The sequence below is a fragment of the Silene latifolia genome, chromosome 11 (genome assembly GCF_048544455.1).
Source record: "Silene latifolia isolate original U9 population chromosome 11, ASM4854445v1, whole genome shotgun sequence".
NCBI classification, from domain to species: Eukaryota; Viridiplantae; Streptophyta; class Magnoliopsida; order Caryophyllales; family Caryophyllaceae; genus Silene; species Silene latifolia.
The window spans coordinates 56,472,130-56,544,218 of NC_133536.1; the positions used below are offsets into that span (position 1 = coordinate 56,472,130).

At 37.7% G+C, this 72,089-nt stretch overlaps 1 protein-coding gene and 1 non-coding gene across 2 annotated transcripts; both read left to right on the forward strand.

The window, feature by feature from the left end:
• The first annotated feature begins 24,951 nt into the window (after positions 1–24,951).
• On the forward strand, positions 24,952–25,058 carry LOC141615862 (small nucleolar RNA R71). The gene has a single exon (XR_012530254.1). It is a non-coding gene; the product is annotated as a small nucleolar RNA R71 (small nucleolar RNA).
• A 7,437-nt stretch (positions 25,059–32,495) lies between these two features.
• On the forward strand, positions 32,496–35,187 carry LOC141613455 (uncharacterized). The gene is made up of 3 exons (XM_074432189.1): positions 32,496–33,394; positions 33,970–34,049; positions 34,226–35,187. The coding sequence occupies exons 1-3, from the start codon at positions 32,496–32,498 to the stop codon at positions 35,185–35,187; spliced, it is 1,941 nt and encodes a 646-aa protein (XP_074288290.1).
• Positions 35,188–72,089: the final 36,902 nt, after the last annotated feature.

A 72,089-nucleotide genomic window follows, 5' to 3' on the forward strand; every position in this document is an offset into this window, starting at 1 on the left:
TTTGTTCTTTTAAGTCTTTCAGTTCCATCTCTTATTCGTGACACTTATCAAGAGATTGCTCAAAGTATTCAATTAAAGCATTCTTAGGCAATTTCTTAACACTTTTCTTATGTTCAAGATAGCTTACCTCTTCTTCTTCTTCCGAATTGAAATCTCCTAGAAAGTAGCAGTAGGAGTCCACGCTATCTTTATCATTGTCTGAAAAGAGGTCAAGACTGACGTTACTTAGACATAGGTTAGCTACTTCTTCTTCTTCTGATGCTTCATCGTCCTCAGTGTCGAGTCTCCCCAGCATGATGCCATCATCACTTGCTTGAATTCCTTCTTGGTCTTCTCACGTTTTGCTTTGTCTTTAATTTTCTCCCATGTGGGACAATACTTAATTATATGACTAGATTCTCCGCACTTGAAGCATCCTCTATTAGCAAACGTATTCTTAGACTCAGAAGTTTTCTTATTATAGGACTTGTTGTTATCGTTGAACGATTTTGCTTGCTTATTTCTGAAAATTCGTTTATTAAATCGTTTGGCAAACAAAACGGTTTCGTCCTCTATTTCAACATCTTCTTCTTCCTTAGCAGAAGCTTGTAGAGCCATGCTCTTACTGTTACTGGCCTCGGCCTCATCGTCTTCCAAGACGAGTTCATGAGCCATGAGAGCACCAATAAGTTCTGCATAAGGTAGAGAAGTGAGATCCCTAACTTCTTCCATAACAGTGACCTTGGGACGCCATTTCTTGGTTAAACTCCTAAGTACTTTTCTAGCAATATCCTCAGAGTTAAATGTTTTGCCAAGATTTTTAAGCTCATTGACTATAGTAGAGAATCGTGCTGACATGCTATCGAGTGATTCATTCTTTTCCATTTTAAACAGTTCATATTTTTGAATCAGCAATTCAATACGATATTTTCTAATAGCCGACGTTCTTTCATAGACCAACTCAAGACCATCCCATATTTCCTTGGCCTAAGTGCAAGAAGAAAAATGAATGAATTCGGTCGATGTCATGCCGTTTTATAACAGGCTTATCGCTTTCGAGTTTTTCTTAGCTTTCTTGTAATCAGCCTCAATATAGTCTTCTTCCTTTTTCTCATAGGTAGTGCCTTCCGAAGATGCGACCGAAATTTTGTGTAGTCCATTCTTAATAATCGTCCAGCACTCCCAATCATGTCCTTTTACGTAGTGTGTCATCATGTTTTTCCAAAGTCCATAATTCTTCCCATTAAAGATAGGACACTTAAGATACTTGGAATCCATTTCACACGTATAAGGCAACGGAATTAAAATAAAATAAAAAGATAAAAAGATAGATGGATCTAGCCTCTTTGCGGTTAGGCAAGCAAGAGCACGAGGCTCTGATACCAATTGAAGAGTCTATCACAATCGAAATACTCGAGAGGGGGGGGGGGGAGGGGTGAATTGAGTATTTAAAAACTTATGCCCACTTTTTATTTTATATCAATGATTAATTACTTAAAGTTTATTGATTAAACTTTAACTAATAAACTAAGTGATTATGAACGTAATGAAATGAACTAAAACGAAAACTTGCAAAGACACATGGTTTTGAAGTGGTTCAGCTTCCCACGTCGAAGCCTGCGTCCACTATTCTCGATTAATAATTTTAGTACCTTTCTTCGGATTACAAAATTATCAACCCAACTCGTATAACTAACTCTAGTTATAACTCAATTTGAATATCATTAGATATTCGATTAGACTATCTTAAGTCACTAAGAAAGCACTTGATTGTTCTTCTAAGTTTTTACACAATTGAACGGGTAAGAAACAATATTAAGTACTATTATCTTATAACGTAACCTTAAGAATAATATGCAAATTAAAGAGCACGACTTTTCGCAAAGATTTTCAAATGCAAAACAATAAAAATAATTGATTAAAATTAAACTCAAAATTGTTTTCAAGAAATTATGTATTTCGAAAAGCTTCTTTTGCAATGAACAACTATCATGTGTATTTATAGTAGAGAGGAAGATTAGGGTTTGGATTGAAACCCTAATAGGTGCCGTGAGATAGGTAGATTAGTTCACAAGAAATAAATCTTATCTCTTCCTTAATTTAATCCATGAGATAATTTAATTTAAGCAAATAAGATCAAAGTAAATCTTATCTTACCTTAATTTAATCTCTATGATTTTCAAATAAGTAAACAAATTAAATCAAATATATATATTTAAGATATGAGAATATCTTGTAAAAATATTATTAGATTTAATTGGATAGGTTACTTGTACTAGAGGACTCACGAAACCAAGACGACTTAAGGCCGTGAGGCCGAACCCTTGGCCGTGTCCAGCTAGGTAGAAAATCCACTTCTTGGATTAGGGTTAGGTCAAATAATCTAGAAAACCCTAGGTAGCATGACGACCCATAAGCCGTTTTACTAACCAATAGAGAAATGCAAATTATTCATTATAACAACCCATATTTCGTCTCTATCATATACACACATGATTTTGAAATACATTTGAAGAATTTTATCTTTTGAAAATGATTTTAAAATTATTAAAATCATGCCATAAAATTTCTACTCAAAGTTATAGTAGAAACAACTATAACCTTAAGCTTGGTAAGTAAAGTTATAGGTGAAATAACTATAACTTTACTTTTCCAATATTTCTTCTTAAGATACCGTCATTAGATGAAGACCTATACTAGCTAATCTTCCTGGAGATCTTCAGTGATAGGATCTTCTCTTTATCTTGATCATAAGCTCTTCATCTTGAGCTTGTTATAGACTTGATCGAGTCTTTTGCTTGAGTGATTATCATACTTGAAACTTGTTACAGTTACTATGACGCTTTAAGAATCTTCAATGTTATAGCTCAAGCCGCTATAACATTACTTGAACGATGCTTCACAAATCTTCAATGTTATAGCCAAGGTTGCTATAACATTACTTGCTAAACTTGTAAACTTACGTCAATCTATTAAAGACATAACAAACGATTACGAGCAAGAGTATATATAATACGAAGCCCACACTTGTCATTATCAAAACTTAATCATATATCTATATGGTCCAACATCAATCGAGTACCTCGTCAGTGTGCGCGTTATTATAAAATGCGGAGTCTTAAACATAATTCATTTTTCGACGGTTCCTTTCTCTTTCTAAACCTAATATCCCCCCCATCCTCTTATCTCACCCTACACTTCGTGTATGGTCTTGAACAGTAATCCGGGAAGGGTGACGGTCTAGGCATGGAGTCACCGAGTCGAGTTATCTCCATCATCGGCATCGATCTGCGTCTCAAGGTGAGTTTGTGATTTATTGTTGTCTTTTAGTAGATCTCGTATAGTTTAGTGATAGTACATGGTTTCTACTTGTAGGATTCGTCATAGAGCTTGCTTGACTTGTATAATGGACGCACTTTCATCGAATAGCGAAAAGGTAGGGTTTCCCTACTCAGTTGCATGTTTAATTGGTTTAAGACGATAATGATTGATGTAATGGCATGATTAGTATTGTTATTGCAATTGTGATTCTTGGATGAATTGGCTTGGTTGTTTGATTGTTTATGGTTCCTCAGGTGTGCCCTCGGTTGAGTGTAGTCATCATCGGGAATGGCTTCACGCCCTTGATTTGCCCCTTGTGGTTCCCGTCGCAAGAGGGATGTGTACGTTAATGGACATGAGTTATTCGCTCGTTGAGATGAGCGGGGCTTAGGTGGGGCAAGGCTGCTGTCCCCCATTGGTGGTTTGGGTCTCCTGTTGCGATGGGAACCCGGCAGGGCTACACACTTCGGTGTGTAGTCGGTTATTAGATACTGATGGAGTTTGGAGGAATGTGTATTGCGTGACTTGGATGTTGTTTTGTTATATTTCGTATCTTGGTTGTACGGATGACTGACCCCGTTTTATGTTTTCAAAGCTGTGGTGATCCATTCGGGGAAGGTGAGCAGTTGGTTTAGCAGGTTTGGTTGATATAGTGCTTGCGGGAAATGGGAGGGAATCGAGTTACCACGCTGCCTAGCTAGTTACCGTTGTCACTCATGCTTAGTAACTCTTTCGGTTGTTAGAGTTGTAATATTTGTTACGTTGGTATAATATGTAAGAAACATATAATAGACATTCTGTTATTGTTAATTTGATATACTTACATCGGGCAATCGAGATGGTAACGCCCTTACTTATTGGAGAAGGTCTTGTTAAGGCTCCTTGGTAAGTGGGGGTGTTACACGGTAATACCTCGCATTTATAAAGACTGAGACTTGACCGAGTAGACGATTCACTCGGCCGAGTGAAGCCTCACTCGACCGAGTGAAGGATCGAGTACCGTCTGGCAGTAAGCTGGAAGCTGGGAAAAATAGTCACTTGACCGAGTGACCATCCACTCGACCGAGTGGAGCCCCCACTCGACCAAGTGTCGGTCGAGTACAGCTTACACGAGATGTTTGTTTGGTGAGATGTCGCTTTCGTGCCTTATCTCTTCATATTTTTCACCTAAAACCCTTCCCAAACACTATTCCCACCACTCTCTAAACTCCCCAAATATCTCTCTAAAATATCCACCAACAAATCCTCTAAAAAACCCTAGCATCCAAGTGAAGAATCCTTGCCTCCTTGTTCACCCATCTTGTTTGTAAGTCGATTTATACTCGACTTCCATTAATCTTCTCTTAATAACTTTAATTATCCTAGTATAATACCCCATAATTAATTAGGTTATGAGAATTAAGAAGAATAATTAAGAAGCTTAATTAGTATATTTATTATAATAGTTTGTAGTAATGAATGTAATAATTAATGAGTGTAGGAAGCTTCATTGAGGAGCATTTCTAGTGAGTAGCTTGTGGATTTGTGAAGATAAGCTTGAGATAGGGTTTTCCCTACTTAGCTATGATGATATGGGTGTTTAATTATGTAAATCAGTAATTACATTTGTCTCATTATAGTTGCATTATAACATGTTTTGGTAATTAGGGTTTATCACATAAGATGACTTTATGGTAATTAGGTGAAGATAAGTATGGTAAATTGTCACAAGGATGATTACATTGCATCATAACATGTTAAAGAGCAATTGAATGAGAAGAAATGAATTAGTGAAGAATTGAGCATGATTATACTTGTTATGTTAATATGGTTGCATAGTTGTGTTGGTTGGACTTGCTTGGTTTGTTCATGGTTTGGTTGACAATGGGGAATGTTAGAGGATTATTGGTTACGATTTTTGGAGACGGAAGGTGGTTGGGAAACCGTCTTCCGCTCAAGTCACCCATTCCAAGGGGGATGCGCACATTTAGTACTTGGGTTATGGAGGGACTCGTGTGGTGAGACACGACGTCTGGCACGGAACTCGAGTCGTACTTGGGCCCGGTACCACGAACGTGCTCCGAGTACCTTGTGGTGATAGTGGCGTCGTAGGCGTGTCCCGGTCACCGGTTTGTGGAGATGTATGTTGGTGGGTGACTCCTATGTATCATCACATTTTGTTGGTTTTTACCTTGCATTGTCATAGGAATAGGTAAGCTTAGTATTGCATGCATTGAACATTAATTAATATCGTTAAGCTAAAACCTGGGTTTTGAATTATCTTTGGTGAACCATATGGTGATTTCCGCCCGTATGGGGAGCAGTGTTGACAGGTTAGTGCGATAGATTCGAGGACTTGGGGAGCGGTCTTCATGAGTCGTCACCACTCTTGTTTATCTTAGCTTTTTGACAATTAAAATCCATTCACTTCAATTTGGTTGTACTAATGGGATGGCTTTTATATCCCCTAAACTTGTAACCGTTTAACTTATTACGACTTAGCTATTTGAATTTAATGTTGAAAACTTCTTTACTTGATTGTTAGCACTACAAGCTTGGGAAACAAGTCCTGTAATGCCTCCATATGTTGAGGATGCCTAGCAAGGGAAATGGTTTCGACCTATGGGGGTGTTACAAAGTGGTATCAGAGCAACGGTTTTGGAGCCTAAACCAATGAACCAATGAACTAGGATGAGTCAATCTAAAATGAACCCGGTTTGAGTCATAAAGATCTTTTAACAAGCTTGGGAGACATCCCAAGGTTGTGCCATTGTCCTCTTAACTTAAGTCGGTCACTACGTGGGGGGCAATGGGGCGTATTTAGTGCATATGATTGTTGCATATCCCTTGTTTGGTGTTGTGGATTTGTTACATGCTGGGTGATATATTATATGATAACATGGTTGATGATGGCACAATTGTGAAGATGTGTTGGATGTATAGAAGTGAGTACATGTACTAATTATCATCATATGTGAGTTGTATATCGTATTAATGCCTCTATTTTTCCCTGTACATGCGTTTAGGAACATGTAAATAAGATTATATGTGGACTTGTTTGAGTTGGGATGGATAAATAGTCTATAAGATGCGCACTTGGTCAAGTTGAAAAAGGGGCTCGGTCGACTAGCAGGCACTCGACCGAGTGCCCCTGCCACTCGACCAAGTGGACACATTTCCAGACCCCTAGGACCTCCTGTAAGTTTTGGCACTCGACCGTGTTGGGAAATGTGTCCTCAACAATAGTGCGATCACATGATTTAAATATCATTATTAAATCTCATTTTAAAGAATACAATTGGGAAGTATTTTTACTGTCAACTGGTCAACATATATCGGTAATGATTGGCTGACTAGAGTTTGACATTACTGTCGTGCGACAATGGTGATCAGTTGACCCCCTAGGTCATACCTATAGGGCAACACTCTTAATTGATCATTTAATTAATCGTATAATGTTACGAGTTAATTAAATTACTTGAAAATTGACGGACGATTTTGGAAGTAAAATTTACGTATCACATTGTAATGTGATTAAATGAGATACGGTCTGAGTAATCGAATTGTATCATTGCAAAGATGAAATTATTGTTTAAGGAAACAATTAAATTTGAATGAATTATTATAAATACGATTTATAAATTGGTGAAATATTTTGGTACAAGTAATTATGAATTACTAAGTCAATTATTGTATATGACGTATTTTTATTAATACGTTGATTTTTAATATGTTAAAAATACATAACAAATTTATATTACATATGACATGTGACATATTGACAATTGACAAAAATAGAATAGATTTTATGTTATCCATGTGGACCGAAATATTGGGTATAATTAACATATTCTTATAATGTTAATTAAATTAGTGGAAGATGTAATCATTTTCTACAACTAGGCATGCATACCTAGTGCTTCTTGTGGAAGAGCACCTAGCCCATGCATTGGCCTTCCTCTTCCTCCTAGCCGGTTTCACCTAGAAAAGAACAAGTGTTCTTTTGCTTAAAATTTTATTATTCACCATATGAATGTGTGAGTGAGATTATTATTCATTCATCTCATAAAAACCTAAGATTTTAGAAAGAGAAAAATCCTCCATAATCCCTCTCTCCCAACCGGTTTTTGGGTGAGATACCAAATATTTTTGGGTCAATTTTTCTTACAAAATTAATATTATCTATATACATTATATTAATTTTATTAAGAGTGTGCTTTGGGTATAATTCCTTGGGAGAGATCCTACACTTGGATCTTTGTTCATCCAAAAGGAAAGCTCAAGAACAAAAGAAAAGGAGATTTCTTTTGTGCCCATTTGAACCGAAAATACAATGTAAGAATAATGTTTCTTCCTTATTTTGTTTTAATGTTTGCATGCATAAGACCTTTATTAATTTTATGACAAATTAATTTATAACATATATATGAATATGTAAGTATATAGATTTACTTTTCCTTCAATCGGTATCAAGAGCCATGGTTGTTTGCATGCAAATCGGCTAAAAGTTTTTCCGAGTTATAAAGATTAACATATAAAACTTGTTAAATTTGTGTTATTATGATATATCACGAAATTAATTCATGCATATTAAAATTTATGGTCCTAAAATGTTTTAGGATATTTTGATTAAATTTACGGATTTTTATTATTCATATTATACAATAATGACATTTAAATATGATTTTATGAGTAAAGATGTCATTTTCGGTCTAAAATTAGCTATACTTTGAATTTTCCAGTGATTTTTGGATATGTTGTCACATATATTATTTTGAGATAACCTGTAAATTTTCATAATTTTTGGACTTGTTATGCTCGAAAAATGGATTTTTCATTATTAAATTCGGATTTAGGTGAAAAATAGGTTAATATGAGTTAAATTTCGAATCTGGTCATAGAAATTTAATATGTTGTCACATGAAATTTTACAAGATGTGTGTAAAATAATGGGCTATAGTGAAGTCGTTTTGCATGATTTATGGATTTTTGAAGAAAAATAGCATAAATAGTGACATTATTAGTGAAAAATTAATAAAACATAATCTATGACTAAGGAAAAACGTCTAATGTTGCATTTTATTATCTTTTTCAGATCTAAAATTGAAAAGTTGATGAATAAAATTTTTCTCATGATTTTATGATTATTTTATTAAAAACCGATAAACCGCAACATTGTTTTTCCGGAAAACTTTCGAAATTTTTGACCTAAGATTTTGAACATTATGAGTGTCATGGTATTTTTTCAGAATGTTCATGAGTTTAAATTTCTAATTTCAAATTTATTTGAAATTTTGTGATTTATTTGAAGTTTATAGCCTATTTTTGTAATTTTTAGTCCATTAATGAACAATTTTATAAATATGAGTTAATTATGGTCAAATTATTAGTGAAGACTATATTTTGAGTCCTAAGAAGTTAGGGTAATTAACTTATGCATAAATATGAATTTATGTATTTTTTGTGATTATAAAATGTTGAAATCACGCAAATCCGTAAAAAAAACGAGTAATATACGATATTGGCTAATTAAAGGCGATTTAGCATAAAATTGAGCATGTTCATACATATTATAATGCTGCATTTTCTTTATGATTGTCATAATTTTAATTTATTTAATTTTTGAATTATGTAATTTTACTTAGTATGGCCTTAAATTTTAATTGGTATTTCCCGAAATGTATGGGAATATCGATTCGGTTGTAATTTTATTGTGATCTCGTATCACCGTTTTGTAATTTAATAGATTTATTTTATTTTAGTTACAAATGTATAATAGGAAATTATGTAATTTATTATGTAATTTTATTCATTCCGGAGTTCCCAAAGACGGATTTCTTCAAGAATGGCGATACATAAAGACGGTGTTACCTCGAGATGCGTGCCACAACCGAAGTTCAAGGGACCAATGGAGTTGGTTTCCGAATATGTAATAGTTAAATAGTTTTTCTATTTAGGAAAGGCCATACTAGGATTTATTTATTTTTATGCTTGCATTTTATTTTATGTCGCATGCATCGCTAAATCGCCATAACTAAAACATGCATCCTTATTTTATCGAGTTTATCGACCGTGTCAATTAAAATTATCGTAGTTCACCGCTTTAGTTCACTTAAAACGTGATAGATAATAAATTGACATGACCTCTCGCTAAAACAATTAATTGAGACATAGCCTTACCAAATAGTAGAAACCATGAAAACCTATTTCACGAGGGAGTGCATTCGGCCATCCCGGGGTACAAACCTTGTTACGTAGGGGAAGTGGGTGATGAATGTCTATCCACCGAATTCGTGTTGATGAGGGTTTCATCGACTATCCCGTGCCTAAGTTGATATGAATTTGAGTCTTGGAATCATTTATAATAGTTGGGTAGAGGTCACTATTTAAATGTTCATATCTTGTCAATTTTTACAAGTATGATTTAAAAAGACAAATGTTAATATTTCCTTTTCCTCCATATTTGTAGTTCTTTACAATGAATCCAACAAATGCTACCGCACCAATAACTATTGAGTCTTACCACAATGTTTTTGACGACGTTTGCTCCAACAATGATTTCGACACCACTAGAGAAATTCATTTTGGGATAGGTTCGGATGGAAACCTTAACTTCATCACTTCTTCTAAACCACCTACTACTACTACTAGACCTCGTGTGAGTCCGTCTCAGGAAGACTACCTCATACAATCTATAGGGTCTTTGTCTCTGGAAGATAAAGATGCCAAAGCTAGTGGGAGCTCAAGCAATCAAGTTCTTGCTTCAAAGGGCAAAAGGTTCAAGAAGAAGGGAAAGAAAATCAAAAACTTCAAGCAAGTTAATGATGAGTGCCATTATTGCTATGGCATGGGACATTGGCTTAGGAATTGTCCCGTATATTTGCGAAATATAAGGGAAGGACTCATCACTCCAAAAGGTACAATTCGTAAAGAAATTTATGTTATTGATATAAATTATACTTCCACTACGACATGGGTACTAGATACCGGTTGTGGTTCTCACCTTTGTAATCATTTACAGGGTTTAAGAGATGTGGAGAGGCTTAGCAAGGGAGATGTGGATCTACGCCTTAGAAATGGAGCTCGGGTAGCGGCCGAATCCAAAGGAACTTATGTTTTAGCTTTGCCTAATGGATTTGAGTTGTATTTGCATAATTGTTTTTATGTGCCTACACTCTCTAAAAACATTATTTCAATCGCCATGCTAGACATGGACGGTTTTTGTTTTGTCATTAAGAACAATCGTTGTACTATTTCTAGGAACGACTTGGTTATAGGCCAAGCTTTCTCTATCAATGGCATTTACATTTTAGAGACCTCAAATCCAACTAATGATATCTATAACATTCAATCAAAGAAACTCAAATCAAGTGACCCAAGTGAAGCGTTCATTTGGCATTGTCGATTAGGTCACATAAACGAGAATCGCATCAAAAGATTAATTTCAACTAATGTGATTACACCATTTGATTATCAATCATATGGTACATGCGAATATTGCCTACTTGGCAAAATGACTCGTAATCCTTTTAGTGGTAAAGGGACACGAGCTAGTGAGCTATTGGGACTCATACACACCGATGTATGTGGACCAATGAGCATCACCGCTCGTGGTAATTATGACTACTTTATAACCTTCACCGATGACTTGAGTAGACATGGGTATGTCTATTTAATGAAACATAAGAGTGAAGCGTTTGAGAAATTCAAGGAATTTCAAAACAAAGTAGAGAACCAATTGGACAAAAAGATAAAAGCACTACGTTCCGATCGTGGTGGAGAATATCTTAGCCTTGAATTCGATTCACACTTGAAAGGTTGTGGTATTATATCACAACTTTCTCCACCCGGAACACCACAACTCAATGGTGTTGCCGAAAGGAGAAATCGAACCCTACTTGATATGGTTCGATCAATGATGAGTCAAACCGATTTACCAAACTCGTTTTGGGGATTTGCGATTCAAACCGCAATTATATCTTTGAATAATAGTCCCACCAAGGCCACCGGAAAAACTCCATTTGAAATGTGGAAAGGAAGAGTTCCTAATCTATCCTACATGAAAATTTAGGGTTGTGATGCTTATGTCAAGACCAAGAATGACAACAAGCTTGCCCCAAGATCCGAAAAATGCACCTTTGTAGGTTACCCCTCGAATTCTCGAGGATACTACTTCTACAAACCTCAAGATAACAAAGTGTTTGTGTCTTGCGAGGCTGTCTTCTTAGAAAGAGACTTTATTTCTAAGAGACAGAGTGGGAGAAATTTTGAACTTGACGAAGTTCAAGAGCCACAAACCGAGATAGAGACGCAAGAAGATGTTCCTTCGTCGTCTAACGCAGTTGTACCTCCTCCACCAAGAAGGACGGGTCGAGTAATTCGCCATCCCGATCGATATGTGGGACTTATCAAGGAAGATGGAACACTCGATGTGTTGCTTATGGAAAGTGACGAGCCCGCCACCTACAAGGCTGCAATCTCTAGTCCAAATTCCTTCTTATGGCTTGAAGCCATGAAGTCCGAAATGGATTCTATGCATGAAAACCAAGTTTGGGACTTGGTAGATTTGCCTAAAGGGGCAAGACCCCTTCAATGCAAATGGATAGTCTAGGTCAAAAATGGCATAGAAGGACATGATGATGTCTACAAAGCTAGGCTAGTGGCAAAAGGATTTACCCAAGTCCAAGGTCTCCATTATGATGAGACATTCGCCCCCGTAGCCATGCTAAGATCCATACGGATTTTGTTAGCGATTGCCGCATTTCATGATTATGAAATATGGCAAATGGATGTCAAAACCGCTTTTCTAAATGGGCATTTAGAAGAGGAGGTGTACATAATACAACCCGAAGGTTTTGTTGATTCTAAAAATCCTAACAAAGTATGCAAGCTTAAGAGATCCATTTATGGTCTTAAGCAAGCATCTAGAAGTTGGAATCATCGATTCAATCATGTTATAAAGGAAAATGGTTTCACTCGAAGTGTTGAGGAACCATGTTTATACATGAAATTTAGTGGGAGCAATGTTGTGTTCCTAATCTTGTATGTCGATGACATACTACTCATTGGAAATGATATTCCAATGTTGTCTTCTGTTAAGAAGTGGTTAGGTAACCACTTCCAAATGAAGGATTTAGGAGAGGCACAACACATATTAGGTATCCGGATCCATAGAGATAGATCCAAGAGGATATTTGCACTAAGTCAAGAGTCTTATGTTGATAAGATTCTTCGACGATTCAGCATGGACAAATCCAAAAGGGGTTTGGTACCTATGGTAACCGGGACAATATTGAGCAAGACTCAATCTCCCTCCGAACCTCATGATGTTGAACGCATGAAATTGATCCCTTACGCTTCCGCTGTCGGATCAATCATGTACGCCATGATATGCACACGTCCTGATGTCTCGTATGCTTTGAGTATGACGAGTAGATATCAAGGAAACCCAGGAGAGAGTCACTGGATTGCCGTCAAGAACATCCTTAAGTACTTAAGAAGAACTAAGGACTCTATCCTAGTGTTTGGAGGAGATACTGAGTTGCGTGTTAATGGATACACGGACTCAAGTTTTCAAACAGATAGAGATGACTTGAAATCACAAGCTGGTTTCGTTTTTATGCTCAATGGTGGTGCCGTAAGCTGGAGAAGCTTCAAGGAAGTCAGAATCGCGGATTCTACAACGGAGGCTGAGTACATCGCAACATCAGAAGCTGCTAAGGAAGCTGTTTGGATCAGGCAATTCACGGAAGGTCTAAAAGTAGTACCTACCGCCAATGATCCCATCACTCTCTATTGTGATAATAGTGGGACGATATTCCAAGCTAAGGAGCCGAAGTCTAGTAATAGATCTAGACATGTACTTAGAAAATATCATGTAATAAGAGATTTCATTGAAAGAAAGGAAATTGCGATTTGTAAGGTTGGGACGGATGATAACATAGCCGATCCGCTCACCAAGCCTTTATCGCAGGCTAAGCATGGTGGACATGTTACGTCCATGGGACTTAAACGTGTACCAAGTTTTTGTTAGATTTTGAAATGAAATAAAAGTGTTGTTTTTGTTCATGTTCATAATCACATTTGTCTTTTATCTTTAATTTATACATTGTTACATCCAAACGGGTTGTAGTGACAATTGAACCCCGTTAAAGTGAACACGGATTAACATAGTATTTGCCCATAGTTACATGTATGAGGTGACGTCTCGAAGTGACTAGAGTGTGATGCGATTGATGGCAAGTTCAAGTGCCATAGAGTCATGTGAGATGACTAGTCGATCACATAGGCAGATTGTTAGGAACATTTTGTCGGGCCTAATGACTGCTTATAGAGTTCTGGCAAATTTATATAGCCTGGTCGTGGCGAGAGCTACTATAGTATTCAAATGAGTCGATTCTTTTGACTAAAGACTATTCGCCTAAGATGGCACAGTTTCAGATTAACTTTGATTTGTGTTACTACGATCTTCGTAAATGGGGTCAAATGGGCATATTTTGGGTTATGATGGCTGTGGCTAGTCGAAGGGAATGAGTGCGATAAGAATTGTCCACCCCTAGTCAGGGTTATAACAATATCTCAGGGCCACTCGAGGAGTAATGAACTGGAAATGCGTGGCTACGCTCGGAAAGTATATATGATAGATAAGTCCGGTCAATCAGTTATTCTCCAGATCGAGGAAACCACTCTCGATATGATCACTTGCAAGTACGACCTGAAAGACACCTTGCATTGAGTGGGAGATAGTAATAGGACAAGAGAATTGGTGACGCACACTTGTCGAGGACAAGTGGGAGATTGTTGGGAAATGTGTTCTCAACAATAGTGCGATCACATGATTTAAATATCATTATTAAATCTCATTTTAAAGAATACAATTGGGAAGTATTTTTACCGTCAACTGGTCAACATATATCGGTAATGATTGGCTGACTAGAGTTTGACATTACTGTCGTGCGACGGTGGTGATCAGTTGACCCCCTAGGTCATACCTATAGGGCAACACTCTTAATTGATCATTTAATTAATCGTATAATGTTACGAGTTAATTAAATTACTTGAAAATTGACGGACGATTTTGGAAGTAAAATTTACGTATCACATTGTAATGTGATTAAATGAGATACGGTCTAAGTAATCGAATTGTATCATTGCTCAGATGAAATTATTGTTTAAGGAAACAATTAAATTTGAATGAATTATTATAAATACGATTTATAAATTGGTGAAATATTTTGGTACAAGTAATTATGAATTACTAAGTCAATTATTGTATATGACGTATTTTTATTAATACGTTGATTTTTAATATGTTAAAAATACATAACAAATTTATATTACATATGACATGTGACATATTGACAATTGACAAAAATAAAATGGATTTCATGTTATCCACGTGGACCGAAATATTGGGTATAATTAACATATTCTTATAATGTTAATTAAATTAGTGGAAGATGTAATCATTTTCTACAACTAGGCATGCATACCTAGTGCTTCTTGTGGAAGAGCACCTAGCCCATGCATTGGCCTTCCTCTTCCTCCTACCCGGTTTCACCTAGAAAAGAACAAGTGTTCTTTTGCTTAAAATTTTATTATTCACCATATGAATGTGTGAGTGAGATTATTATTCATTCATCTCATAAAAACCTAAGATTTTAGAAAGAGAAAAATCCTCCATAATCCCTCTCTCCCAACCGGTTTTTGGGTGAGATACCAAATATTTTTGGGTCAATTTTTCTTACAAAATTAATATTATCTAGTATACATTATATTAATTTTATTAAGAGTGTGCTTTGGGTATAATTCCTTGGGAGAGATCCTACACTTGGATCTTTGTTCATCCAAAAGGAAAGCTCAAGAACAAAAGAAAAGGAGATTTCTTTTGTGCCCATTTGAACCGAAAATACAATGTAAGAATAATGTTTCTTCCTTATTTTGTTTTAATGTTTGCATGCATAAGACCTTTATTAATTTTATGACAAATTAATTTATAACATATATATGAATATGTAAGTATATAGATTTACTTTTCCTTCAGACCGAGTGAAAGGACCACTCGACCGAGTGAAAGGACCACTCGACCGAGTGAAAGGACCACTCGACCGAGTGAAAGGACCACTCGACCGAGTGGACTAGGGGGGATTTCTGGAAACATTCTGTAAGTCGAGACACTCGACCGAGTGGGACACCACTCGACCGAGTGGGACACCACTGGACCGAGTGGGGTCACCACTCGACCGAGTGATATTCCACACTCGACCGAGTGGACTTGTATAGTGGTCAATGTCATTTGCCTCCTAATTTGGAGCATGTATTGACGTTTGTTACGCTTATTGAAGAGACATAATGCCGAGAACCCGTGCAAGGACTCCTTCACCACCATCCCGCGTGTCCGAGGAAGAAATAGAGCGACTCATAGCTCAAAATGAGGCCCTCACCGACTCCCTTAGAAATGTCACTATAGAGAGATGCGTGGTAGCGGTGTAGTCGTTATTTCTCACCAAAACAATATTTATACCTTTACAAACTACTCTTAGTAGAGCAATAAACAAAGGTCGGATCCCAAGGGACGGGTATCGATTTAGGATTTCAATTGCAAGTAATTATGTCTTAGGGTGTCACGATTAGGGATGGCAATAGATCGGGTTGGGTCGGGTTTTGCAAGATTCAAACCCGATCCACTAACTTAGTGGATCATCGATCCATATCCAAACCCGATCCATATTCAAAATTTTAAAATCCATACCCAACCCATTATACTTTTTGCTAATCCATACCCGCTCCAAATCCATACCCGGTCCACCATATAATCCAAAACCCGATCCAAAACTTGATTTAACTACATAAAAAAATCATTTTATATGGCAAAATTGAAATTTCAAGTACAACAAAGGCTAAATTTCCAAAAATATTTGATTGGATCGGGTTCGGGTACGAATGGATCGGGTTTGGATTTGGTTCGGGTTTTTCAATTGTGTATTTGGATATGGATTTTCAAATAGTGGATCAGGTATGGGTTATTAAGAGTTGGGTTTGGATCGGATATTTTCCTTCGGGTCGGTTCGGTTTCGGCCATAATTGCAATCCCTAGTCACGATTATGGGTTGAGATGAGATGTAGTCTAAACTAATCAACATGATGAATGTAAATTAATGACAACAACGTAAAGCAATTAAAGGAGTTTGTAAACAATTTATTAAAGGCACTAGGGTATCATGGGTTCATAAGGGAATCATGGAAATAGATCATACAAACATGTTCTCAAATAGATGCAAGCAACTTATTGTTGTGATGGAATCGAGTTAGTGGATATCTCACAATTCCTAGGAAGATTTAGGTCCCGGAGCCGAGTCGATCAAGACTTTACAACACCTACAAGTTGACTTAGTCTCTTCCTATTCAAATCTATGCATGGTCTAACAAGGCTCGAGTTGGCTTATATCTTACAAGCCTCATTGAAAGATAAGAGATGAGTAAAAAATGCAAGGTTCCAAAGTCTAGCATTTCATCAAACATAACATGTGCATCGGTTGAAATCACAATAAGCAAGCGAATAATTATGAAAGCATATTAAATTAAGCAAAGATCTAATTCCATGATTGATTCACTTAATTTCCCATTAACCTTAGCTTAAGAAACTACTCACTCATGATCAAGTTTAACATGCTAATAAGGATGTCAATCATATTAACAAAGCAAAACATGATGAATAAGTAATGGAAATAACAATAATTAAGCAAAGGTAAAAAGGGATTATACCAACTTGAGATGATCCAAATATAAAGCAAAGAATAATAGAAGGATACTTGATGATTGATGGAGGTTTGTCAATCATCCAATAAACCCCAAATAATCTTCTAATTACCCAACTAAAACTAAGAACAATTGAGAGATTAAGGAAAGATTAAGATGTGATTAATATTGAAATGTGTATTATAACTTTGATTAAGACTAAATTAAGAGATTTAGAAGGAGATTATTACTTTATTCTATGATTCATGGTAATCTAGGTAGTACAATAGAGTATTTATACTAAAATTAAGTACAAGGATTAGGGTTACTAAGGGCTTAAATGACGATTAAGACCCTAAGAGAAGCTTGATGATTTGCAAATCCCGAGGGACATGCGCGGCCCGAGTAGCAACTCCCCAGGGACACGCATGTCAGGGCTTGAAGTATGCTCGGATCTGTAAGGGGATCAGCTCGAGCTGGGACTCAGGACGCCCGGATCCTGGGTCTGGGACGCTCGTCTTGAGCTCGGGACGCCCGGATTCTGGGATAAGGTTCTTCTCTTATTCTTGTCTACCTAATAATCCGCGGGGCTTATCTTAGGGACACGCGGATCTTTCATCATTGCCTAATTCACTTGATTTATTTGCTTAGGCCTTTAGTATTGGTCTCCTCTTCGATGCTTGGTCATTAGATGCGATCCATTTAGCTCCATTTTGCAAGGCTAGCAATCCTTTCCTACCAAGGACACAAAACCTCAAAGAATATGCAAAATAGGGGACTAAAGATAAGAAATAACCCTAATAGTTGCTAGAAAGCATGGGAACGAGGTTAATTCGGGGGCTAAATGTGCACAAATATGAGTCACATCAAACATCCCCAAACCGAACCCTTGCTCGTCCCGAGTAAAGAGGTGACTAAAACTATGACCTTTTATTAAACTAGCCTACTAATATATCCTATGTGAGACAATTAATGGGTCTCACTCCGCCCCTTCAACTCACAACAAGACATCCATGAGGTAAGATGCCTTCTTGCAAGGCAAGGTGGGGCTTGCTAAAATGGCGATACATCCAAGCATTAGGCACACAAAACAAGTAATGGATGCATCTACAAAAAGGAATAGCCACTTTCCTCATCTAAGTGTGGATATTATCTAAAAGGGAAACAATCTAAGGGTACACACTCCATTATAGATATGGTTTCTTCAAGTTACTAAGCCTAGGAGGATACCAACAAATCACCTCCAAGTTGTGTCAAGCTAGGGTACCTTTGTCCTCAATTGCTAAATGCTTTTGTCAAGAGTAGACTCCCTATGGTGTTAGAAAGACTGTAGGATCACGGAATTCCCCTTTTTGCCTAGACAAGAAGAAGGGTCGTCCCCTCTCCACCATGCACAAAAGTGGAATCAATGGATAAAGGGATCAATAAGATTTTGAGTTACATAATGGGACTTTGCTTTTGATTTTGTTATTCCCCCCAATTTCTTGTGGCATTTTGACATTTTGGAGAACAATTTCTTGCCATTTCTTTGATGTTTGGCATTTTGATACTTGGCAATTTTCAATTTTTGCATTGTTTGAACATTTTCAAAGTCACCTTAATTTGTAACGAGGGTGCTTTTATTGAAGCATAGGAGTTCTAATTTTTGTACTCCTCTTTTCATAGATGCAATTTTGCAAACTTTTTGATTTTCATTTTGATGCTTGAACTCAAATTGAGAATTTTTGTGCCCATTCCCTTTTTGTGTGAAAGATATGATAGAAGTGGAAGATGGTTGCATGGTTTCAAGGGTCACCATGGAATAAACGGTAGCCAAGGAGTTATCACACCACAAGGTACTCTTGACTAGGCCATAGTCCATGGGTCAAAGGATACTAACATGACACATCCTAGGGTGTCTTGAGGGTATTCTAGCAAACAAAGTCTCAAGGAGAAATATTATCTACAAGGCCTTATATACACTTGTCAAGCTTCCCAAATAGGCATTTTTCACAAAATTTTCTAACCATGCAACTACATGCCATGATGCAACTAACATATATACAACTCTAATGCATATGCTTCTATCAACTATTATGCCAGAAAAACGAAATGCAAACTCTTAACAACACATTGGTTCATACTGCATCAATCAAAATATAGCCACATTGTCATTAACATATAAAAAGGAGGAAGCAGATTTGGAAAGATCATACCATGCAGTCTTCTATTTCCTTCATGCCTCGAATGTGGCGTAGTCGGTCCAATGTGATAAGAGTGACAAACAAACACAAATATATACAATATGTACAATTCTACACTACAAAGGAATGAACATGTTTTTGGATTTTTGAAATTTTCAAATTTTTATGGTTTTTGTTTTTATGAAATAAAAGAACATATTTTTGAGTTTTTCGAAATTTTTCAATTTTTATCATTTTTTCGATTTTTGAAAGGCTAAGTTGGAATTTCCCATCCCCACACTAGTATGGGCATTGTCCTCAATGGTCAATACGATAGGAAATTATGCAATGCAATCTATATGAAAATGCATGATTTCTAAACTAGTATGCAAACTATATGACATATATAATAAGTGATGCAATCTAATATATCCTATATGATGCATGCTTTTGATTAGTTGGAGAGCCAATTTGAATTGACTTGCATCCCTTGTGAGTGAACTTCCCCAAACCGAACAAGATACTATTTCTAGTGTTAAAAGAGGGGAAGTTCATGCACAAGGCAAGAATGCAATGCATGAATTCTAATTTGTCATTTTGGATTTTTCAAATGGGAACAAAATATGAAACACCTCAATGGGACCGAGGTCGGAGTCCTTTGAATGGTGCTAGGACTCCTAAACTCAAAATTATCAAAAGCAAAAAATGACTCTACAAATGATCAAGATTAAAAATTAAAGACAAGAGACAAAAACAAAGCTAAAGGAGGGGTAGGAGACTCACAATGAAATAGGTTGAAGCTAGGCAATCAACCCCGTACTTGTGGTATCCTCTATTAAGCTTTGTCGACCTTCAATTATCGCTCCTTGCGATATCATCATCACCGCCATCATCATCATCGGAATTATCATCATCATCATCATTATCCACCTCCATTGGACTAGAGGATTCACCAACTTCATCATCATCGGAACTCGAACCTTCCTCTTCTTCTTGGCATGAATCAATACCTTCCTCATCTTCCTCAACAACATTCTCCCTTCCATTAACCATCCGGCTATCCTTATCGGCATCTTAAGAAGTACTAGGGAAGAACACTTTCTTATCCGCCCGACTAGGCAAAGGACATGAAGAATCAAGAAGTCCTTGATTAGCAAGATGTAGTAGTGGTGGATATTGGGCACGATAAGCATTCACCTGGTCATCATAAGCTTCTCTATGCATTTGTTGCATCAATTAGGTCAAGCAATCATTGCCTACTTCAACATTAGAGCCACTTGGTTTAAACTCTTGGTAGGCAAAAAGATATGGTGGAGTCACAATGGTAGAGGAGGAGGGCTTTGCAATCGGATCCCTTTGTTGCTTGATTATCATTTCGGCTTCTTTGGAGACGGGAATGAGGTAGTTGGTTCGAAGGGTGGAGATACGGCAAATCTTGGTTGGCAAGACAATGGACTTGGCTTCTTTGATGATCCATTCAAATTTATGATCAAGATTGTCATTTTTGACCCAATGAAACTTGTTAATCAAATTACTCATGTCAAGAAGGTTGCTTCCCTTAACTGGTTTGTAGGTATTATCCTTGTTGAACTCCGGGTTAAAGTGTTTAGCTAACCTTGTTACCAAGCCCCCATTTACTATAAAGGCTGCTTCCTCTTTCCCATTATCAATCTCTAACCACCGCTCAATTAATAGTTGAAGAATGTTGTATTTTCGGGTGGACTTTCCTTTAATATTCAAGAAGGACTCAAGGTAGACAAAGTCGAGTTCGGTGAAGTGGTTGGCTCCTTTCCTTGCAATTAAAGTATTAGCCACAAACCTGTGCCAAGTTCTTATGCCCGGATGGTGAACATACAAAGCATGGCTCTCCCGGAAGGAATCAAATTTATGACCGGTTATAGCCTTCCATAGGGGTGCGACATCATACTTCAAAGGATTCTTTTCAAAATGATCATATTTCGTAAGACCAAACACTTTACCAAATTCACCCTTAAGCATTCTTCCACTCTCATTTTCAAGTCGGAACTCAACATAATTTCGACTCTCTACCTTGTACTTCCTCAAGGAGCTTATGAATTCCATGGTCAATGAGGCGTAAGTCAATTCGTTCATATCAAAGTGGGTTTTCAACCCCATGGACTCGAAAAATGCTCTAGATTGCTCAAGTACACCCAATTTTTACAAAGTATCTTGGCAAATAAACTTGGTAGCTAAAACTTTTTTTTGGCAAGGGATAAAATTGCAATCCTATGTTTGTCGGATAAGAAAGTTACCTCCGGAAAGTTTGGCAATTGTTCCACAACCGGAATAGAAGGGGTAGCTTCCTCAGTGGGATGGACGATTTCTTGGACTTGCTCCCTTGGTTGAGCTACTACCAAAGCTTTTGATGCTAGAAGAGCTTGTTGCCTTTTTGACAAATTTGAGGTTTTAGGTAGCTTAGTTCCGCCTTTAGTCCTTGCCATTGTATGCTCCTTATCAATTTGATATCAACAAACCAAGATGATTCTTGAATGCTCCTTGATTCTTCAAACTTCAATCAATTCCTCAATCAATTGGGGATTTTCGAAAATTTGCCCCAAACCCTAGAAAATTGATTCAATTTGTGAGGAAATTGATGATTAAATGGTCTTTTGTTGATGAAGGAGTAATTTAATTTTGTTTTGAGGAAGTTTTGTTTTGATTGTGGTGAGTTTTGGTGAGAAATTGATGTTTTTGGATGAGGGGATTGAAGGTTGAGGTGAGGGAAAATGTATGTGTTTGTGTTTGAAAGATGTAAATGAATTGGGAAGAAGAGGAAATCCCGTGTTATTGCTATGTAGCAGGTTTGGGACGAGTGGCTTGAGCCTGGGACGCGCGGATTTTCTTGCAGGACTTCTGAAAGAGATGGGTAGGACTGGGACGGGCGTCTTGACTTTGGCTCGAGCGGATTATGGGTGAGACGCTCGTTTTACCTTTGGGACGTGCATATTTTGCTTCAGTTAAATCTCATAAGTTTGAAGCTTCCTAGGACCCGTGACTCGATAATAGGACGGGCGTCCCGAAGTTGGAGGACGAGCGTCCTGAGCTTGGCTTGTGCATATTTTCTTACAGGACTATCTACCAAGACTTGAAGCTTCTCAGCTCCCACGTCCCAAAGCCAGGACGCGCGTCCTGAGTATGGAGACGCTCGTCTCAAGGCTGGCTCGGGCAGATTTTGCTCATCTTGCTCCTCAGCTCCCACGAGCTTAGGTCTGCTTGTGGGGGATCCTCTTCCCGTGTCATTCCTTCTTCCTTTACTTGTTAATTGTCGCGGGTTGCACTACAAAGGCTTGGTTAGCCTAGGCATTTACCATCCCCACACTTGATCAAACACTACACATTAAAACACATTAAAATACCTCCCTCAATTGCTCTCATGTCAAAATTTTTATAACAAAGCATGAAAATGCAAATGCGAAAATGACAAAGATGCAATAAAGGAAATGAAATGCTAGTTAAGGGGTTAGAATATTTACAAATGGTGGTTTAGGGAGGACTCCACCAAACTCTCTTTCTTGTGAGAGGTATCAAGGGGGCAAAGCCAAGGTGTTGTTGATGTTGCTCAACACCTTGTAGAAGTAGTCGAAGGCTTCCTCATTTTCATGATAAAGATCTTGCATTGATCTTTGTACATCGTTTTCTTCATTGTTGTAGTCCGAGTCAAAGTGATGAAAAGGATTTACAAAGCCTTGGTCTAAGGTCATATCATTTCCAATATAAGGATTGACCAATCCTTCAAATTCATCGTCCCATAGACCACAAACGTCATTCGCTTTCTCCCCTATGATGCGTGGTTCATGAGTTGACAAGAGCAACTCTCCTTCCTTGTTATCATGGCCAATGATGCCTTCTTCATTACTTGTCATGATGGGTGAGCTATTCAAGCTCTCATTGTTATTGTTGAAAATTCCATGCTCTCCGAATAGAGCAACTTTAATGTCATCTACTTTCTTCTTCCATATGGGTGATGTTTCGTTACCCTTGGCTTGATCTTTGCATAGAGATTCTAACTTCTTCCTATCACTTTCTCGGCTATAGTGATCGACCATGAAGCATGGCTCATGTAGTCGAGGAGCTCTTATGGTTTTGTCAAGATTGAAAGTAATTGTCTCATCCCCTACTTCAAGTGTGAGCTCTCCATGTTTCACATCGATTACCGCTCCGGCGGTATGCAAGAAAGGTCTTCTTAAGATGATAGGAATGTTGGAATCCTCCTCCATGTCTACAATGACAAAGTCTACTGGGATGAAGAATTTTCCAATTCTCACGGGCACATCCTCCCATACCCCTAAAGGTATCTTTGTTGATCAATCCGCCATTTGAAGAGTAATGTTGGTGCATTTGAGCTCTCTCATTCCTAGTCTCTTACATACCGAGTATGGCATGACACTTACACTTGCTCCAAGATCACACAATGCTTTGTTGATTGTAGTGTCGCCAATGGTACATGGGATAGAAAAACTTCCCGGATGTTTGGAGGGGAACTCCCTTGAAGAATAGCACTACTCACTTTGGTAAAGGCAATAGTCTCCAACTTTTGAATGTATTTCTTCTTGGTAAGAATATCCTTCATGTACTTTGCATAAGCCGGAACATGATTGATCAATTCCGTGAATGGGATTGAGACTTCTAATTTCTTTACAATTTCCATGAACTTTCCAAGTTGTTCATCAAACTTAGGCTTAGCTTGGCGATTTGGGAATGGAAGTCTAATCATAATAGGCTCTTTCTCAATTTCCTTAGTCTTCTCTTCATTTCTCTTCTTTTGAAGTTCATTGGTAGTCGGCTCTACTTCCTTAGAGTTCTCCACAACTTTTTGCTTGCTACTAACATCAACAATATCTTCATCAATTGACTTCTTCGGCCCCTCATATCTTGTACCACTCCTCAAATGGATGGCACTAACCTTTTTATGTATTGGGGGGTTACCTTGAGGCGGTAATTGCCCCTTTTGTCTTTGGGAGCTAGAAGATGCTAATTGAGTCATTTAAGTCTCTAACATTTTGGTGTGGGCAAGTATGTTGTTGATGGTGATTTATTTAGCTTGGCTATCTTTTTGCATTTGGGTGAAGAATTCTTGTTGGTTCTTTTGCATTTGAAGGACCGCTTTTTGAACATCAAAGCTTTGGTCATTGGATTGACACTAGGAAGGTTGATTTTGATATCCTTGGCTTTGGTTGAAAAAGGGTCTTTGAGTTGGATTTCTCATTGGAGGTGGGGTGTATGTTGGTTGAGGATTTTGAACATTTTGGCTCTTGTATGAAAGATTTGGGTGGAATTTGGTATTCTCATTATAGTAGTTGGAATAAGGGGTGCCATTCTTGTATGCTTGGAAAACATTCACTTGTTCATTTGTTCCCCTACATTCATTTTGATCATGTCCCAAGGTTCCACAACTTTCACATACTCCATTTGGGATTGAGGTTGATGCCACCATAGCATTAACATGTTGTTTGGGTGATTTGGAAGCTTCATCAAGCTTAGCCATGGCCTTCTCAAACTTCAAATTGATGGTGTTGGTATGAGCACTTAGTTGAGCACCCAATTGCGTGGTGGAATCTACCTCATGCTTTCCTCCTTTAGTGGCCTTTCGAGGCCTACTATATTGGGAATTATGAACCGCCATCTCTTAGTTTTGGTCCATGTTTGGTTGTCATCAACTTCGGTAAACCTCCCATTGGATCCCATTTTCAGCACATTGGGTGAGTCTTCATATAAGCCATTCCAAAACTATTGAACAAGGAACCACTCACTAAGTCCATGGTGTGGACAAGAACGACAAGTGTCCTTAAATCTCTCCCATGCTTCATATAATGATTCCTCATCCCTTTGCTTGAACCCGGTGATTTGGGCTCTCAACATGTTAGTCTTCTCCGGAGGATAGAATTTCTTATAGAAGGCAAGTGCTAACTTCTTCCATGAATCAATACCAAGGGTAGCCTTATCTAGGCTCTTCAACCATTGCTTTGCAGTACCGATCAAGGAAAAAGGAAACAATACCCATCAGATTTGGTCTTGAGTAACTCCGGTTTGAGAAATCGCATCACAATAGTCACAAAAAGTCTCCATATGTAAATGAGGATCTTCACTATGCATCCCTCCAAATTGAGTTCTCTCAACTTATTGTATGAACGCGGATTTGGCAATGAAATTACCGGTTAAATGTGGTGGTGTAGGAGTACCGTTTGGTAGGTTCTCCTCGGTTGGTACGGAATGAGATGAAAATTTAGGCATTGCGGGTTGATTTTGTGGTTGGTTTGGAATTGGGTTATCCTCTCCTTCTCATGCAAAAGGGTTGACAAACTCAATGTTATTTGGTTGAATGTCCACAATCTCTCCAATACCTACTACTCTTGAAGTACCTCTAGCAACTCTTTTATTGTTGGTTAAGGTCCTTTCAATCTCGAAATCAATAGGTAATGGATTACCTTATGATCTACGAGTCATTCAAAATATCAAACAACTAGAAAACAATTAGAACAACCTTGAGGAGATTTACTTCCCCAAGATAAAGAAAGACACAACTAAAAACAATTAACGAAAATCAAATCAATTGAACACCGTCCCCCGCAACGGTGCCATTTTTGGTAGCAGTTTAATCGTTATTTCTCACCAAAACAATATTTATATCTTTACAAACTACTCTTAGTAGAGCGATAAGCAAAGGTCGGATCCCAAGGGACGGGTATCGATTTAGGATTTCAATTGCATGTAGTTATATCTTAGGGTGTCACGATTATGGATTGAGATGAGATGTAGTCTAAACTAATCAACAAGATGAATGTAAATTAATTAAAATAACGTACGTAAAGCAATTAAAGGGGTTTGTAAACAATTGATTAAAGGCATTAGGGTATCATGGGTTCATAAGGAAATCATGGAAATAGATCATACAAACATGTTCTCAAATAGATGCAAGCAACTTATTGTTGTGATGGAATCGAGTTAGTGTATATCTTACAATTCCTAGGAAGATTTAGGTCCCGGAGCCGAGTCGATCAAGACTTTACAACACCTACAAGTCGACTTAGTCTCTTCCTATTCAACTCTATGCATGGTCTAACAAAGCTCAAGTTGGCTTATATCTTAGAAGCCTAATTGAAAAGATAAGAGATGGTTAAAAAATGCAAGGTTTCATAATCTAGCATTTCATCAAACATAACATGTGCATAGGTTGAAATCACAACAAGGAAGCAAATAATTATAAAAGCATATTAAATTAAGCATAGATCTAATTCCATGATTGATTCCCCTAATTCCCCATTAACCCTAGCTTAAGAAACTACTCACTCATGATCAAGTTTAACATGCTAATAAGGATGTTAATCATATTAACAAAGCAAAACATGATGAATAAGTAATGGAAATAACAATAATTAAGCAAAGGTAAAAAGGGATTATACCAACTTGAGATGATCCAAATATAAAGCAAAGAATAATAGAAGGAAACATGATGATTGATGGAGAGTTGTCAATCCTCCAATAAACCCCAAATAATCTTCTAATTACCCAACTAAAACTAAGAACAATTGAGAGATTAAGGAAATATTAAGATGTGATTAATATTGAAATGTGTATTACAACTTTGATTAAGACTAAATTAAGAGATTTAGAAGGAGTTTAGTACTTGATTCTATGATTCATGCTAATCTAGGTAGTACAATAGGGTATTTATACTAAAATTAAGTACAAGAATTAGGGTTACTAAGGGCTTAAATGACGATTAAGACCTGAAGAGAAGCTTGATGATTTGAAAATCCCGAGGGACATGTGCGGCCTGAGTAGGAACTCCCTAGGGATACGCGCGTCCTGGTTTGAAGTATGCTTGGGTATGTAAGGGGATCCGCTCGAGCTGGGACTCGGGACGCCCGGATTTTGGGTCTGGGTCGCTCATCCTGAGCTCGGGATGCCCGGATCCTAGGACAAGGTTCTTCTCTTATTCTTGGCTACCTAACAATCCGTGGGGACTGTCTTAGGGACGCGCTGATCTTTCATCATGCCCAATTCACTTGATTTATTTGCTTAGGCCTTTAGTATTGGTCTCCTCTTCGATGCTTGGTCATTAGATGCGATCCATTTAGCTGCATTTTGCTCCATAAATGCAAGGCTAGCAATCCTCTCCTACCAAGGACACAAAACCTCAAAGAATATGCAAAATAGGGGACTAAAGATAAGAAATAACCCTAATAGTTGCTAGAAAGCATGGGAACGAGGTTAATTGGGGGGCTAAATGTGCACAAATACGAGTCACATCATGCAGCGATGGATGCCTCCACCGTGAGCACCGCCATCTCGCGCCACCGCCACACCAAGTACCTGTGGGTTGGGGAGCCTTGTCTCTTTAGTGACTGGATAAGGGAGATGGAGAACGTACTCGAAGTAGTAAGGTGCCCCGAAGAACTCAAGGTGGAGCAAGTCGCTTTCTATTTGGGAGGTCTCGCGGGGTATGGTGGTATAAAGAGATGGACGCTATGAGAGAATTTTATGAGGAAAGAGGCGAGACCGCAATACCATGGACCGATTTCAAGGTAGAAATTAGAAATAAATTCATCCCCGAACATGTAAGGTACAAGCTCCGGGTAGAGTTCCATCGGTTTGTGATGACCGACATGATGACGGTACAAGACTATTATATCCGCTTCAATGAGCTAGTTACCTACATGGAGGACCTCCACCTTAGCCAGTCGCACTTGGCTCTCAAGTTTGAAGGAGGATTGATCGTCAAAATCCTAGAAAAGCTCCCACCCGGAGAAGTGTCAAGTGTGGAAGAGGTCTATGCGAGGGCCGGGAACACGGAGAGGTTACTCGGCATGACTAAAGAGGCTAAGGAAAGGTCCGGGGAGAAGAGGAAAGTTGAAATTGAAAGTGGAGGGTACCAATGATATAGGATTCATTTGCATCATCTTCCTCTATTTTCATACTTCCCGACTCAATTTGGGTCGGTTTTATACGTCTTTCCTTGCATTTTGTACCCCGATCCCCTAGACTATGATATTATGCCCCTCTTGCAGGTTTTGAGGCGGGGACTGAGGAATCGGAGCAAAGGAGACGGTTTGATAGACTAAGTGTGGAAGAAGGAGGAAGAGAAGCTGAGTTGAGCTCCCAGCCGGTAGGCCGGCAGCCGGTCAGCCGGCTGGGACTCCCCCAACACATACAACCTAGCTTTTAAGGAAGAAGTTACAGCGAACTCCCAGCCGGCCAGGCCACCGGCAGCCGGCCACCCGGCTGGGAGAACAAGAGGAAGGAAGAAATCAAGAAGTTACTGAGAACTCCCAGCCGGTCAGGCCACCGGCAGCCGGCCACCCGGCTGGGAGCGCACGGTGAAGCTCAGAAGTCAACAAGAGGAAAGAAGAAGTCAATGCACTCCCAGCTGGTCATGCACCGGCAGCCGGCCCCCCGGCTGAGGACACCTGATGACTTCAAATTCACATTTTCTTCCAGCGAACTCCCAGCCGGGTTATGCACTGGGAGCCAGCCCACCGACCGTGAGTACTATTCCGCATTTTGAAGCCTCTTTGTAATTTCACCCTAATTGTGGTGCAACCTATAAATACCCGCTCCCTTAATCATTTGTACCCAATACCCTAGATCTGAAATTATTTCCCTAATCTTATGCAAACCCTTAATCAAAACCTTAATCTTTCCTTAAGTACCTATTAATTACTCCTTATATTAGCTTAGAATTAGTATTGTCGAATTGTTTACATTTAGTACTAAGTTGTTAATTGGAGATTGGTGAAGATTATTCTTCTATTTAATCTAAGGTTGCAACTTTGTCTTCATTATTGGTATAATCTCTTCTCTATTGTTCTTTATCTTTCAATTGTTTACATATTCAAGTTTATTTAATTAATCCATCTTTACATTATGTCTCCTCTTGTTTGTTACATGTCAAAGCATCCATCTTTTATGTTTGTTATCATAGCTATGTGTGAGTAGTGCCCTACTAGGATGGAGGGGGATCTCATATAGCATCATATGGGTAGATTATAGCATAGAAAGATTGCAATTCTTGGGCTTAAGCTTCTCAATTTTATTATGCATGCTAGGTGTTTCTGTTAATGCTTGAATGTGGATTTAAGTGCTTACACTATCTATCTTTGCTTGTTGGGTGAGAACTTTGCTAGTAAATAGGATTAGCATGATAAGATTGTAGTTGGGTTGATTAGGTGAGGACTTAATCGATCATAACTTAGGGATTAGTTTCATATCGAGAGATATAGTCTTTTCTATGATTTTGCTTTCGAATTCATCGCCCTATGCATGTCTCCCCTTACCTATATGAGTGAACCCGATATCCTAGTCTCTTAATTATTGTTATTCACCATCTTTAGCATTCATCTAATTTTCCTTGTCTTAGTGATTTCTTCTAGTTAGTTAAACCCACTCAAACCCATTTTAATTGAACTAAACTAGTAGCTAAATAATCAATCCTAGAGCCATAGACACCGTCCCTGGGGTTCGACTCTCATAAGTACAACTACATCGTACACTTGGGAGGAATTACAAATAAAATTCACATCAAGTTTTTGGCGCCATTGCCGGGGACGGTAACATTGGATAGGATTAGTTGTTTTCATCTAGGCTTAGTTCTTTATTTGTTGCTTGTTTGTTTTCTCCCCTTGTCCTAGTGAATCTCTTGCATTAGGACCATTTAATCTTTTGTTAAGTGCATGAAGAGGTGCTATATCGGACCTCTTCTCCCACTTGATCACGAGATCGAGAGGAGACTCCGGGCAAGAAGAAGATTAGCTCTTTCGGTAATTCGAGGATCTCCACCAACTCTCAACCCACCAATTACCCAAAATTCCACAATTGATAACTTAGACCAACCACCCTCTTCCTCTACCCCATCACCCCTTCACATCCCACATAACTCTCCACCACAAAATTCACCTATTGATTCACCACAAAATTCAGCAACACACTCCAACAACACAAACGAAACCGAATCTCCACGAAATAATCTCATAAATGAAGACATGGCGGACCAACCAATGGGGTATTACAATATACCGGACCCCAACCATGCATGTTCGGCTATCAACTACGGAGCTCTTGCTCCCAATACATTTGAACTCCGGCATCATGTAATCAACTACATGCAACGAGACACTTTCCATGGTATGAAGAATGAAGATGCACACCAACATCTCGATCACCTCCTTCAAAGAAAAAGCGGGTTCCATTAAGCATAACAGTGTGACGGAGGAGTAAATTCTCTTGATGCTCTTCCCCATCACGTTAAAGGATAACGTTACGAAATGGTTGAATTCCCATGAGCCGGGCGCGTTCACTACTTGGGAAGCTCTATCCAAGGCCTTCATCAACAAGTTCTACCCACCTTCTAAAACCGCAAGAATTCACCATGAGATTCAAACATTCAAACAAAGACCCATGGAGACTCTAAGTGAAGCATGGGAATGCATTAGAGATCTCCTAGCATCTTGTCCATATCATGGCATCCCGAAATGGATGACCACCCAAACCGTTTTCCAAACTCTTGAGCAAAGGTTCCGGGACATGATCGTGCCGGCATCGGGTGGAAATTTTGATGGAATGAATAACGCTCAAATCACGGAAATGATTCAAAACATTTCCGAGATGGAGAGTAGTTATGCTAGAGATGTGGATTACAAAAGTGAAGGACCTTCCAAGATAGAGATGGAGTATAAGGCAAAATTGGATACCTTGACAAAAGAATTTGAAGAATTCAAAATGGCAAATAAGCAAGGGGAATCAAAGCGTGCTAATGAAGGTGGACCTAGTTACTCCAAGGTTTATTACGTCCAAGAACCGAGGTCTCCACCTATGCACTACCCTCCTCAAATGCTTTGCGATTATTGTAGCGCTGTGGGGCACACCATTGAGTATTGTTCATCTATACCGTAAGATGACCAACAACAAGAGTGTTTCGCTCTCCAAGGGCAAGGTGCACCTAGGGTCTCCTACCAACGTCACGAGACCCTTTACCGTGCTTTCCCTAATCAAGACCCGAAGCTTTCATATGCGGGGCAACCGTTGAATCCCAAATATCAACAACCTCAATATATGCCTCTACCCAAACCCGATCACTCTCGGCCATACCACCAAAACCAAGGCCAAGGCTCTAACTACCGAGGCCAAAGACAACATGACAATCCAAACTACATCCCACCCTATCAAAGAGACAACTACCGCAACCAAAACCAAAATCATCCATACCACCAACAACAAGGCTACCACTCAAACCAACAATCTCAACAACCATTCAACCAACAACAAGGATACCAACAAGGGTATCAACAACAACAAAATTTCAACCAACCTCCACAAAATCAACAACAATACAAAGAACCACCCAACCCCACCTCTTCTCTTGAGAAATTGTTGAGGGATGTGGATGCCAAGGTTGACAATCAATTCAAAACTTTGAAGACCGAACTTTCAAATGTCCAAGCACACCAACAGACGTTTGATTCATATATGGCTAACCAAAAACCTTCTTCTTCACAAAGGGCTCCTCAATCGTTGCCTCCTCAAGCTTCTCATCCTCGGGATGGACTACCACCACACCAAAAAGCTCATGTGGTGACCTTGAGGAGTGGGAAAGACTTGGAGGACCCTTACAAGGATTATGAATCAAAGAGAAAGAGAGATGTCATGAGAGATGGAGAGGAGAGTCCACCTCCCTCACCATCAAGTAGAGTGGACAACACTAAGAAGGGGAAGGTGAGTGACTATGTTAAGGATGATGATCACTTTGTTTTGGAAGAGATAGTGGTTGAAAGAGACCAAGAAAGAGTGGTTGAAAGAGACCAAGGGAAAGGAGAAGAAGCACATGAAGTACCTAACACCAAGAAAGCCTCAACTCCCAAAAAGACCATTAACCCTCCAATCCCATTTCCGAATAGAAGTAGAGTCATGAATGAGGAGCGGAAGTTCTCCAAATTCTTGGATATGTTGAAAAAGCTTGAAGTTTCACTACCTTTCACCAAGGTAGTGACACAAATGCCACTCTACACAAAATTCTTAAAGGATGTGTTGACCAAGAAGAGAAGCATTGGAGGAGATGGTCTAGTCTCTCTTAGGGAAGAATGTAGTGTAATCTTACTCAATCCCATGTCGGAGAAATTATAAGATCCGGGTAGCTTTTCCATCCCGTGCACGGTGGGCAATGTGAGCATTAAGAGGGCACTTTGTGATCTTGGTGCAAGTGTTAGCATCTTGCCTCTCCCCATTGCAAAGAAAGTTGGGCTACATGACATGATTCCTACCTCCATGACATTACAACTTGCGGATAGATCGGTACAAAGACCGATGGGTGTGATTGAGGATGTGCCGGTCAAGGTTGGCAAGTTCTATATCCCGGCAGATTTCGTTGTACTTGATATTCCGGAGGATCAACAAACACCAATCATACTAGGAAGACCTTTTCTAGCAACCGGAGATGTTAATATTAGTGTCAAGGAGGGGAAACTCACCTTCAAGGTGGGAGGGAATGTTGTTGAATTCTCTTTGACTGGGGCCATGTCACAACCTATATTTGAAAGTGTCTATTCCATAGACATGTTGGAAGAAGTTATTGAAGAAGCTAAGGACAAGTGCTCGGGGGAGCATTTGGAAGAAGACTATGAAGCTCTTCCGCCTATCTTGGATGAAGTTGAGGGTCCGAGCCCTCCTAAGGTAGATCTCAAACCTTTGCCCCCTTCCCTTGAGTATGCTTATCTCGATGAAGCACACTCCTTCCCCGTGATCATCAATGCGGACCTATTGGCTTCACAAAAAGAAAAACTCTTGAAAGTTCTTAAGGAAAACAAGAAAGCCATTGGGTATAGCCTTGATGACCTCACGAGAATCGATCCCCAAGTGTGCATGCACCGTATCACACTTGAGGATGGATTCACTCCTTCCGTCCAACCTATGAGAAGGTTAAATGAAAAATTGAAGGAGGTGGTAAGGAAGGAAGTTGATAAGTTGCTTGAGGCCGGAATTGTCTACTCCATCTCCGGGAGCGATTGGGTTAGCCCCGTTCAAATCGTCCCCAAAAAGGGCGGTTTGACCGTGGTTGAGAATGAGGATGGTGAACTCATCTCCACCCGACCGGTCATGGGATGGAGAATATGTATTGATTATAGGAAGCTTAATTTCGCCTCAATCAAATATCATTTCCCCTTACCATTCATTGACCAAATTCTCGAGAGACTTGCAAACCATGAGTATTTTTGCTTTCTTGACGGTTATTCCGGGTTTTTCCAAATACCCATCCACCCGGATGATCAAGCAAAGACTACTTTTACTTGCCCTTACGGTGTCTTCGCATATCGAAAAATGCCGTTTGGCCTTTGCAACGCTCCCGGGACATTTCAACGGGCCATGATGTCTATCTTTTTCGAGTTTATTGAGAAGTCTATGGAGGTGTTCATGGATGATTTTAGTGTCCATGGCACCTCCTTTGAGGATTGCTTAAAGAATCTCTCCCTTGTTCTCCAAACATGCATCCGATATAATTTGAAATTGAATTGGGAGAAGTGCCATTTTATGGTACAAAATGGTGTAGTTCTAGGACATGTAATATCTAAGGAGGGGATCCAAGTGGACAAAGCGAAAGTAGAGGTGATTGAGAAACTTCCCCCACCTGCAATGTCAAGGGTGTGAGGAGTTTCTTAGGCCACGCGGGGTTTTATCGCCGTTTTATCAAAGATTTTGCAAAAACCGCTAAACCCCTCACCTCACTTTTGGCTAAGGACACTCCCTTCGTATTTGATCATGATTGTATTGAAAATTTTTGTAGGCTTAAGCAGGCCTTGGTGTCGGCTCTGATAGTGCAACCACCTAATTGGGACCTCCTCTTTGAACTGATGTGTGATGCAAGTGATTTCGCATTAGGGGCGGTCTTGGGCCAAAGACATGATAAGAAGCTCCACGTGATAGCATACATAAGCAAAACCCTATACAATGCTCAATGCAACTACGCCACCACGGAAAAAGAAATGTTGGCGGTGGTGTATGCTTTTGAGAAGTTCCGGCATACCTCTTATGTTCCAAAGTCATTGTCTACACGGATCACACCGCCATCAAACAACTTATGGTGAAGAAAGATGCTAAGGCGAGGTTGATTCGTTGGGTTTTTTTGTTGCAAGAATTCGATGTCACAATCAAAGATAAGCCAGGATCCGAGAATCTTGTTGCGAATCACTTATCAAGGTTGACTAAGGAATCCCGAGGGGATGATGATGATGGAATCCCCATTGATCAGTGGTTGCCCGATGACTCTATCTTAGCTATCACGCACTCCGACCCTTGGTATGCGGATATAGCTAACTACTTAATCTCTAACTTTATCCCGGAAGAACTTGACAACCAAGCTAGGAAGAAGTTGAGATATGAGTCTAGGATATATGTATGGGAAGATCCTTTCCTATATAAAAGATGCAATGATGGGATTTATCGAAGATGCGTCACACATGAAGAAGGTCAAGCAATCCTTCAAGCTTGTCATGCTACTACATATGGAGGGCATTTGTCCACCTCTAGAACCCAAGCTCAGGTTCTTCATTGTGGGTTCTATTGGCCCTCCTTATTCAAGGATACCTATGCCATGGTGCAATCTTGTAATTCGTGCCAAAGAAGAGGTACTATTGTAAGGAGAGATGAAATCCCTTTGAATAACATTTTGGAAGTAGATCTCTTCGATGTATGGGGCGTGGATTTCATGGGACCGTTTCCATCATACTTTGACAACCAATACATATTGGTCGCGGTGGATTACGTGTCTAAATGGATAGAAGCTATAGCCGTCCCTACCAATAATTCAAGAGTGGTGACCAAGCTATTCAAAGACTACATCTTCCGCCGCTTTGGAGTGCCTCGAGCCGTTATAAGTGATGGTGGGTCACATTTCATCAACCGCACCATCTACTCTCTACTCAAAAAGTACGGCGTCCGGCACAAAGTAGCTCTTGCATACCACCCCCAAACCAACGGGCAAGTGGAAGTATCGAACCAATAAATCAAGGCTAATTTGGAGTGGGTTGTGAACAAGTTTAGAAAAGATTGGAGTGTCAAACTCAATGACGTGTTGTGGGCTCTAAGAACTGCTTACAAAACCCCAATTGGCACCACCCCTTATCGTTTGGTATTTGGCAAGTCATGCCATCTACCCTTGAGTTAGAGCATAGAGCAAGATGGGATCTTAATGAGCTCAACTATGATTTGGATGCCGCGGGGGAATAAGCGGTTCCTTCAACTCAATGAACTTGATGAGTTGAGGATGGATGCCTATGAAAATGCTAAACTTTACAAGGAGCGGACCAAGAAATGGCATGACTCGAAGATCACAAGGAAGGAAATCGTTGTAGGAGACAAGGTACTACTCTTCAACTCCCGGTTCCAATTGTTTCCCGGGAAATTGAGGTCCCGATGGTCAGGACCCTTTGAAGTAGTGACCGTGTTTCCATATGGATCATTTGAGTTGAAGAATAGCAAAGGTGAATGCTTCAAGGTAAATGGACACCGAGTGAAGTACTTTTATGAGGGTCAACCCATTGAGACCCGAGGTGAAATTTATTTGGAAGACCCCCCATCCTTGGAGGATGAGTAATCTCAAGCTTGAACAAGAAATGGTTTGGTGGAGTCCCACAAGAACCACCAATTGTACGTACATGCATGTAGATAGGTAAATGAGAATTTTGGATCCTTTGTACTTGGAAATTTGGTTGATGATGGGATGTCGTCATGAAGGAATTTGGATTTTGATGTAGAACAAGCGTGTGACCTTCAATTGGCCTCTTCCCGACTTAATGAGTCGGCTTAGAAAGATAGAAACACGCAAACCGAGGCCAATTGAAGAAGTGAAATAAAGCTAGGGGCAAATTGAAGAAAATGTGAGTAAATGAACTCCCAGCCGGGGTACTGGCAGCTGGTCCCTGGACCGGCTGGGAGTTAGTTGTAGCTTTTAGATCAAATTTGAAGAAAAAGAGCACAAGTGTATTCGGAGCGGGGTACCGGCAGCCGGTCCCCAGACCGGCAGGGAAGTTCCTGTAAACTTAAAGAAAAAATTGAGAAATGAAGAGGAGGTGTCTCCCAGCCGGCAGGCCGGCAGCCGGTCCACCGGCTGGGAGTGCATATACAAGTCAAATTGGTGAAAAAGGAAGAAAAAAGGGGTACCAGTCGGTAGGCCGGCAGCTGGTCCACCGGCTGGGAGTACCCCATTGAGGAAAGATTTCTGAAAAATAGAAGGAGAGGACTCCCAGCCGGTCCACTGGCTGGGACAACGTTTGTGAAGAATTGGGGATTAGGGTGTACTCCCAGCCGGGGTACCGGCAGCCGGTCCATGGACCGGCTGGGAGTTCGTTGTAAGTTTTTAAGATTTTTGATATTTGGCATGTACCCCCTGCCGGGGCACCGGCAGCCGGTCCGGGGACCGGATGGGAGTACTCTGACGAGTCATTTAACGCAAAACACATCAAATTTCCTTCACCAAATTGCACGACACTCACGCCCTTCTCCCTCTACACTTCAACTTTTCTTCCCCAAATCACCTCCTACCACCTCCTACCACCAATCAAACACCAACAAGCAACCACAACCCTCCTTCCCTCCATTAACCCTCTCTCAAACACATCAATGACACCCAAAAAGCGAGTTAGATAAGGGGATTTGGCTTTACAACAAGCCGAGTTGGTGGCGGCCACAGCATCCGACATGAGTCCCGATCCGGCATTCCCGGATCTAAAGTTATCCTCCGTCACCATGAAAGGTAAATTCGTGGTTTTCAAACAACGCCCCCTTACCCCAACTCGTTTTATTGATAGACAATCTATGTGAGAGCTAGGGTTAGACCGAGTGACCCATGATTTATTATGCTTTTCTTGCTTCCCGTTTGCAGTTTGCTGCTTTGCAGGCTAAGCTCCTACGGCCTTCTGGTATTGTAGATGTTGGCCCTACTTTCGACTATGATGGATGGGTGTTTTTTGAGACTATAGGTTCTACTATCTTATGTAACCCGGGTGAAATTGCTGCCCCCAAACTTATGAAGAAATTGGCAGACATATATTTCGCGATGGTTGCTGCTGCTTTAGAGTCTGTTTTCTCTTTGACACCGCGTCAGCTTGCTTTGTGGAAATCTCAGCAGGGTGCCCACTCCTCCGATTGGTTGCTTGCAGTTCCTATCTCTGGGTTGGGTCAGACTATGAATGGGAGGACTTACCGTAGTGTGCTTGGGTATCGAATGGGTGTTCCGTTATTCACGGTACCTAGGCCTTGTCCTGCTTGCTCTCGGGTTTTTGCTGATGATGTTTACGGGGATCACGCTGTTTCTTGTACTGGTATTGTGGGTGTTAAGCATCGGCACAATCTCGTTCATGGCACTTTATTCGACATCTGCTATAGGTCTGGTATTTCTATGGGTAAGGAGGTCGATATCAGTTTGGTTAACGGACATGGTGGCTCCCTTCGTCCTGCGGATTCGCTGCTTTATTCCTGGGACAGAGGGCGTGATGTGTGCGTCGATTTGACAGGGTCTTCTCCTTTGACTCAGACTGGGATGATGGATTTTGTGCCCAACCGGGTTGTCGCTGATGCTGCTCAGTATAAGTGTGCTAAGTATGGGGATTTATGCGCGACAGCTGGTTATGGTTTTCTTCCCTTCTCTTTCTCTTCACTTAAGGAGCTGGGTTCGGATGCTGTTGCCTTGCTCAAGCGGATCCATAAATTCTCGGTATCTCAGGATGCGGGGGCTCGGGTGGCGCTTATATTTTCACTAGACTTAGCTTTGCTGTTGCTAAGGGTGTGGGGGCCCAGATGGTCTCTCGGCTCCCCACCAATTTCATGTAAACTTTTATTTTTCTTTTAATGAAAGCTGCGCACATCCTTTTATTAGAAAATAATAATAATAATAATAATAATAACAATAATAATAACAATAATAATAACAACAACAATAACAATAACAATAACAATAACAATAACAATAACAATAACAATAATAATAATAATAACCATAACAATAATAGTAACAGTAACAATAACAGTAACAATAGTAACAGTAATAGTAACAGTAACAATAACAATAACAATAACAATAACAATAACAATAACAATAACAATAACAATAACAATAACAAAAACAAAAACAATAACAATAACAATAACAATAACAATAACAATAACAATAACAATAACAATAACAATAACAATAACAATAACAATAAAAATAACAATAACAATAACAATAATAATAATAATAATAATAATAATAATAATAATAATAATAATAATAATAATAATAATAGTAATAATAATAATAATAATAATAATTGGCAGACATATATTACGCGACGGTTGCTGCAGCTTCAGAATCTGTTTTCTCTTTGACAACGCGTCAGCTTGCGTTGTGGAAGTCTCAGCAGGGTGCCCAGTCCTCTGATTGGTTGCATGCGGTTCCTATCTCTGGGTTGGGTCAGACTATGAACAGGAGGACTTACCGTAGTGTGCTTGGATATCGACTGGGTGTTCCATTATTCACGGTATATAGGCCTTGTCCAGCTTGCTCACGGGTTTTTGTTGATGATGTTTACGGGGACCACGCTGTTTCTTGTACTGGTACTGTGGGTGTTAAGCATCGGCACGACCTCGTTCGTGACACCTTATTCGACATCTGCTATAGATCTGGTATTTCTACGGGTAAGGAGGTTGATATCGGTTTGGTTGAGGGACATGGTGGCTCTCTTCGTCCTGCGGATTTGCTGCTTTATTCCTGGGACAGAGGGCGTGATGTGTGCGTCAATTTGACAGGGTCTTCTCCTTTAACTCAGACTGGGATGATGGATTTTGTGCCCGGCCGGATTGTCGCTGATGCTGCTCAATGTAAGTGTGCTAAGTATGGGGATTTAAGCGCGACAGCTGGTTATGGTTTCCTTCCCTTCTCTTTCTCTTCGCTTGGGGAGCTGGGTTCGGATGCTGTTGCCTTACTCAAGCGGATCCAGAAATTCTCGGTATCTCAAGATGCGGGGGCTCGGGTGGCTTCTCATATTTTTACTAGACTTAGCTTTGCTGTTGCTAAGGGTGTGGGGGCCCAGATTGTCTCTCGGCTCCCCACCAATTTCATGTAAACTTTTATTTTTCAATCTATGAAAGCTGCGCGCATTCTTCTATAAAAATAATAATAATAATAGTAATAATAGTATTAATAATAATAGTAATAATAATAATAAGTTGTAACGATCCCGTACACGTATACTTATACTCCACTCACCTCATATACTCCACCCTATCCATCTTATCCATACAAAATCTCATAATATCCACCAAAAGATGAGAGATGAGAGGGAGAGAGAAAAAAGAAGAGAAAGTGGAGATTTTGCCCTCCGCCTCTGGATCGTAAGGTAAAACCGTCTCACACTAGTTTATATATTATTTTAATTAACCCGCCTCGATCTTGACCCGCCATATACCGCCGTTGACCCCCCCACTTGACCCTGTTGAACACCCAAATTGGGTTTGACCGAGCATAAAGGGGTGTTCTTGTGTTGTTATGCGACCGTCTTAAGACGAATTTTTAACCCACCTATCGTGACTATCTTTGGCTGACCTTGGGTGGGCTGAGTCGAGGTTTGAGTGGGGGTTGTGGTGGTGGTGGTAATAGGTGGTGTTAGGTGGTCGGGAATGGGCTGCAAAGAGGGGTGTCGCGTTGTATTATGTGTGGTGTCGTGTTGTTGATGGTTGTTGTTGTCGATGATGTTACTGTTGTTGCTGGTGGCGGTTGCCGGCATGGTTGTGGTGATGGTGGCGGTTTGTGGGAGGTGTTTTGTGTGTGTATATTGGTTGGTTGTATGTGTGTTGGTGTTGTGGTTGGGTTGTCGTGAGAGGGGTACGCCGTGGAGGGCGTGAAGTTGGTCGTGGACCACCATGGCCGGTGGTGGTGGACCACGGTGGCGGCATGACTGGTGGTTGTAATGAGGGAGTTCGGGTGTAGGTAATTGAGTCGGGTTTTAAATAGCTTAAGATGAGTTTTATTTAATTAATTAATTCGTATTTAATTTAATCAGATTAGTTAGTTACTAATAATATTTAATTAATATATTTAGGTGACGGTTTTGTGGAAGATTATTATTATTTGGATTTCTTACTGAGTATGCTAAAAGGTAGGTTAATCCTACTCAGTTTTAATATATGTTTGAATGATCATGTAAGTCGTATTTTACTGGTAATTGCATTATAACATGATATTGGATACGATGACTTCATGAGTCCGTAATTGGCATATTGCGTGGCATCTTGTATTTATTGTGTTGTCATGTATATTGGAGGATATGATGGTGTTTGTTGGTTACTTGCTGTTGAGGAGACGTGGAGAGGTTGGGAGATCGTCTCACACTTAGGTCGCCTCTTGAAGCTTCCCACTCCAAGAGGGATGTGCACATTAAGAGCATCCGCAAAGGTGGGGCTCCTCATATTTTCTCTTTCCTTCTCTTATTCGTCCACCTCATTTTCCAATAACTTTTTCATTTACCCTCCCCATTTCATAACTACATTTATGCAACAATGGGGTTCCCTAATTCACACACAAACATTTGGGAACCTCCCCATAAGTAACACAATTTGTCTTGCTTCTTTTTTGGGGACCTTCCCTAAAAACAGTGGAGCCTCAAATAATAGGGAGGTTGGTGCAACAATGAGGATGCCCATATGAGGAGAGAGGGTGCATATGGGGAGCTATTTTTCCACCTTTGCGGATGCTCTAACGACTTGAGTTTGGAGGGACTCGTGTAGTTGAGTCACGACGTCTGGCAGGGGATCCAGTTGGCTTCCGTACCCGGTACGTCTGGACGTGTCTCGGTACCGGAGTGGTTGTTGTTTGATAGCGTCTTGCTCATTCACATTATAGTCATGTTGCATACTCACGCACTCTGCGTTTTGAAACTGATGTTTGCGTGTCTGTGTAATTGTCACCTATTTCTAGGGTGGCACGTATAAATCCATATGATATTTCCAATCATATGAGGACCAGGTTGAGTACAAGTTTTCTTGTTGATGTGATCGGGATTTGGGCCGCGCCTTGGACTCGGAGTCGAGTAGCATAGCATAGATGACATAGATGGCAGTCGTTTTGTAATTTGTATAGTTTACATTTATCATTAGTTTATGGTTTGTAATCACAAAACTTATTATTTATAATAAATTTTTCTTGATTGTATCTCTGATTTACCGCCTCAGGAAACCGAGATGGTAACATCTCCCAATTACCTTGGTCGGGTAAGAAGGGGGTGTTTGATGTGACTCGTATTTACGCACATTTAGTCCCTTAACTAGCCTCGTTCCTATGCTTTATAGAATGCATTAGGGCCATTTCTTATCTTTAGCTTCCTATTTTGCATATTCTATGAGGTTTTGTACCCTTAGTAGGAGAGGAGTGCTAGCCTTGCTTAAACGGAGCAAAACGGAGCTAAAATGATCGCATCTAACGACCAAGCAACAAGGAGGAGACCAATACTAAACTCCTAAATAATTAAAAAAAGTAAATGGGCAATGATGAAGGACCGCCACGACTTCTCAAGGATCCTCACGAATTAAGGGGCAGCCAAATGAAAGAAGAAGCAAAACTGCCCTTCAGGAAGTGCATCCCAGACCCAGGACGGGCGTCCCAATGCTAAGGACGAGCGTCCTCAAGCTCAGCCTGAGCGTCCCAAGATGGGACCAGCGTCCCACAGAGCAGGATGAACATCCATCAGAGGAAGGTCACGTGTCCCTGCACTGTCCAACCCCAGGCCTGACACAAAGACTTAAACTTTCATTAGGCTAACTGTTCTGGTGTTTTTTCTGGGTGCAATAAAATTTTAGAATTAGATTAAAATTACCAAATGGACCGCTAAAATCATGAAACTTGGTGAGACATCAGTTCAACGATTACACTAACTTTGATTAAAATTATAAGAATTTTAAAGCACTCTAAATATTTTTGGTTGATTAAATAAGCCTGTCTGACCGGAGGAATCAGACAATTTTAATACAAGAGTATTGTTTGAGACTGATCAAGGACCAAAGTATATAATTATCAACCCAAATCCCACAGAATACTCACAGGGAAGTAAGCTAACAATTTAGACAACTTAAACTAGAATTTATCACAACCAGGCATAGATAAAAACCAATTCAAGCCGACAATAAAGCCAAACAATCCACAGTCTGAGCACATGATTGAATGAACCTCACTAACAGACTTTGTTCAACACCTATAGACTCCGCATAAGATGTTAACATGCCTGACTCTTAACTACAGACTACACATAAGTTATAGAGATTTAAAATTGAGAGAAACTCAGGTTTAATATTCTTCAAAAAACTGCCTCTATGCAGTTGGGGGAGGGGTCCTTATATAGCCTTCCTCTTGGAAATCTGTTACAATTTTAACCTAGAAATCTCATCCAAGGGCCAGGATTAGTTCTTAGGACATAAACAAAGTGATGGAAATATTTTACAATGATGACAAAATAATTTAAAGGAATACTGCAATAAAAAAAACATAAATTCTACACTGATAGTGACATGCTTCTTCCTAGGCTGTTGTGTTGCCTTGGCTGGTGAGTATAAGGACAAATGGTTGTAGTAGGTGCCTTGACTTTGGTTCTTAGGTGATATATGAAACATGGAAAGACAACAAAAAGCACCCCAGCATCTGGTGCTCAATTCCCCTCAAGGGTGGTAGTCCACTAGGTAGTTCCCTTGGAAACACTTCTCTGAACTTATGGATCAAAGGCTCAATTTCACCAGGCAATTCTGAACCCTCCCTTTCAATTACTTCCTTGTATAGAAGGATCAATAAAAGTTACTCCTGTTTCAGTTCTTGGATCATGGCAGCCTCAGATAAGAACAGTACACCACTGATCTCTTCTAGCATGTTTGGATTCCCATAGTTTCTCTGGTTTGGTGGTAAAGGGGTCAGGGTGACCTTCTTACATTCATGCTTGAAGCTGTAAACATTCTCCTTGCCCTGGTGAGTTATATTCCTGTCAAACTCCCATGGCCTCCCTAACAGCAAGTGGCAAGCATCCATGGGTACAACATCATATAGTACCTCATCCTTGTATACCTTCCCAATAGAGAATAGAACTAGACATTGTTTGTCGACCTTAACCTCTGCTCCTTTGTTTAACCATCTGAGCTTGTAAGGGTTTGGGTGATCCCGAGTCACTGGATTCAGTTTGTTGACCATGGTGATTGAAGCCACATTGGTACAACTCCCTCTATCTATGATCAAGTTATAAACCCTTCCCTGAACTGTGCATCTACTCCTGAAGATCAAGGATCTTTGGTCAGCTTCTAAGGGTGCCTGTAATGAATGCATGACTCCCTATAAGACCAAGATGTGCCCTATGTCAAGGTGAGCTACAACCTGATTTTGGCCTGACTCTTCCTTAGCTTTCATTTCCTCCAGCAATAGGTTTTTATCTTCCTCATACTCAACTAATCCTTACCTTTCCCACTCCTCTACTTCCATTGTTGTCAGTGCCCTCTTAGAAGGACAATCCTTCCTGAAGTGGCATTATCCCTAAAACTGAAAGCATTTGATCTTTCCATCAGTCACATGTGGGTTGGTTTTCTGGTTCATGGGGGCTTTCCCTTTATCTAGTGTAGGTGGTGCAGCTGGTTTAGGTGTACAACCAATCCTGACACCAGTGAATGGCTTGAATGCAGGTCTAGTGGTAGCTTTGGATGCTGTAGGCTTAGCCTTTCCCATTTTCTCAACTTTCAAGGATAGGTTAACCACATCATCATAAGACCAAAGGGGTTGCATCCTAACCTTTGTAGCAATATTCTTATCAAGACCCTTTAGAAACCTAACAATCCTTTGCTCAGGTTTTTCATTAATCTCACATTGCAAGGTTAACTACTCAAACTCCCTCAGGTAGGTCTCAATGGGTCTCTCATGTTGCCTAAGTTTGAACAGTTTAGAAAAGAGAACCTAAGTGTAATCCTTGGTGACAAATTAACTAAACATCTTTTTCTTAAGCTTAGACCAAGACCTAAGTGGTTCTTTCCCTTCTCTAATCCTTTGGTGTTTCAGATTATCATACCAGAGAGAAGCATAACCCTTTAGTTTTAAAACAACAACTTTAGACCTTAACATCAGTGTAACATTTATACTCAAAAATTTTCTCAATATCCTTAATCTATTCTAACAAATCATCAGGATTTTGGCTACCAGAAAATTCAGGGATTTCTACCTTTAGATGTTTGTCTGTGTACTCAGGAACCTCCTCCCGAGTCCAGTTGCTTTCTTCAGATTCTGATTCATATCCACGTGGTGCTTGTCCTCTCCGGCCTGCTCCCATAAAGAAGCCTCTACCTCTACCTCTTCCTCTGGCAGGTGGTTGTCTTCTTCGATCATGGTTTGGAAACCTCTCTATCACAACATGGACAACATTGAGTAGTGTGTCGATATTTCCTGCAAGAGTTTCTATTCTGGTCTCAATACCAGCAAGTCTCTCTTCACTCATGGTCGTTTTTGTGTTTTTGTTGTAGGTAGGGATAATGAACTCACAGTTTCTCTCAACGCAAGACTAACACAAAGGTAGAATTGTGTTAAACATTGCTTTGATTACCAAATTGAATTGTCAAACCCGTGGCCTGACACAAAGACTTAAACTTTAATTAGAGTATTTGTTCTGGTGTTTTTTCAAGGTGCAATAAACTTTCAGAATTGGATTAAAATTTTCAAATGAACTGCTAAAATCATGAAACTTGGTGAGAAATTAGTTGAATAGTTACAATAGCTCTGATTAAAAATTCAAGAACTTTGAAGAAATCTAGGTATTTTTGGTTGATTAAATAAGACTGTCTGACAGAAGGAAGCAGACAATTTTGATACAAGAGTATTGTTTGAGACTGATCAAGGACCAAAGGATATACTTATCAACCCAAATCCCACAGAATACTCACAGGGAAGTAAACTTAAAAATTAGACAACTTAAACTGGAATTTATCACAGCCAGGCACAGATAAAAACAAATTCAAGCCAACAGCAAAACCAAACAATCCACAGTCTGGGCACATGATTTAATGAACCTCACTAAAAGACTTTGTTCAACACCTAATGACTGAGCACAAGATGTTAATAGGCCTGACTCTTAAATAAAGACTAATCATAAGTTATAGAGATTTAAAATTGAGAGAAAACTCAGGTTTAATATTCATCAAAAAGTTGCCTCAATGTAGTTGAGGGAGGGGTCCTTATATAGGCCTCCCTCTTGGAAATCTGTTACAATTTTAACCTATAAATCTCATCCAAGAGCCAAGATTAGTTCTTAGGACATAAACAAAGTGATGCAAATATTTTACAATGATGACAAAATGATTTAAAGGAATACTGCAATAAAAACAACAGAGATTCTGCACTAATAGTGACATGATGCTTCCTAGGCTGTTGTGTTGCCTTGGCTGAGAGTATAAGGATGAATGGTTGCAGTATGTGCCTTGACTTTGGTTCTTAGGTGATATCTAAAATATGAAAAGACAAGCAAAAGCACCCCAGCATCAGCTCCTTCTTTGTTTAGCCAGAAATGGTAATATACTTTATGCTTTATGTCCCTTTCAACAACTTGACTTTCAGTTTGATTTTCTCTCGATTGCAGGGTGAATTACGCCTGACTCCTTAGGACTTTTCTGAACTTCGTTGATCAAGTTTTCAGCTGACCAAGATGGCAGCTGATGGTTGAGCTTGTACTTGTACTTGTGACCTCCCAAAACAGGCCTGGCAGTGGTTGTTAACAGGGTAGTGTTCCTAGGACTATTACCTGCTTCCTGATCAGCATTGACCTGGTTCCTGGCTCCTGTTGCAGTCCCATACCAGGACTTGCAAGGCGTTAGACTTCAATTAAGAGGCTTAATCATCATTTAAGCCCTTAGTTAATCTAATACTTGTACTTCGTATAAATACTCCCTTGTAATAGGAGATTAAAAACAAGTCATTTAGTATATTAAAACAATTCAATTAGAGATTATATATCAATTAGCTTAATTACACTTTACTCCTTCCTTAATTATTGTTCAAAAATTATTAGATCTAGTTGGGTAATTGAAGATTATTTGGGTTTATTGGAGAATTGACAACTATTCATCATCAATCAAGTTTTCTTCTATTATTCTTTTCTTTCCTTTTGCTCATCTTAAGATTGGTATAATTTATTTACTCCTTACTTAATTATTGCTTATTGCTTTACTCTTCCATCATGTTTATACATGTTAAGATGATTGACACCATTAGTAAGATCTTTTTTCATGATACTGAGTGAGTAGTTCCCTAACTATGGTTAGTGGGGGATTAGGGGAGTTAATCATGGGTAGATCTATACTTAATAAGTCCATATGAATGCTTGATTATAGTAATTTCAACTTAAGCACATGTTATGCTTGATGAAATGCTTGATTGACAAACGAGCATGATTCTCTTATCCTTTCAACAAGACTTGTAAAACAAACTAACTCAAGGCTTGTTAGACCATGCATATAGTTGAATAGGGAAAACCAACTTGATGTAGGTGTTGTAAAGTTGTGACCAACTCGGCTCCGAGACCTAAGTTTCCCTAGGGATTGTAAGATATAAACTAACTCGATTCCATTACAACAATAATTAATTGAATCTATGAAACTTATTTATGTGATATCTGTTAGAAATTTAATCTTATTATATAACATATTCATATATGTGACATTTTAATTTAGTCATAAAATTAAAACTAGATCTTATGCATGCAAACGTAAATAAAAATAGAGAAGAAATCGTCTTTCTTACTTTGGAATTTTGGATTAAAGGGCACAAGTAAGATCTCCTCTTACTTGTTCTTGAGCTTTCCTTATATGGATGAACAAGGATTCAAGCTTAGAATCCCTCCCAAAGACTTATACCCAAGATAACCTCTTAATAGATTAATATTACTTGATCTAGAATAATAATAATCTTCACTAAAAAATGACCCAAAACTATTTGTTTTTGTCTCTTGTATTTCGGCCAAGAGGAAGGAAATATGTGAGTATTTTTCTCTCTAAACTTCTCTAAGTTTTGGTTGTGTAAAGAATGAAAAATGCACTAGTCAATATCTTAGTGTATGTAACAATATAAATTGTAGAAACCCTTGGCCTTTTCTCTAGGGAAAACCGGGTATGGGGGGTGGCAAGGGCCAATGCATGGCTAAGATACTCTTCACAAAAAAAACTAGGTGTGCATGGCTATCAATTAGGTTTAATGATTATGCTTCTTATATAATATAAAACATAATACAAACCCCAACCCACCCCATATATTTTTGGTACATATATTGTAAAATGGAAAGTCCATTTTACAATTTATTTGTCAATTTGTCACATGTAACATGTTCCATGACATTATGTGTATAAAATGTATTTTTTAACAATTAAAAATCAACATATTAATAAAATATGTCACTTATAAAATTAACCTAGTAATTCATAATTACGTATACCGTAATGGGTTTCCGAATCATAAATTAAAACATTCTGTATTTATAATAATTTATTCATTCCGTTTCAATTGTTTCCATAAACAATAATTTCATCAAAGTAATAAAACAATTTGATTACTTAGACCATATCTTATTTAATCGAATTACAATAAGATATGTCAATAATACTCACAAAATCGTCCGTCAATTTTAAGCAATTTAATTAACCCGTATCGACATACGATCAATTAACTAATCAATTAAGAGTGTTACCCTTTAGGTATGACCTAAGGGGATCAACTGATCACCACCGTCGCACGACAGTAATGTCAAACTCTAGTCAGCCAATCATTACCGATATGTGTGGACCAGTTGACTGTGAAATATTACATCCTACATGTATTCTTAAAATGAGATTTAAACATGTGATCATTATGATCGACAGTTGTGATCGCATTATTGTCGGAGGACACATATTCCAACAATCTCCCACTTGTCCTCGACAAGTGTGCGTCACCAATTCTCTTGTCCTATTACTATCTCTCACTCAATGCAAGGTGTCTTTCAGGTCGTACTTGCAATTGATCATATCGAGAGTGGTTTCCTCGATCTGGAGAATAACTGATTGACCGGAATTATCTACCATAGATACCTTCCGAGCGTGGCCACGCATTTCCAGTTCATTACTCTTCGAGTGGCGCTGAGATATTGTTATAACCCTGAAAAGGGGTGGACAATTCCTATCGCACTTATTCCCTTCGACTAGCCACAGCCATCATAACCCAAAATATGCCCATTTGACCCCATTTACGAAGGTCGTAGTAACATAAATCAAAGGTAATCTGAAACTGTGCCACCTTAGGCGAACAGTCTTTAGTCAAAATAATCGACTCATTAGAATACTATAGTAGCTCTCGCCACGACCAGGCTATATAAATTTGCCAGAACTCTATAACCGGTCATAAGGCCCGACAAAGTGTTCCTAACAGTCTGCCTATGTGATCGACTAGTCATCTCACATGACTCCATGGCACTTGAACTTGCCATCAATCGCATCACACTCTAGTCACTTTGAGACGTCACCTCATGTAAGTGACTATGGGCGAATACAATGCTAATCCGTGTTCACTTTAACGGGGTTCAATTGTCTCTACAACCCGTTTGGATGTAACAAAGTATAAGGTGAGTTAATAATAACTCAAATGACAAATGTGGACATCATATTCGGGTAGTCAATACCATATTACTACCTTGTGATGTATATAAGTGTGAAAACACTTGTTGATTGCAATAAAAGTTTAACATGCCATGTGTCCATGTGTTCAAACTCTTGAATTGCATTTTCCTTTATTTTCATGTTTGTCTCACATATCATGAACCTTACCAAGTACACATCTAGGTTCTCAACCTAGGTTTAGGTTCTTTATCTTGAAATAACTTTCTTGTTGTTTATCACATAACCAACAAATTGTGGTGGATGATCTAACTTGCACTGGTCAAGTGTTCTACCAACTCACAATGCACTAGGTATACGTTTTGTAGGGTCTTGCAACAAGTGTCAAGATGATTAGCCTAGCACTTCTCATAAGTCCTAGCATATTAGAAAATACTAGTTTTGATTAACTTCTTACTATAACTAAGTATTTTTCCAAATTTCTTATTTCTCTTTTTAGCTTGAATAGCTTAGGATTTTCATAAATCCTTACGCGTTTTCGAATTTCAATATGTGCAACTTCTTGTCACATAACAGAGTGTCCTGTCAAACACTAGAATAGCTCATTAGTTCTTCTTGAGAATTCATGACAATTGTTCTATGGCTTACCAATGGCTCATCATGCTCTTAAGCATATGATTCATTATAGGACATGTGCATGATTATTCTAATGGCGGAAACATTAGTAATTTTTAATCATGTGATCAACCATTCTTAGGTTTAATGAATGACCATGACTGCTTATGGTAATTCCATTTTTATCGATATGAATAACCTACGTTTCTCGTTGATTTGATGTGTATATCTCAATACCTATCCAACATCCCATGATGTGTTTGGATTCATCATAGTCCATTTTCATCCAGAATTGAAAACTCAAATACTTCTTTGTAAAGAAAGTACTAGTTCGTCATTCTTAATGAGTAATGAGTTATAAATTTTACAAGATGATTGCTCCCACTAAATTCCATGTCTTCACATGATAATTTCAAACTCCCACTCAATTCCACATGTTTTGTAATTGACTACTCAATCGAAATATTTCAAGAATTGAAATACATTTTGCTTTGCCAAGTTATTAAGATTAAAACCATATATGCTCCCAGCATATCCTTTCAAAATACCTATTTTGAAAAGGTTTCAGTCTTAAACTTATGGAAAGAGATTTTAATCTCTAACTCATTCATTTTTATAATGATGCGCATCAATGTCATTATTTAAAAGTGAAATTCCATTTAATACACGTCCTTCTCAAAATACCCTTTTTCGGAAGGAGGTTTAACCATTTCATTTTCATAATGAGGTTAAGTAATGACACTAGCGTGGTTAACAATTAACTTATCTTATGTAGACATCGGCATATCTTTCTTTGTAACTTTTAATCACAAATCTCATTTATATTCAAAGATGCAACTTCGTTTCATTTAGGCTCTTAAGTAAATATCAATTTTTAAACTCTATTTATATCTAGGTCATAAATTAGCAAAAAACTCTCGTTGAGACTTTTCTTTAGTCATGTTCTCTTAAGAACTTTCTTTTGGTCTCCTCACGTAGTTACCTTAAGAACTTCTTCTTTTGGTCTCCTCGTGTAGACATCTTAAGAACAACATATTCTTTTGACTACTTCACTTGGTCTCTTTTGTCATGCAGATCTCATCTATTCGAGACTGTAGATCTCATCTATTCAAGTATACTCCCTATATTGGTATACAAATCATTCTTCCTTTTGTAGATCACATTTACTCAAGCATACAAAATTTCTTTGTATTCTTTGTGTCTTCCATTTTTCTCCCACTCTATCTTTAGAATAAATACACTAGATATTCAAAGATAGCTTATGAGACACAAATAATGATTTTGAAATAGAAGGAGGACTATCTCAAAGATTGACTAATAGATTTTAAATTGATGAGTGTACTTGGTAATTGACATTTCTTTAGGAGAGTTCATCAACTTAATATCACTTTATAAATGATCATACACAAGCCTTAAGCTTGTGGACATATAATGAATCCCATCATTATAGTTGTCTATTGGATCACTTTAAGTAGATGATCATATGTTTCTATGTGCAAGCATATAAAGACGAATTTTAGAACAAAGAAATACAATAAAAGGGGTGACTTGGGTTGCAAACCAAGCCACGATAATCCAAAATACAACCATTGTTTAGGAAGGATCAACCATTTCCATGTCGAACAAGGAAATCAACATAGTTCTAAAAATCCGAAACATAACTTAAAATAAGATAATAAAAAGCCAAGCTTCATTGGTGGCTACTCCTAGCTCCTTGATGATTTCTCAAGCTTGCTTTTCCTTCCTTTGTCTTTGCTTGGATGAGGCCCTATTTACAATAAAAAGGGGATACATTATGATATGGGTGATGTCGTCGGGTCACATCCAATCAAACACATTATAATACTCAACAAACAACTAGTTAGTGGTAAGTCGAGGTCGATCCATGGGACGGTGTGCTTTGGGTTATAAGTCTATCTATCTAAATTTATGCTAGTGTCACAATTTGTTCGGGTTTGTAGTATTGTTTTAAACTAATGAAAGCAATAAAGTAAAACAAGCAATAAAAGAGAGGATATAAACAAATGATTAAAAGTGCTAGGATATCATGGGGTCATAGGGGATTCATGGTGTTGATCATACAAACATGTTTACAAAGTTGCAAGCAATTAATGTTGTGGAGGAACCGAGTTGGTTTATATCTTACGGTTCTTAGGAAGAGTTGGGTCCCCGGAGCCGAATCGATTAGATTGTACAACACCTACAAGTCGACTTACTTTCCTCCTAATCAACTTTTATGCATGGTCTAACAAGACTCGAGTTGGTTTATATCTTACAAGTCAAGTTGAATAGATAAGAGATGGTTGTAAATGTAAGGATTCATAGGCTTGGCATTTCATCAAACATAACATGTGCATAAAGTTGACATCACAACAAGCAAGCAATTTAATTATGAAAACATATTAGATTAAGCATGATTAATCCCATGTTGGTTTCCCCTAGTTACCCACTAATCCTAGCTAAAAGACTACTCATTCATTGTCATGGGAAACATGTCATTAATGGTGTCAATCATCACAACAAGTATAGACATGGTAATAGAATGAGGAAATGAATAATAAAGATTAAAGATTAAAGAGTAAAGGAATTATACCAAACTTAAGATGATCCAAATAGTAAAGCAAAGAATAATAGAAGAAACTTGATTGATTGATGAAGGGTTGTCAATCCTTCAATCATAACCCAATAATCTTCAATTACCCAAAAGTAACAAACTTAAACAATACTTAAGGAGAGATTAATGTGAGATTTGTGAAAGATTAAAGAGTAGTCTATTCTAATCTACTCCTAATCTAATATAAGAGAACTTGATTTAATCTAAGGAAACTTGATTCTAATCTAAGAAAACTTCATGGTTTGATTATTACAAATGGGGTATATATAGTGGGGATTAGGTGTAAGAATTAGGGTTAACTAAGGGCTTAAATGACGATTAAGTCCCTTGTTGAGGAAACGCCGGTCTTTTTGGAAAGACTCCGGTCTCTAGGGAGACTCCGGTCTCTAGAAAAAGATGTGCATCCTTCTTTGAAGCTTGAAGAAGACGAAATGGGTCTATCTGGGAATCCGGGCGTCTTTAGCACGGGACGGGCGGATTTGGTGATTTCTGCCCGGGCGTCTTGTGGGGAAGACGGGCGGATTGTTGGGAAGACGGGCGGATTGGTCTCGGGACGCTCGGATTCTGGGCTGTGTATTTATCTTTTCCTTCGGTCTAGAAATCTGAGCGTCTTGAGGGGAAGACGGGCGTCTTGTTGGGAAGACGTGTCTTGTTGGGAAGACGGGCGTCTTCAGTCTCGGGACGAGCGGATTGGCGAACAGCTCCTTTGTTTGAGCTCAGATTGTAAAACGGACGTCATTTTCTCATCCGGACTCCTATTGGAGTGATTCAAAATCGTAGATCACTTATTTTTTCGACGCCGTTCCATCTAGCATATTTTCAGAGCCAAAGGAGCAACTCTTGGTTTGGGTTTCGAGCAAGTTCTTCTTGTAATGTCTTCCCTCTCGTCATTCTTACTTTTAACCCTTTGATCCTTCTATATACACTTTATTCCTACATCCTTGGTTATCATTCTTGCCTCCTCTTCATACTAGTCCATCTAATATCATCAATAAGCTTCCAAATATGCACGAAAGAAGGGAATTTCCGCCTTATTATCTCCTTTTCTACAAAACAAATGAAATGCGATAGAAAAGCAAATAGGAAGGTTTTGACGGATAAAATGGCCATATAATGTTATAATAGTATGCAAAATAGGCTCAATTAGGGGACTAAATGTGCGCAAATAATGATCACATCAAATATCCCCAAACCGAACCTTTACTCGTCCCGAGTAAAGAGGTGACTAAAACTAGACCTTTATTTAAACTATCCTACTAATATAACCGATATGAGACAATTAGCGGGTCTCACTCCGCCCCTTCAACTCACAACAAGACAACCATGAGGTAGGATGCCTTCTTGCAAGGCAAGGTGGGTCTTGCCAAAATGGCGACACATCCAAGCATTAAGCACACAAAATCAAATAATGGATGCATCTACAAAAGAATAGCCACTTTCCTCATCTAAGTGGCGGAAATGATCTACAAGGGAAGCAATTCAAGGATACACACTCCTTCATAGATACAATTTCTTCAAACTACTAAGCCTAGAAGGATACCAATAAATCATCTCCAAGTTGTGTCAAGCTAGGGTACCTTTGTCCTCAATCGTTAAATGCTTTCGTAAAGAATAAACTCCCTATGGTGTTAGAAACACTGGAGGATCGCGGAATTCCCCCTCTTGCCTAGACAAGAAGAAGGGTCGTCCCCTCTCTACCATGCACAAAAATGGATACGATGGATAAAGGGATCAATAGACATTTGAGTTTCACTTTGGGAGTTTGTTTTGTTGTTTTTCCCCCCAATTTCTTGCGGCATATAACATTTGAGAACACTTTCTTGCCATTTCTTTGATGTTTGGTATTTCAATACTTGACAACTTTCAACGTTTGCATTTTTCTTTTGAACATTTTCAAAGTCACCCCATATGTAGTGAGGGTGCTTATTTTTGAAGCATTAGGAGTTCTATTTTTGCTCCTCTTTTCATTTGATGCATTTTTTTGCAAACTTTCTTTCACTTTTCATTTCATTGAACTCAAATCAATTTATTTTTGTGCCCATTCCCTTTTGTTGACAAAAATGTGGTAGAACATGGATGATGGATGCATGGTTTCAAGGGTCACCTTGGAATAAACGGTAGCCAAGGAGTTATCACACCACAAGGTACTCTTGACTAGGCCTTAATCCATGGGTCAAAGGATACTAGCATGACACATCCTAGGGTGTTTTACAAGTATTCTAACAAGCAAAGTCTTAAGAAGAAAAAGCATCTACTAGGGCCTATATACACTTGTCAAGCTTCCCAAGTAGACGGTTTCACAAAATTTTTCTAACATGCAAACTACATGCCATGATGCAACTACATATATACATCCTAATGCATATGCTTCTACTAACTAGTATGCCAAGTATTCTAAATGCAAGTCCTAGATTCACATTGTTTATACCGCATCAATCAAAATAAAGCCACATAGTCATTAACATAAAGAGGAAAAAGGAGATTGGAAAGATCATACCATGCAGTCTTCAATATCCTCATGTCTCGGATGTGGCGTAGTCAATCGATGTGAAAAAGGATAGACAAACAAACAAACAAGTATATATAATATAAACAAGACTACACTACAAAGGAAATGAACATGTTTTTGGGTTTTTCAATTTTCAAATTTTTAAGGATTTTGTTTTTATGAAATTAAAGAACATATTTTTGGGATTTTTCAAAATTTTTCAATTTTTTATTATTTTTGGAATATAAATTCCCATCCCCCACTTTATTTTGGACATTGTCCTCAATGTACATGTAGGAGTAGGAATAAAAAGGAAAACATGTTTTTGGATATTTGAATAAATGCAATGATATGATATGAATGAATGCATGCTCTAACTAAATGCAATTCTATATGACATATATAACAAATGAATGCAATCTAAACTATATTATATGATGCATGTTTTAAACTATGGTCACTTATGATCAAACCTCCCCAAACCGATTTAAACACTATCTCTAGTATAGAAAAGAATAGGATTGGTCATTAGTGACTATGCATGAATTCTAGTCTATATGCAACTATCTACATGAATCATGTGAGAAATATTATAATGCAACTATACTATATGAACTAACTAATGTAAATGTAATATGAAATATAATACAAATGCAAGCTAAATGTATATGTAAATAACTAAATGCAAGTGTAAATGTAATGCAAAGTCAAAGGAAAGGATATCTTACAAATGGTGGTTTGAGGGAGGACTCCACCAAACGCATTCCTTGTTTCCATGATTATTGATGTTGTCCATGTTGCTTAATGCTCTCAACAACCGGTCAAAGGCTTTTGAATGGGCTTCATGTAAGCATAAATAGGAGATTGGTGATGTCAAAACGTAGTTTACCCATCTTTGCTTGGAATAGAACTTGCCAAACACTCTCCCATTTGTTTTGCCCTTGGCACTTGGCCTCTTACAATGCTTCAAACTAACAAGCACATGATTCTTGTCAATACAATGTATGAAGTATTGCCCATTCTTATCCGGAGGCTTCCACTCTTTACCATCTCTTTCAAATTCTATGATGATAGAGCATTGATTCATCAATCCTTCAATAGTAGAAGGAGAGTTCTCATTTCTTTGATGAGGGGATAGTTGAAGGATAAGATGTGGAGGAGTCAACTTCTCACCATTGAGGTCATTCATGCTTTCATTTTCTTCACTTTCTTCTTGACCCTCCTTAGAACTTGAACCATTTCCAAAGAAAAGAGCTTCAATTTCTTCCAAACTATGATCAAAGATGCCAACATCATAGTTTTCCTCTTGGCCTCTCAATTCTCAAAAGATAGCAAGTTCAAATTCATCAACCTCTTCTTTCCAAGTTTTACCTTCACTCCCATAAGTGTCAAGGGAACACACTTCCTCTACATGGGTCATAGAAGGAAATTGTGGTGGGAGGTCTTCCTCATCATCATCATAGGTATCCTAAATTGGAGAAGCAAGGCTAGTGTGTGAGCTAGATTCATTAGACAATTTAGACAAAGTGCTTGTCTCATAATTGGCCTTCAACTCACATTCATCATTGCTCTCCACCCCAACTTCATCATGCTTCAATTCATCATCCACTCTTGGTCCATAATCAATCAAGCACTCCCATTCCTCAAAAGTAACATCTTCATATTCACATCTATCATGAATGTTTGTAAAGTTGGGTACAAGTTGGAATATGGGGTGTTCAATACTTATGAATTTAGGAGGTGGTGGGGGATTCACAAGAGTAGCTTCATAATGCCATCCAAATTCTTCTTCACCCTCATTATCTTCCCCTTCTTCTTCATTTAGCATTTGGGTGGCTTCCATTTGGGCAATTTGATTTGCCAACTTCTCACCATTAGTAACAATGTTTTTGAGAACATTGTCCCTAGCTTGGCTATCTTCTAGCATTTGCATGAAGAGATTTTGTTGCTCTTTGCATTTGGAGAACCACACTTTGCATGTCAAAATTATGCTCATTCTCTTGTTGTGGGTACATGGGAATTTGGTGGTATGGATGTTCATTGTAGGATGACATTTGGCATTGATTGTAAAGTGGGTTTTGGGAGGGTGGTTGTTGTGGATGTTGGATGTGGGGGCTTTGGTAAGAAAAGTTGGGGTAGTGGTTAGGACTTTCATTGTATGAGTTGTAAGGTAGGGTTGTTTTAACTTCCTCCACAAACTCCCCATACCCATAGTCATATTCAAAGAATCCACCACATACTCCATATGTCAAGTCTTGAGCCATCATAGCTAAGACAAGGAAACAACTACAAGCATGGAAACTACACAAAAACGGTAAGAACAATCCTTGAGGAACAAGTTCCTCAAGGTGAAAGCAAAATCAAAGTAGACAAACAAGTAAGAACTTAATCACATAACACCGTCCCCGGCAACGGCGCCATTTTGATATGGGTGATGTCGTCGGGTCACATCCAATCAAACACATTTATAATACTCAACAAACAACTAGTTAGTGGTAAGTCGAGGTCGATCCATGGGACGGTGTGCTTTGGGTTCTAAGTCTATCTTTCTCAATTTATGCTAGTGTCACAATTTGTTCGGGTTTGTAGTTTTGTTTTAAACTAATGAAAGCAATAAAGTAAAACAAGCAATAAAAGAGAGGATGTAAACAAATGATTAAAAGTGCTAGGATATCATGGGGTCATAGGGGATTCATGGTGTTGATCATACAAACATGTTTACAAAGTTGCAAGCAATTAATGTTGTGGAGGAACCGAGTTGGTTTATATCTTACGGTTCTTAGGAAGAGTTGGGTCCCGGAGCCGAATCGATTAGATTGTACAACACCTACAAGTCGACTTACTTTCCTCCTAATCAAATTTTATGCATGGTCTACCAAGACTCGAGTTGGTTTATGTCTTACAAGTCAAGTTGAATAGATAAGAGATGGTTGTAAATGCAAGGATTCATAGGCTTGGCATTTCATCAAACATAACATGTGCATAAAGTTGACATCACAACAAGCAAGCAATTTAATTATGAAAACATATTAGATTAAGCATGATTAATCTCATGTTGGTTTCCCCTAGTTACCCACTAATCCTAGCTAAAAGACTACTCATTCATTGTCATGGGCAATATGTCATTAATGGTGTCAATCATCACAACAAGTATAGACATGGTAATAGAATGAGGAAATGAACAATAAAGATTAAAGATTAAAGAGTAAAGGAATTATACCAAACTTAAGATGATCCAAATAGTAAAGCAAAGAATAATAGAAGAAACTTGATTGATTGATGAAGGGTTGTCAATCCTTCAATCATAACCCAATAATCTTCAATTACCCAAAAGTAAAAAACTTGAACAATACTTAAGGAGATATTAATGTGAGATTTGTGAAAGATTAAAGAGTAGTCTATTCTAATCTACTCCTAATCTAATCTAAGAGAACTTGATTTAATCTAAGGAAACTTGATTCTAATCTAAGAAAACTTCATGGTTTGATTATTACAAATGGGGTATATATAGTGGGGATTAGGTGTAAGAATTAGGGTTAACTAAGTGCTTAAATGACGATTAAATCCCTTGTTGAGGAAACGCCGGTCTTTTTGGAAAGACTCCGGTCTCTAGGGAGACTCCGGTCTCTAGAAAAAGATGTGCATCCTTCCTTGAAGCTTGAAGAAGACGAAATGGGTCTACCTGGGAATCCGGGCATCTTTAGCACGGGACGGGCGTATTTGGTGATTTCTGCCCGGGCGTCTTGTGGGGAAGACGAGCGGATTGTTGGGAAGACGGGCGGATTGGTCTCGGGACGCTCGGATTCTGGGCTGTGTATTTATCTTTTCCTTCTGTCTAGAAATCTGAGCGTCTTGAGGGGAAGACGGGCGTCTTGTTGGGAAGACGTGTCTTGTTCGGAAGACGGGCGTCTTCAGTCTCGGGACGAGCGGATTGGCGAACAGCTCCTTTGTTTGAGCTCGGATTGTAAAACGGACGTCATTTTCTCATCCGGACTCCTATTGGAGTGATTCAAAATCTTAGATCACTTATTTTTTCGACGCCGTTCCATCTAGCATATTTTCAGAGCCAAAGGAGCAACTCTTGGTTTGGGTTTCGAGCAAGTTCTTCTTGTAATGCCTTCCCTCTCGTCATTCTTACTTTTAACCCTTTGATCCTTCTATATACACTTTATTCCTACATCCTTGGTCATCATTCTTGCCTCCTCTTCATACTAGTCCATCTAATATCTTCAATAAGCTTCCAAATATGCACGAAAGACGGGAATTTCCGCCTTATTATCTCCTTTTCTACAAAACATATGAAATGCGATAGAAAAGCAAATAGGAAGGTTTTGACGGATAAAATGGCCATAGAATGTTATAATAGTATGCAAAATAGGCTCAATTAGGAGACTAAATGTGCGCAAATAATGATCACATCACATTATCACAACTTTGTATCAAAATACCATAGTTGAATTTGAAACATAAAAGAAAGGATAGTCATTTACCTACTGGAGTGATTTTTCCAGCATTGATGTCACCAAGGTACTTGGAACAATTCCTCTTCCAATGTCCAACACCATTACAATAATGGCATTTATCAAGAGGACCCTTCTTGGTCTTGGAAGTGCTAGCTAGCTTCAAAAGTCTTAGCCTTGGTGGACATGGGAGCTTGCCTCTTACCCTTTTTCCCATTCTTCTTGAACTTCCCCTTGCTCTTAGTACTTATATTAAGCACATCCTTTGGCGGGTTAACATTTAGCCCCATGTCTCTTTCGGCTTGCACAAGTAACGTGTGCTACTCTTCAAGAGACACGTCCTTGTCTTGCATGTTAAAATTCACCCGGAATTGAACATACGCTTTGACTTTGGATAAGGAGTGTAGAATCCTATCTACAATGAGCTCTTTGAGGATTTCAACCTTTTGAATTTTCAATGTCTCGACTAGCTCCATCAATTTGAGCACGTGAGGGCTAACCTTTTGGCCCTCCTTGAAATCGAGATCAAAGAATGCCGAGGCCGCCTCATATTGGACGATCCTCGGAGCTTGCGAAAACATTGTCACAAGTTTGGAATATATTTCATAAGTGGTGCCCATTTTAAAGGCTCTCCTTTGGAGATCCGCCTCCATCGCATAAATCAACACATTTTTCATAGCGGCGGACTCTTTGTGGTAAGCCTCATATGCTTCCCTAGTGGCGGCACTCGACCTAGCATTAGGTTCGGGTGGAGAGACCTCGGTGAGGTAACAAAGCTTGTCTCACCTTGGGCGGCTAATTTGAGTTGGGCATCCCAATCGGAGAAATTTGACCAATTCTTTTCAAGTTTACAACGATCCATGAAGGATCGGAGCCATGAAACATTAGTGAGAGGTGCGGCGTTGGTGTTTGGTGCGGCCATTTGTTATGAGAAATAAAAGTGGTCTACAAAACAAAAATAGAAGGAATAAAACATTTCTCGTTTTCAAAATAATAATAATACTTGTAAATTTTAATTTAAACAAGTTTTATAGCATTTATCTAGTGACCTCTACCCAACTTGATAAATGATTCCAAGATCCAAATTCATATTAACTTAGGGCACGGTGTGCCGAAACACCCTTTATTAGCATAACTCGGTGGATTAACTCTTTAATCGATTCTACTTTTAGAACTCTTGGTCGATAAAATTACATTAATATTTATCTTTAGCCCGAAACACATCCGGAAATCGTCGTGAATACTTTCGTTGAGTTCAATCCAAATTTCGAATAAATGTGTCCATGATCCAAATTCATATTAACTTAGGGCACGGTGTGCCGAAATACCCTTTATTAACATAAATTCGGTGGATAGACATTTATCACCCACTTCCCCTACGTACCAAGGTTTGTACCCCGGTAGGGTCGAGTGCACTCCCTCATGAAATAGGTTCTCATGGTTTCTACTTTTTGGTAAGGTTAAGTCTCAATTGTTTATTTTAGCGAGAGGTCATGTCAATTTATTATTTATCACGTTTTAAGTGAACTAAAGCGGTGAACTACGATAATTGTAATTGACACGGTCGATAAACTCGATTAAAATGCATTGTTTAGTTATGGCGTTTTAGCGATGCATGCAACATATAAATAAAATGCAAAGCTTAAAAATAAATCCTAGTATGGCCTTCCTAAAATAGTAAATCTTATAAACTATTACAAATTCGGAAACCAACTCCTTCGGTCCCTTGAACTTCGGTCTTGGCACGCATTTCAAGGCAACAATCTTTGATGGATCGCCTTCTCAAGTGGCACCGTCTTCAAGAAACTCCGGAATAAATAAATTACATAATAAATTACATAATTTCCTATTATACATTTGTAATTAAAATAAAATAAAACTATTAAATTACAAAACGGTGATACGAGATCACAATAAATTACAACCGAATCGATATTCCCATACATTTCGGGTAATACCAATTAAAAAAAAACTAAGTCCATACTAAGTAAAATTACATAATTCAAAAATTACATAAAATTAAAATTATGACAATCATAAATAAAATGCAGCATTTGTAATATGTATGAACATGCCCAATTTTATGCTAAATCGCCTTTAAGGAGCCAATATCGTATATTAATCGGTTTTTACGGATTTGCGTGATTTAACCTTTTATAATCACAATAATTACATAAAATCATATTTATGTCCAAGTTAATTACCCTAATCATCTTAGGACTCAAAATTAGTCTCCACTAACATTTGACAATAATTAAACTTGATTTCTTAATATTGTTCATAAATGGACCCAAAAATACAAAATTATGCCACTAACTTCAAATTAAATCATAAAAATTTCAAATATTTTCAAAATTTGAAATTTAAACTCATGAACATTCTGGAAAAATACCATGACACTCATAATGTTCAAAAAATTAGGTTAAAAATTTCAAAAAATTATCGAGAAAAACAATGTTGCGGTTTGTCGATTTTAACAATTATCACCATAAAAATATGAGAAAAATTATTTTTATCAACTTTTCACTTTTAGATTTGAAATATATGATAAACTGCAACATGTGACATTTTTATTTAGTCATGAAGTATGTTTTAACATTTTTACTAATTAAAGTCAATATTTATGTGATTTTTCATCAAAAATTCATAAATCATGCATAAAGACTTCATTATAGCCAAATATTTTACACACATCTTTTAAAATCGCATGTGACAATATACTAAATTTTGATGACCAGATTCGAAATATAACTCATATTAACCTATTTACTCATTTAAATACGATTTTAACTTGAAAAATCCATATTTCAAGCATAACAACTCATTTTATTATGAAAATTTACAGGCCATTAGTAGATAATATATGTAAAAACATATCCAAAAACCACTGAAAAAAAATGAAGTTTAGCTATTTTTAGTCCAAAAATGACATTTTTATCATAAAAATCACATTTTAATGCCAATATTTATATAAAATGAACAATAAAATCCATATTTAAACCAAAATATCCTAAATATATTTTAGGACCAGAAACTTTAACACGCAAATAAATTTCGTGATATTTCATAATAAACACAAATTTATAAGTTTTGTTTGTTAATCTTATAACTCGAAAAAACAATAACCGATTTGCATGCAAACAACCTAAGGCTCTGATACCACTTGTTAGAAATTTAATCTCATTATATAACATATTCATATATGTGACATTTTAATTTAGTCATAAAATTAAAACTAGATCTTATGCATGCAAACGTAAATAGAAATAGAGAAGAAATCGTCTTTCTTACTTTGGAATTTCGGATTAAAGGGCACAAGTAAGATCTCCTTCTTACTTGTTATTGAGCTTTCCTTATATGGATGAACAAAGATTCAAGCTTAGAATCCCTCCCAAAGACTTATACCCAAGATAACTTCTTAATAGATTAATATTACTTGATCTAGAATAATAATAATCTTCACTAAAAAATGACCCAAAACTATTTGTTTTTGTCTCTTGTATTTCGGCCAAGAGGAAGGAAATATGTGAGTATTTTTCTCTCTAAACTTCTCTAAGTTTTGGTTGTGTAAAGAATGAAAAATGCACTAGTCAATATCTTAGTGTATGTAACAATATAAATTGTAGAAACCCTTGGCCTTTTCTCTAGGGAAAACCGGGTATGGGGGGTGGCAAGGACCAATGCATGGCTAAGATACTCTTCACAAAAGCAACTAGGTGTGCATGGCTATCAATTAGGTTTAATGATTATGCTTCTTATATAATATAAAACATATTACAAACCCCAACCCACCCCATATATTTTCGGCACATATATTGTAAAATGGAAAGTCCATTTTACAATTTATTTGTCAATTTGTCACATGTAACATATTCCATGACATTATGTGTATAAAATGTATTTTTTAACAATTAAAAATCAACATATTAATAAAATATGTCACTTATAAAATTAACCTAGTAATTCATAATTACTTGTACCGTAATGGGTTTCCGAATCATAAATTACAACATTCTGTATTTATAATAATTTATTCATTCCGTTTCAATTGTTTCCATAAACAATAATTTCATCAAAGTAATAAAACAATTTGATTACTTAGACCATATCTTATTTAATCGAATTACAATAAGATACGTCAATAATACTCACAAAATCGTCCGTCAATTTTAAGCAATTTAATTAACCCGTATCGACATACGATCAATTAAATAATCAATTAAGAGTGTTACCCTTTAGGTATGACCTAAGGGGATCAACTGATCACCACCGTCGCACGACAGTAATGTCAAACTCTAGTCAGCCAATCATTACCGATATGTGTGGACCAGTTGACTGTAAAATATTATATCCCACATGCATTCTTAAAATGAGATTTAAACATGTGATCATTATGATCGACAGTTGTGATCGCATTATTGTCGGAGGACACATATTCCAACAATATCATCATGATTCCCATATGAACCAATGACACCCTAGTGCTTTTAGTCAATTGTTTACAACCCTATTTGCTTACATGCTTTTCTTTCATTTATTTACTTTTTATTTGTGAAGTAGTTTAAATTGCAAATCTCAACCTCAACCCAAAGTGTGACACTAAGACATAGGTATTTACAACCGTTAAGTCAATACAATACCCGTCCCTGGGATCCGACCTCTACTTTCCACTCTATTAAGAGTAGTTTGTTTAGAATATAAATATTGTTTGAGAGCATAGACGACACGTCTCATCAAAATGGCGCCGTTGCCGGGGACGGTGGTCAATTGAGTTGTTATCATTTGTTTTTTTTAGTTGTGTCTTTCTTAACCTTGGGGAAGTCAATCTTCTCAAGGTAGTTTTAATTATTTTCTAGTTGTTTGATTTTTACATGTCTAGGAGATCACAAGGCAGTCTTTTGCCTATTGATCCCGAAATCGAGAGAACTTTAACAAATATTAGAAGAATCGTTAGAGGTACTTCAACAATTGTGGGTATTGAAGAACTTGTGGACATTGGTATCATCCAAACGGATAGTGTTTACCAACCCTTTTGTAAGACAAGGAGAGGATAACCCAATTCCAAACCAACCACAAAATCAACCTACAATGCCTAAATTCTCATCTAATCCCGTACCAACTGAGGAGAACCTACCCAATGGCACTCCAACACCACCCCACTTGACAGGTAATTTCATTGCCAAATCTGCATTCATATAATTAGTCGAACGAAGTCAATATGGAGGGATGCCTAGTGTGGATCCTCATCTATACATGGAGACGTTTTGTGACTATTGTGATACAATTTCCCAAACGGGGGTAACATGTTGGAGTCTGTGTCCTCAACAATAGTGAGATCACATTATTGAAACTCATGATAAGAGTACGTGTAGGGATGATTCGTTTATATATGTCAACTGATTCATTAATCAGTAATGATTGGCTGACTAGAGTTTGACATTACTGTCGTTTGACGGTGACGATCAGTTGATCCCTTAAGGTCACACCTAAAGGACGATTCCCTTAAAAGATAATTTAATTAACTGTATATCGATACAGATTAATTGATTCCTTATAGGTGAACAATTTACGTCTATGAATGAGAATATATATCTTATTGTAATTCGATTAAATAAGATTCGATTTAGTAATTAAAATATTATATTACTAAAATTTGTTTATGAAACAATTAAGAGAGAATGGTTAATCTTAATTACAAAGTGTTGTAGATTATATTAACATGACCCAGTTTATGATATGTAATTGTGAATTACCTTTTAATTAGTTAAAATTAATTTGTCCATTTTGTGAATAACATTTAATTTGTTAAATGTAAATTAGTGAGACTAATAACATGTGAATTATCACATGTCACACAACATTACAAAATGACAATTGACAAAAAATAAAATGGGTGTACACATTATGGATGGACCAAAATAATGGGTATTTTATGGTTATTGTAAAATATTTTTAAATTGTTTTAAAAATATAATCATGACCTAACCATCCATACCTTTTACCCTACACATTTTGGTAAGAGAAAAAGAAAAAGTTGAAGGCCATGCAATCATGCATTGACCTTGTGAGGCTTCCCAAACCGGCACACCCTTAGAAAAATAAGAAAATTGGTTTTCTTATTTTTACAATTCATTCATCTCCTTTTCTCTTTCTCTCTCCTTCTCTTTTTTCTCTCTAAAATTAAGTTTTAGATCAAAAACAATTGTTCAAGTAAGAAATCTAATAAAATTCTTATATATTACTATAGTAGTAATATTGTTAAAATTTGATTATTATAAGGTTACTAATTATATTACCTAGTTAGTAATTTAATTAGTATTAAGGGATTGTCTTGGTGCAACTAAGAGGAGGTATTCCAATATGAATACTTGAAGTTTGAAGGATCATCCATATACTTTGTAGTTCAAGAACAAGTGAAGGAAGGAGTCCTCACTTGTGCCCATTTCGTGACATTCCTACAATGTAAGGAACATTGCTAAATCTTCCATACTTTATCTTTGTTATGCTTGCAAGTAGATCTAAAATTAAAAGAGTTTAATTTGAGGGTTTTAGAATCCTTTCAAGTGGTATCAGAGGATAGGTCGTTCATGCATAATCGGTTTGTTTTTTCTGAGTTAAATGTAACTTAATTAAAACTAAAATTTGTGATTTATAAGAATAAAGACACTAAATTATTTTGCATGTTATGTATTCTGGTCCTAAAATATATTTAGGTCATTTTGATGATTTATGGTTGATTATTGCTTATTTTAATGACCTCACATGCATATTTTACTTATTGCATGTAAAATTTCGTATTAATGTGATAAATATTGCATGATTTATGATTTTTATGTGATAAAAATGATATAAATGGAGGTTAAATGACTAAAAATAGTTAAACTTCGAAACAGGTCATAAAATTTTAATATGATGTGACATTCATATTTTAAATATTGTATATAAAATTTGAGATAAATTTGATTTATTATCCATGATTTATAATTTTAATGGTTAAAATGATATATAGTGACTATTTTTAGCAAAAATTGCTAAAATGAATTTTATGGCATGAAATTTTGCCGTAATGTTGTATATATAATATGGACACCATATCTAAAGTTGCATGATTAATTTTGATTAATTTGGTATGTTTATTGATTTTTATGTGATAAAATCGATAAAAGGGGAACTTTATTAGTCATAAAAATTAATTTGGAATTTTTGGTTGAAATTTTGCCATTTCCAGGTTTTGGAAATTATTTAAGAATGTTAAAAATTTTGATTTTGATTTTTCATAATTTTTATATTTAATTTGGAATTAAATGGTAAAAGTTATGATTTATACGATTTATTAATGAAGTAAATTATAAATATTTTGAGGGCAAATTTTATTGAGTTTTTGGAATCTTGGTAATATTCCAGTATTTACAAAAGGTGATTTCGAATTTTTTAATATTTTTATGATTTATTGGGAATTATTTCATAATTGTTATGATTAGAGAAGTTTAATAAGCAATAATACAAAACCAAGTTGAATTATTGTCAAATGTTTAGTGAAGACTAATTTTTGATTCCTAAGAAGTTAGGATAATTAACTTGAGCTTAAATTTGATTTAAGTATTGATTTGTGATTTTAATAGGTTATTATCATGCATTTCCATAAAGCCGGATTATATACGATATAAGATTTAAGTAGGGCGATTTGGCACATTAATTTGGCATGTTAGACTCATATATTTATGCTGCAATTTTTATTGTGGAATGTCATATTTTATTTATATAATTTTGAATTATGTAATTTTATCTTAGTATGGCCTTAGTTTTAATCGGTATTACCCGTAATGTAAGGGATTACCGATTCAGTTGTAATTTATTGTGATATCGTAACACTTTTTACTAGTTTTTCATTTTACAAATGTATAATAGGAATAGCTTTTTTATTTTATTATATTTGTTATTCCGAAGTTCCTTCAAGACGGTGTCATTCGGAAAGGCGTTCCGATGAAGACGGTGTTCTTGGGAAGTGTGCCACTTGAAGTTCAAGGGACCAATGGAGTTGGTTTCCGAATATGTAATAGATTATTAGATTTTCTATTTTAGGAAAGGCCATACTAGGAAATTTATTTATTGCTTTGCATTTTTCTTTATATGTTACATGCATTGCCAAATCGTCATTAACATCACATGCATTTTTATATATATATCGTCTTTTCGACCGTGCCGATTATAATTATCGTTAGTTCTTTAATATAGTCACATAAAATTTATAGATAATAAATCGACAAGACCTCATACATATTTAAAATTGAGATTAGCCTTTCCAAATAGTAGGACCCATGAATCCCTTTGACATTTCGGGTAGATTCGGTTCCCCGTGGTACTTTCATTTTTCATTGGGTAAGTGGGGTAATAAAACGTTATTACACGCGAAATTTGGTTGGACTCAACGGGATATAAAGACTAGTCTTATGTTCCGGGGCTAGAGACAAAATTTATGAAATTCATCGACCGAGAGTTCTAAGTTAGAATCAATTAAAGATTTAATTCACCAAATTTATGTAAGTATGGGATATATCGGTTTCCCGTGCCCATGTTTGTGTGAAGATGGATCTCGGAATCATTTATATAATTGCGTGGAGGTCATTATATAAATGCTAAAACATGCTATAATGTTTTCATATATTAACGATGAATGTTATTTTTCCCACTATTTCGTTGTTTTATATTGTTCTTTATCATCGCTCTTACTTATATATGATATCAGTTCGATTATAACACAAGTATCCGCTGAACCACTTTTACTAACGACAAATAGAATCTCTTTCTAAATCCTCAAATGAACCGCATCATAGGTAATGGACTAGCTCCATAGGAATCGTTCTATTCCATAGAACTCGATAGGAATCGTCCTATGAGAATATAAGATTAGCATCTTAAAATTCCTTACATACCTATAATCTCTTGTGAAGAATATGAATAAAAGTAGTACTTAGTCTAAATATGTTTTGCTAATATCTTCTATGCATCCACGGTTCAAAAGTCTTATTGCTCAAACTAAACACTTGTCATCAAACACTTAAGTTGTTAAGAACATGACAATGTTAAATTGGTAAATTAATTTGGTAACAATTTTGATTAACCAAATGCCACAATAGAGCTAACCCTTGTGAAGGATTAACTAGGAATTTATATAAAGATAAGTCTTCATCAAGTAGAAATTCTTGAAGTCAGTGGGAGCAATAAGAAGTAAGTAGCTATCTTAATCGTTAAGGATAAAACTAGGTAAGAAAGAGAAGGTGTTAGACACTAAAATAGAGACAAACCCTAAATAAGTAAAGTTCTAAGAAGTTGGTCGTGTGACTCCAACATATTCCTTCCTGAATATCTATGACATTGACATTGCATTCTTGCCAATTATCACATCATGAGTATTTGATACAAATTTGTGAATCATGTTAGAAATTGCCACATTTCATGATTATGAAATATGGCAAAAGTATGTCAAAACCGCCTTTCTAACTGGGTATTTAGAGGAAGATGTGTTCATAACACAATCCGAGGGTTTTGTAAATCCTTAGAATCCTAACATTGAATAATCGTATGACGATTAGCAAGAGTAAGTTCAGAAATTTGCATGAATGGAACTAGGGTAGTTGCCATTTCATCCATGAACATATGAATGTTGTAGCGTACTCATTTTAGTTTTGTATTTAGAAATGTACCTCAATAATTGTTATGATGTACACCAACTCTAAATAAGAATATAATTCAAGTTTTTGTATAAAACGCAAAGGGTTTCCCAATTATGCAATTAAAACAAGCGTTGTGCCCTAACATACCACGATTAAGTTTATGGTGAGACCATACAAATCAAGGTAATTATATTCAAACAAAAAATAAATGTCATACAAGACTCGAGTTGGTGATCCCAAATTATTTCTCATTTGAAAGTCGCATTAAAACTAGTTTCGACTAGTATCCCACACCATTTGATTATGAATCTCATGAAATGTGCCAATCTTGTATTCAAAGCAAGATGTTTTCGTGACTTTTCTTGAAAAGCATAGCGAATAGAATAAGTTATTTACCAAATTACACTTCAATGTGTATGATCGAATATATTTTCAATATGAGAAGATCATTATTACTTCTTCTCTTTTACCGACGAACTAGGTAGATACTTGGTATCCACTTAATGAGTTAAGAAGAGAAATTCTTTGAATATGTTCATGAATGTTTAAAAGGTATCAAAACCTACAGAGTGTAAAACCAAAGTATTAGTACTTTGTTAAAATGGGGAACAATAAAGTGATGACTTTTATCTGCACCAAAAATAGTGTGATATGGTATCGCAAGTTCACTCTCATTACAATATGATTGAATCTTTGAATTGTAGTTGGAGGTAGTTTTTGTTATAAAATTTGTTTGGCATTTAAATTTTCCACTAATATAAAACATGGTTAAAGCATCATCTACTTTTCATATGAGATATGGTTAGGCATGGTACCTAAATTGTAGCTTGTTTCGATTGTAAACATGTGCTTTTTCTTCCTACATGATCACGAGAACAAAGGGTTTATGGCTCGTGATGCTGTCTATTAAAGAAAGAGGATTATTTCTTAAAGATGGAGTGGGAGAAAATGTTCAAAGAGCCACAAACTGAGAATAAGTCGTAGGAAGATGTTCCTTCTTGGTCAAAATCAGTAAATATTTCTTAAGAAGATGTTCCTACTTGGTTCTTCGAAATCTAAGTGGACAGGAGTCATGTTATTTTTGAAAGTAACAAACCTTTAACTTCTTAAGATGCTTTATCTAGTTTCAACTCTGCAAAAGTCCGAATTGAACATTGTAGATACCCGGTATCTGTTGAGACTCCAACAAACACACGATGATTATCGGACTACAACATGTTTTGGAATCGCGGCGTTTGATCGACAGTTTGTGTACAACTTTACATCGGAAAACTTAAAACGATTTCGAAAATAAAACATTTCAAAACATTTCAAAAATACCTGGAGTGTTTAATGCACGACGACGGGGTCGCAATGACACTAACTAGAGTCAAAACCGACACCGGACCAAAAACCGACTCAAAAATTCAAATCCCAACTCCAACAACGAGTCAAACCGAGTCAACCACCAAAAACAAAACTTTCCAAACCTTCTACCTTAAGTTTTCCCGGATTCATGTTGGTCAAGTACCAAACATGTGACTACAAAACCTAGGATAGAACAAATCATGATTGCGTTTGTTGTGAAAGTGACAACACAACTCGAAGAACCGCGATGTGGCTCGCGCCTCTTTGAGCAGCCCAAGTGGCCACGTCGCTCAAAACTCACACAACCACTCATTCTCCTATAAATACCCCTCAAATGCCACCCATTTGAGACTTACGCGAGTGTCCGTCCCCTCTTTTCTCCCTTAAAATTCTCGACTCGACTTCTTAAGTCACAATCCGACACGTATTTACGACCTACCGATCGTAAATACAAGCCTTACACATTGTTTGGTACCGTCATCGTGCATTAAATCACTTGACCGATCACTTCGACCACTATACCGTCACTAAGCTTAAAACACTCTTTTTACTTACCAAACGGTTTTAAACCGAGTTTTTTCCGATCAAACGAGTTGTTACACTTACGTCGGTCACTGGCCATAACCAAACATGTAAGTATTAGGGTGTAAAAATCCTCTTTTATTATGTTTTCATTTGTTTCATGACTATAACATGGTAAAACATGCATAACATGAACCAAAACATGGAATAAACGAGCCAAAACTGATTTTTGGTCTGACGCAGAAGCCCCTTAGGTCGCCAACTTGCCCGCGCCTAAATGGGGTGTTCAGACCAGAGATCAACCGTGTTTGTTCTCGTCATTTCCCTTTAATCCATTTTTCATATTTGTAATCGGTTTTCACCATTTTAAGTATTTTTCGAACCTTTTTATTTTATTTCACTTGTTTTAACCATAAAGCATTTTTCACCCTTGGTTCCTCATACCATGACGGTTACATCCGTGTTTCGGTGATAATATTTGGTTAATGACATTTAAAAGGTATTTTAAAACCTTTTATTTCATTTCTTTACATTTTCAAACAAGTATATTAGTCACCAACACAAAGTCATCCTTGGTTCTACATACCATGCCGGATTTTAACCCGGGTACAATGATGAGTATCGACTAATAACATTCAAATGGGCTTAAAATAATTAGTCCATAATTGTTTTCAAAATTATTCATGTCAAGTTTGTCAAATCGAACCCGACACCGAATATTATCAAAATAATGATGATTATTCGAGTCAAGTTCTTCAAATCAACAAATGCGGTCTAAACGACCCCTTCAAATCAAACCGGGTTCAAATACCCATTTCCAACACGTTTTGTAACGTTTTCTAAAAGGTCAGAACACGGCATATAAACCGTGGGCTGACCCGCGCCTAAACAGGCTCTCCATTTCTCACTTTCAAAACCAGAGGGAGTCCCCTTGTATCGCCGGCTGGCTCGCGCCTCATATGGCCGTCTGGTACAGGGCCTGTTCCCTTCCAGCATTAGTCTAGGACGATCCCGACTCCGGTTAGCCCGGATATAGGACGGATCAGACGACTATTTGATTATCCAAAACCATATTTGAAAAATGCCTTACTAAGACAAGTGGATCATGTTATGCACCCTAAACCTAATACGGTAAATGGATGTTTAATTTCCGTCTTGCATGCAAATCAACCATTAATCCAACTCGACATCTTATACTTGATACTTGGATTAAGTCAACCGACTTAGAAAGCTCTCACATGTTAGGTTTAAATTATTGGATGCGCATTCATGCATTTAAACCGTTTTATCAACTTTTGCATTCAACCAACCAAGATCGATCAGTAGAGGCCGCTAACGCGGGCGGGATTAGGTGTCTGATTAAAGGGCTTCCCAATACGTACCTTCACCTCTTACTTAGAAAATTTGGATAGTGGACGACCTTATCCAGGGCGTACGAGAGTCATTCTAGAGATAGGATGCTAAAGAGGGACGATTTCCTTATCTTTAGTACCTATGTCAAACGCTGCTTTGTGCTTCGATTTGACCGAGGTATAAAGTGGAATTCGAACGGGTTCCAGG

Excerpts from the sequence above, each read along its gene's own strand:
- LOC141613455 (XM_074432189.1), top strand. The coding sequence starts at position 32,496 with ATGGGTGTGATTGAGGATGTGCCGGTCAAGGTTGGCAAGTTCTATATC. Across the intron at positions 33,395-33,969 it reads GAGAGACTTGCAAACCATGA|GCTTAAGCAGGCCTTGGTGT; the intron begins GTATTTTTGCTT and ends AAATTTTTGTAG. Across the intron at positions 34,050-34,225 it reads TGAACTGATGTGTGATGCAA|TCATTGTCTACACGGATCAC; the intron begins GTGATTTCGCAT and ends TATGTTCCAAAG.